General features: G+C 38.2%; 2 protein-coding genes and 1 pseudogene across 2 annotated transcripts in view; all 3 read left to right on the forward strand.

Annotated features, from left to right (window-relative positions):
* The first annotated feature begins 4,509 nt into the window (after window positions 1-4,509).
* On the forward strand, window positions 4,510-9,297 carry LOC109238683 (annotated as a pseudogene).
* A 5,266-nt stretch (window positions 9,298-14,563) lies between these two features.
* LOC109238696 (auxin efflux carrier component 6-like) lies at window positions 14,564-24,278 on the forward strand. Its single transcript, XM_019405174.1, has 8 exons — window positions 14,564-15,137; window positions 15,517-15,876; window positions 16,566-16,819; window positions 18,472-18,679; window positions 19,041-19,126; window positions 19,279-19,436; window positions 20,185-20,261; window positions 23,855-24,278. Exons 1-8 carry the CDS (start codon window positions 14,713-14,715, stop codon window positions 23,919-23,921), a joined length of 1,635 nt encoding a protein of 544 aa, XP_019260719.1. The 5' UTR covers window positions 14,564-14,712; the 3' UTR covers window positions 23,922-24,278.
* Window positions 24,279-71,882: 47,604 nt separating this feature from the next.
* The window catches only part of LOC109238684, a 4,385-nt gene continuing 4,178 nt past the window's right edge, over window positions 71,883-72,089 (forward strand). Inside the window, exon 1 of the mRNA XM_019405165.1 lies at window positions 71,883-72,089. This exon is cut by the window's right edge and continues 22 nt beyond it. Coding sequence (XP_019260710.1) covers window positions 71,883-72,089 — 207 coding nt within the window.

Here is a 72,089-nt window from a genome sequence, read left to right on the forward strand (position 1 = left end):
AAAACTGATTTAGCTACCAAAATAGCGACCAAGGTGGGTCGCTATTTTTAATTCCAGTACTGTCAAAACCGGGAAACCCCTCCCATTCTTTCTAAAATTTCCAAAATCTCTCTTTTCTCTCTCACACTCAACCACCCCCCCCCCTTCCGACTCCGAGCACCAGGTCCCACCCACGCCACCAACGACCACCGCCTAGCTGCCGTCGCGCCGTCGTCGCTGCCGCTGCTGCGTCTCTTTCCTTCTCCACCTCCTAAAAATTCTAGTTTAGTATTACAATTTATAATCTTTTATGTAAAAATATAATGTTTGTTTATTAGCTAGGAATTAGTTTCAATTGATTAGTGTTTCAATTGATTATTAACATTGTATTTTTATAGAAATCTAGGGTTTAGGTTGTATTTAACATTATTTAACATTTTATAGAAATCTAGGGTTTATAGAAATGTTAACATTGTATTTAACATTATTAACATTTTATAGAAATCTAGGGTTTAGGGTATGGGTTGAATTTTAGGATATAATCATTAACTTTTAGTTTATATTTAAACTCGTAGGATATAAATTGAAACTTTTAGTTTATGTTTAAAACTCTTATGATATGAATTGAACTTTTAGTTTTTAGGTTTTGTCTTGTGAATTGAACTTGTAGGATATGGAATTGAACCTTTAGGATATGACTTGAACTTTTGTGGATATGAATTGAACCTTTAGGAATATGAATTGAAATTTTGGTTATGTTTTGGAATTTTAGATTATAAAAATTGAAATTTTAGGGAATATGATTTGAACTTTTTAGGATATAAATTGAAATTTTAGGATATGACTTGAACTTTTTAGGATATGAGTTGAACCTTTAGGATATGACTTGAAATTTTAGGATATGACTTGAACCTTTAGGATATGACTAGAACCTTTAGGATATGACTTTGAAATTTTAGGATATGACTTGAACCTTTAGGATATGACTAGAACCTTTAGGATATGACTTGAAATTTTAGGATATGACTTGAACCTTTAGGATATGACTAGAACCTTTAGGATATGAATTGGAATTTTAGTTTATGAATTGGAATTTTAGGATATGACTTGAAATTTTAGTTTGTGAATTTATTTGAACCTTTAGGAATATGAATTGGGATTTTAGTTTATGAATTGGAATTTTAGGATATGACTTGAAATTTTAGGATATGACTTGAACCTTTAGGATATGACTAGAACCTTTAGGATATGAATTGGAATTTTAGTTTATGAATTGGAATTTTTAGATTATAAATTGAAATTTTAGGATATGATTTGAACTTTTTAGGATATAAATTGAAATTTTAGATTATAAATTGAAATTTTAGGATATGACTTGAAATTTTAGGTATAAGTGAAATTTTAGATTATAAATTGAAATTTTAGGTTGCGGAGGAACCGTCGTTCGGATATGAATTGAACCTTTAGGATATGCATTCAAACCTTTAGGATATGAATTGGACTTTTAGTTTATGAATTGAAATTTTAGATTATAAATTAAAATTTTTTGGATATGAGTTGAACCTTTAGGATATGAATTGAAATTTTGGTTTATGTATTGGAATTTTAGATCGCGGGAGGATTTTGTAGAAGGGGTTGATGACTTTATTATTACATGCAATGGAACTTCCACCAAGAATAACTAAGACACAGTACCTGGCAGAGTGTGCCTTTAATTGTTCTTCTCATTAGCGACAACGATGATGAGAAGCAAGAACATGTGTTCAAATAGTTATGGTGTAGGTAGGAGTTTAACATTTCCTAAGTAGATAAAAGAAGAGGTAATAGAGGAATTCTATACTTTATTTTCCAAGAGGAAAAGGGTTTAATTGGGAGTGACAAGGTTGATGGCGATGGAATGTTTTTCCGTTGGTCATGACAGTTCCCATAAAACGGGATCATAAGACTTGCTATGATGACAAAGATTATAGGAAGTTTGTTCTCAACTTTCTTCCAAGTCTGATCCGTACAAGCTTAATGGGATATTGGTGATATTTCTTCGGATTCAGACAATGATTTGACTGACAAAAGTACGGAATGCTAATTAAAAAGAATTAAGTAAAATGTTTTTCAGCATCCTTCTCTGCCAAGAAAAACGTTTTAGCTTTAATTCTTTTGATTAGCATTTCCATACTTTTGTCAATCAAATCATTGTCTGAATCCGAAGAAATATCACCAACATCCCATTAAGCTTGTACGGATCAGACTTGGAAGAAAGTTGAGAACAAAACTTCCTATAATCTTTGTCATCATAGACTCTTATGATCCCCGTTTTATGGGAACTGCCACGACCAACAGTAAACATTCCATCACCATCAACCTTGTCACTATCAATTAAACTTCTTTTCTTCTTGGAAAATGAAGTAGAGACTTCCTCTATAATCTTTCTTTTATCTACTTAGGAAATGTTAAAATTCCTACCTACACCATCACTATTTGAAACACATGCCATTGCCTTCTCATTATCATTGTCGCTAACTAGAACAACAATTGATCAAAAGACACACCCTGTCAGCTACTGTATCCAAGTTATTCTCTGTATTCAAGTTTATTCCGAGGATAATCACCAAAGTCACCAGACAGCTTTATGATACCAATGAAGCAAGATTATGAGATATTCAATGAAACTCGTATTGTAAAGAAGAAGAAAGAGACTGATTTAGAAAGGTGGGTCGAGGGTCGATCCTCGACTATACATGTAAGTTTTTACTTTTCATTAAGTATTTTATTTACTTTTATATAAATTTTGAAATTACTAATTTTATATAATTTTTCTTATAGGTTCGCTTCACAGCTGATGTGGAGGAATTCATACGCAATCAGCCACCTAATGAGTCGGGCGAGGCAATCCAACTTTCGGACGAGGATGCTGAAAGAACACTCCTTGAGTACTTTATATACTTTGAACTAGACAATAGAACCAGTTTTGAATGAGCTTGTAATAAGCGTTTAACTTTAGTTTTGTTAGCCTTAATGTGTTAGTTCTATTGAACTTTATACTCGTTGGTTTTAATGTTGTTTGTTGTTGTTGTGTTGTTTTGTTGTTGTTGTTGGTATTGTTGTTGTTGTTGCTTGTAATAGGGATTGGTATGTGGCAGGTGTGTAGCTGCCAAAACAGCAGTTTCTACCAAATAATACCCAAAAAAGCGACCAACTTTGATCTCTTTTGGTCGCTTTTTCATTTTAAAAAAATAATTTTCTGGGCAATAGCGACCAAAGTTGGTCTCTTTTTATCCAGATTTCTAAAAAGGCGACCAACCTTGCGCTATTCCATTAAAAAAAATAATTTCTGGAAAAAAATAGCGACCAACTTTGGTCGCTATATTTTAAAAAAAAATTAAATTCTTGAAATTACCGACCAACTTTTGGTCGCTTATTTTTAAAAAAAATAATAAAATAGCGACCCAACTTGGTCTCCATTTTTCTAGATTTTAAAATATAATATTTGGATTAGAGACCAAAGTTGGTCGTTGTCTTATGAATAATAATAAATAAATAAAATAATATATTTTACATTTAGAGACCAACTTTGGTCGCCAAATTTATATTATTAAAATAATAAAGCGATCAAAGATGGTCGCTATAGTCAATACCCGGAATATTTGGTCATTTTACCTTAGGAGACCAAAAGTTGGTCGCTAATTAGCGACCAACTTTGGTCCCTAAAGTGAAGGGACCAGCAATATAGCGACCAGACATGGTCGCTTTTAGGCCTATAAGCGAACCAACTTTGATCGCTTTTTGTCGTCGCTTTTTACCGGATTTCTAGTAGTGTCCATCGATTACCGGAAAATAAAGAGATTCCATTAATCCTCCAAAATCTCATGGCAGCTTGTCGGCCAGAATGCCTTTTAATTAGAAGAGCTACTATTCATGAATGAAAGCACAGTGGAGGTTTTCATGATTTAATTTTCATAATGAGTTATTTCGCTGCTAATTAATTCAGCAAAGTTCACGCCCGAAAAACAAGGAAAGGATTAGAGGAATCTAAGGCACATGATTGAGGAAAGCTGCAATATCCTCATAATACACAACCTTTTTAATTATTGACTTGGGTATTAAATGACATACTCCTCAACTCCCACATACACACAAACACATCGTATATTATGTAAGCCAATTAAAACACCAATAAGGGCAAGAATCAAATGAATAACATATTCTTCAATTTCTACACATTGCGACAGTTGCACTATCTCTGACTCATCAACTGACTTTCAACTTCGAAATTTAAACCAAAAAAAAGAAAAAGATAATGTCCGAAATTAGACATTTGCACCTTGTCAAATTCTCCCTATATATGTTAAAGAACTAATCATTGAAACTACCAACCATTAATTAACCCACTGCTTAGTAAGAATCTCATTTAACGTACACCCAAAGTTTCAAGATAGGGAATTTAGTCTTCAATATTCTATATAAACTCTATAAATATCCTCACCATCTTCACTTTTACCTTTTCCTTACTAGAGAGAGAAAGAGATTGAGAAGATGATAGGTGCAAATGATTTTTACAAAAGTAATGTGTGCAATGGTGCCTTTATACTTTGCTATGCTGGTGGCATATGGATCAGTGAAATTGGTGGAAATATTCTCGCCGGAGCAATGCTCCGGCATTAACCGTTTCGTGGCCGTATTCGCCGTGCCGTGCTGTTCCTTCCACTTCATCTCTCAGAACAATCCTTACCAAATGGACACCAAAGTTCATATTGGCAGACACTTTGTCAAAATTTTTGTTCTTGTGTTTGCTGTCATTTTGGGCCATTTGTAAAGGGCAGTTGGATTGGCTCATCACTCTCTTCTCTGTCTCAACTTTGCCCAACACTTTGGTCATGGGCATTCCTTTGCTCAATGCCATGTATGGAGATTTCACTCAAAATCTCATGGTTCAGCTTGTTGTCCTTCAATGTATTATCTGGTAATACTATTAATCCAGCACCACTATGTTCTCTACCTTTTTTATTTTCCTGAACTTTTTATTTTTTTTGGTAAAATTTCATTCTAGTCGGCGTACTCAACGCAGACAGGCTCAAGAAAAAAACATCCTATACTTGAATAATTGAGCACTAAGAGTTTGTAGTGAATGATTTTATCAGTACTTGAAATAAGTTTTATTCCTGGGCAAATTTACACTGAAGTCTTTTAGGGAAAGTAATCCTGAACGTATATGCCAATGTAACCATTTTATAGTACATTTGGGCATGCATTATTCTTTGATTTATTTCTTCCAATTGTTTAGGTGTAAAAGGAATAGAAATTCATGGTGTCCATTTTTTAATTGTTTTTGGTGGTTTCATGCAGGTATAACTTTACTATTATTCCTGTTTTGAATATAGAGCGGCCACTATATTAATAAGAATCAATATCCTGGCAATGCTGCTGCGGCATAACCAAAGTTCGAGATTGACAAATGATGTTATCTCACTGGACGGCCGAAGCCACTTTGTACGGAGTCGGAAGTCGACGGTAAAGGCCGTATCCGCGTCCGTATCCGGCGATCAACTTCATCGGTGCCGGAGTCTGGGTTTTCATCCTCCATAGGAATCACCACAAGGGCATCTAATCTCTCCAATGCTGAAATCTTCTCTGTTCACACGCCAACACCTTTACATGAATTCCGGAATGGAGATATCCCATTGGACATGGCGACTTGAGAGATCGGGTATTATTGAATTGTGTAATTATCTCATATAAAAATTTTAGTTATAGTTAAAAAATAATACAAATTTTAATTACTCTTCGTTCTATTTTACGTGAAGTTTGACTTACACGAATTTTAGGAAAGAAAAACTTTTGAAACTTATGGTATAAAAGAAATTAATTATAAATATATATTGTTTGTTATAAATTATCTCATTAAAAGTAAAACAAAAAGTTTAGATAAATTATTTTAAAATATATAAATGTATCATTAGCTTAAGGGACAGATCAAAAAAGAAAATGCATCACCTAAATAGGGATTAATTATTGGTAGTATATTTCTACATACCTCCTTTACTTGTGTGTCCTAATCTTTTAATAGATCAAACACATGGAAAAACTTTATAGATTTTTGGAAAATTTTATTTTGTGTCTCATACAACTAATACTAGTTGACTGAGGACACCTTTTTTGTCTCACGGTTTTGTGGACCCAGATTTTTGTGGACCCAGAAGTATTAAGATAGGGGTCCACAAATTTATGAGACAAAAAATGAGCCTCACATAAGTAATGTAAGTTGTGTGAGATACAAAATAAAATTTGAACCTAGGAATTATTGCAATACCATAATTGAATTGTAGGGATCATTTCAACGAAAACTTTAACTATTAGTGATAGAACAAATTCTAATTACTTAATTTATATTATATCTCAATAGGATCCGTGCAGCGAGTCCTCGCTTGTCCAGCTACGCATCATCGGATGCATACTCGCGCTGCAGCCGACGCCCAGGGCGGTCCAATTTCAATGAACTGGATACGACCACCGTGACAACAACCGGGAATACGCCAATTGTGGGGTAAATGTCTCGGTGGCGGGGAAGGTGTTGCGGCAGCCATCTCCATCAGCTAAAATGGCGTGGGAATCGCCAGGGAAATGTCTAAATGGAGACAGACAAGGATACAGAGATGTTGGAGGTACGCTACTGAGTTGTCAACTTATGTGTTTTGTTGTACTGACACTGTTGTTTTGCATAACTTAACTGATCATGCAGATTATTATTATTACCTTTAATATTTTCTCTTATTACCACTAATATTCCTGTAATCCAAAAAAAGCGTCTATATTCCTTTTAAGATTCTCTTATACATGATATGAAAGTATATTCTGCGTACGTAGTTTTTTAAATCTTATAATAAATTATATAGAGTATAACATTATTCTAGAAAAATGACAATGATAATTAGTAAAAAGAAAGTAGTGAGTAGTTACTATTTTAGGCATTTCTTCTGAGGAACAGTATATAACCACGTGACTAATTCAAAAAGAAAAGAAAAAATACTAGGTTGAGGAGAATGGACAATGGTAAAACTATATAACTAATTGGATGTCAAATTAAAGCTCTTTTTTATTAGTTAAATTTTTTTATAAAATATTAATTAATTAGAGAAATATCATGACTTTGAGTACTTTTTATTTAATTTCTAATATATATTAGTTTTACATAAAAATTAATTAAATTGATAATTTTAGTGTTGCCGTACTTGAAATCTTATAAGGAAATAATTAGGTCTAGAAAGGAAGATTTTTACAAAGAGGTACAAAACAAAAAATAGCATGCTGATCCCCAAGAATGTCGTTATGTATTATCAAATAAAAAGACTGAAGGGTTTCTTTGACTGGCCAAAATATAACATAGATGGGTTGCTTTCTCGTTTGACATGCCTAGAATAAACTCCTGTCCCCTATCCTCAGATATATATTGTCCCGTTCTAACTGTCATATTTCTTCCTCTGTCCACCTGACCTTTCAATAGAACAAATTTGTTTTGATACTTAAATGATTCAAAATTAATTGATATTTCTAGAATTATTACACTCTGTTTTCTCTTTTAATTTTGATCCAAGTATACCAAATTGAATATATTTGTGTATAATTTATATGTCAGAAACAATATATATTCCCAGTATGTTTCTATAAATATTAATTGGTTGGTCCGTCAAAAATCTCAATTAAATTACTAGCAATATTTTCAGCTGGCAAATAGTAGTAAAATTTTTTGAAAAGAACGAGTTGATACTAAATGATAAAAGAATCTATGCCCCATCTCAGTTGTAATCGATAGAGTTTCTTACTTGAACCATAAAGTAGTAGAGCAGATATTTCACATGTCACTTGTCCTTTTGTTTTTTCCCTATAAGGGACTGTCTGTCCTGAAAAAGTTGCAATCTAGTTTTTATTTCATAAATATGCAATAAGTAAAAAGAAAAAAGGTCAAGAAAAATTGAGACAACAATTGCTCAAAAATAATTTCCTCTAAATGGGTAAATAATGATGGAGTCAGACTTCAATATATAGACAATATCATTACTTTAAAGCACTGTGTATTTTGAATGAGAGAGACTTATTTGATGCGCACTTGCAATCTGCCTACAACTTTGATGATCTCTCTCCACTCCGTTGTTGCCCACCTTTTTTCTATTACTTTTTCTTTTTAACCTGCTTCGTCTTTTCATGGTACGTTAATTTTATATAATATATATATATATATGTGTGTGTGTGTGTGTATAATATATACTGATTTGATTAAAATATCTTATGTTCACTAACATCTACATATGATTTGCTTAATTAATCCAGAAAAGGAAATTAGCTTCAGAGATTATCTACAAAATTTTCCAGTGCAAGGAGGGAGCTATTGATTCAGCAAGTAACCATATTATTAAACAAGAAATGCCAAATGCTTTGTTTGATGCTTAAGGCTCATTATAAGTTATGGTTGGGAGAAAGCTTTCACGCAATCCAAATACTTACTCCAGTATAATAGGACTTCTCTGGTCTCTCATTTCTTTCAAGTATGTTTGTTAAATACTACTCTAAATTCTACTTATATACTTTTAATATATATGGTGAAATTTAATACTTATGTACTATAATCTTATTCATGAACTATTCTAAAGTTAAATTGCTTGTCGCGCATTATATTAATTCCCTAAAGGGTCATATTTCAATTTCTATAGATGTCAAGTATAAATGATGGTTCTATCTGTTCAGAAGTCAAAATACAACCAAAAATAGAAAAGGGACTAAACTTTAGTATCTAACAGAAAAGAAAAAGTTCTTTAACTTTCCTTGACATGTCTATTTTTAGTACTGTTTCATACGCTTTATTTTATTGCCTAAGTGAATCATATATAACAAAGTATCCTAACTTTTGAGCAGATGGAATGTGGGATGCCCAGTTTGGTCAATATTCCATTAAAATAATTTCAGATTGCAGGTCTTGGGATGGCCATGTTCAGTTTAAGGTATGTACATTACATAAAATTTACATGAATATCTCCACTCTTTTAATTTTGTGATTAAAACTTGGGAACTTAATTGCATTTTCTTGACAACTATTCGATAAAATGTAGTAATGAATATTATTTTTTAATACGGCTATGGTACTTATATTGTAGGGTTGTTCATGGCACTTCAACCGCGAATAATTGCGTTGTGCACGAAGATGGCAGCCATAGGATGGCCATCAGGTTTATAGGTGGACCTCTAGTATAGTCAGCTGCTCTATTGTTGTTGGGCTTAAAGGAGTTCGACTTACACTGCAATTGTACAGGTAACAAACAATATAATGGGTGATCTTCGAAGAGTATTCCAACATGAAATTTTCACTTTTTTGAATCTATCATGATTCAATAACATGACATAGCGATTCCCTTAATACATTATTCATATAGCTAAGCTACGATAAAAAACTTATTTGCATTCGTATCTTTCATATACATGTTATCACTTAACCACGGTTAAATGGTATATATACTCTTTAATTTTTAACTGCTAAAATTGAAAATTGTTTTGATTGGGATAAAAGCTTAGTGCGGGTAAGTGTATTCCGTTCTCTAAGTTTGGTTGAACCATATTGCGTTATCAAATTAAACAATTATGATATAAGAGTTTGGACCATTTACACTTTATATATTGTGGCTCACGCTACATGGTTGTTTCCAATGATCATAGGAGGAATGCTGATGATTTCACTTGTTAATTTTCAAGTAAATGTTAGTATAATATTTCAAAGCATGAACTCAAAGAAATTTAGTTATATCTCTCTCAAGACCTAGATATGTGTATTATATTTGTTATAGCTTCCAATAGATTGGATATTCAATAGAGAGAGAGAGAGAGAGAGAGAGAGAGAGAGAGAGAGAGCTTAAATTGAATTAAAATTCTAAATTTATACTACATATCTACATAATTTTAAATTGAATAATTAAGAGTAATATAATTTTTTGTTAAATAGCGACCAACTTTGGTCGCTATTTCTAAAAATTCAAAACTGATTTAGCTACCAAAATAGCGACCAAGGTGGGTCGCTATTTTTAATTCCAGTACTGTCAAAACCGGGAAACCCCTCCCATTCTTTCTAAAAATTTCCCCAAAATCTCTCTTTTCTCTCTCACACTCAACCACCCCCCCCCCCTTCCGACTCCGAGCACCAGATCCCACCCACGCCACCAACGACCACCGCCTAGCTGCCGTCGCGCCGTCGCCGCTGCCGCTGCTGCGTCTCTTTCCTTCTCCACCTCCTAAAAATTCTAGGTTAGAATTACAATTTATATCTTTTATGTATAAATATAATGTTTTGTTTATTAGCTAGGAATTAGTTTCAATTGATTAGTGTTTCAGTTGATTATTTAACATTGTATTTTATAGAAATCTAGGGTTTAGGTTGTATTTAACATTATTTAACATTTTATAGAAATCTAGGGTTTATAGAAATGTTAACATTGTATTTAACATTATTAACATTTTATAGAAATCTAGGGTTTAGGGTATGGGTTGAATTTTTAGGATATAATCATAACTTTTAGTTTATATTTAAACTCGTAGGATATAAATTGAACTTTTAGTTTATGTTTAAACTCTTATGATATGAATTGAACTTTTAGTTTTTAGGTTTTGTTCTTGTGAATTGAACTTGTAGGATATGAATTGAACCTTTAGGATATGACTTGAACTTTTGTGGATATGAATTGAACCTTTAGGATATGAATTGAAATTTTGGTTTATGTTTTGGAATTTTAGATTATAAATTGAAATTTTAGGATATGATTTGAACTTTTTAGGATATAAATTGAAATTTTAGGATATGACTTGAACCTTTAGGATATGACTTGAACCTTTAGGATATGAATTGGAATTTTAGTTTATGAATTGGAATTTTAGGATATGACTTGAAATTTTAGTTTGTGAATTTATTTGAACCTTTAGGATATGAATTGGAATTTTAGTTTATGAATTGGAATTTTAGGATATGACTTGAAATTTTAGGATATGAATTGAACCTTTAGGATATGACTTGAACCTTTAGGATATGACTTGAAATTTTAGGATATGAATTGAACCCTTAGGATATGACTTGAACCTTTAGGATATGAATTGGAATTTTAGTTTATGAATTTATTTGAACCTTTAGGATATGAATTGGGATTTTAGTTTATAAATTGGAATTTTAGGATATGACTTGAAATTTTAGGATATGAATTGAACCTTTAGGATATGAATTGGAATTTTGGTTTATGTTTTGGAATTTTAGATTATAAATTGAAATTTTCGGATATGATTTGAACTTTTTAGGATATAAATTGAAATTTTAGGATATGACTTGAACTTTTTAGGATATGACTTGAACCTTTAGGATATGACTAGAACCTTTAGGATATGAATTGGAATTTTAGTTTATGAATTGGAATTTTAGGATATGACTTGAAATTTTAGGATATGAATTGAACCCTTAGGATATGACTTGAACCTTTAGGATATGAATTGGAATTTTAGTTTATGAATTTATTTGAACCTTTAGGATATGAATTGGGATTTTAGTTTATGAATTGGAATTTTAGGATATGACTTGAAATTTTAGGTATGAAGTGAAATTTTAGATTATAAATTGAAATTTTAGGTTGCGGGAGGAACCGTCGTTCGGATATGAATTGAACCTTTAGGATATGAATTCAACCTTTAGGATATGAATTGGACTTTTAGTTTATGAATTGAAATTTTAGATTATAAATTAAAATTTTTTGGATATGAGTTGAACCTTTAGGATATGAATTAAAATTTTGGTTTATGTATTGGAATTTTAGATCGCGGGAGGATTTTGTAGAAGGGGTTGATGACTTTATTATACATGCAATGGAACTTCCACCAAGAATAACTAAGACACAGTACCTGGCAGAGTGTGCCTTTAATTGTTCTTCTCATTAGCGACAACGATGATGAGAAGGCAAGAACATGTGTTTCAAATAGTTATGGTGTAGGTAGGAGTTTAACATTTCCTAAGTAGATAAAAGAAGAGGTAATAGAGGAATTCTATACTTCATTTTCCAAGAGGAAAAGGAGTTTAATTGGGAGTGACAAGGTTGATGGTGATGGAATGTTTTCCGTTGGTCATGACAGTTCCCATAAAACGGGGATCATAAGACTCTATGATGACAAAGATTATAGGAAGTTTTGTTCTCAACTTTCTTCCAAGTCTGATCCGTACAAGCTTAATGGGATATTGGTGATATTTCTTCGGATTCAGACAATGATTTGACTGACAAAAGTACGGAAATGCTAATTAAAAGAATTAAAGGTAAAATATTTTTCAGCATCCTTCTCTACCAAGAAAAACGTTTTAGCTTTAATTCTTTTGATTATCATTTCCATACTTTTGTCAGTCAAATCATTGTCTGAATCCAAAGAAATATCACCAACATCCCATTAAGCTTGTACGGATCGGACTTGGAAGAAAGTTGAGAACAAAACTTCCTATAATCTTTGTCATCATAGAGTCTTATGATCCCCGTTTTATGGGAACTGCCACGACCAACGGTAAACATTCCATCACCATCAACCTTGTCACTATCAATTAAACTTCTTTTCTTCTTGGAAAATGAAGTAGAGAATTCCTCTATAATCTTTCTTTTATCTACTCAGGAAATGTTAAAATTCCTGCCTACACCATCACTATTTGAAACACATGCCATTGCCTTCTCATCATCATTGTCGCTAACTAGAACAACAATTGATCAAAAGACACACCCTGTCAGCTACTGTATCCAAGTTTATCCCGAGGATAATCACCAAAGTCACCAGACAGCTTTATGATGCCAATGAAGCAAGATCATGAGATATTCAATGAAACTCGTATTGTAAAGAAGAAGAAAGAGACTGATCTAGAAAGGTGGGTCGAGGGTCGATCCTCGACTATACATGTAAGTTTTTTACTTTTCATTAAGTATTTTTATTTACTTTTATATAAATTTTGAAATACTAATTTAATATAATTTTTCTTATAGGTTCGCTTCATAGCTGATGTGGAGGAATTCATACGCAGTCAGCCACCTAATGAGTCGGGCGAGGCAATCCAACTTTCGGACGAGGATGCTGAAAGAACACTCCTTGAGTACTTTATATACTTTGAACTAGACAATAGAACCAGTTTTTGAATGAGCTTGTAATAAGCGTTAACTTAGTTTTGTTAGCTTAATGTGTTAGTTCTATTGAACTTTATACTTCGTTGGTTTTAATGTTGTTGTTGTTGTTGTTGTTGTTTTGTTGTTGTTGTTGGTATTGTTGTTGTTGTTGCTTGTAATAGGGATTTGGTATGCTGGCAGGTGGTGTAGCTGCCAAAACAGCCAGTTTCTACCAAAATAATACCCAAAAAAGCGACCAACTTTGATCTCTTTTTGGTCGCTTTTCATTTTAAAAAAATAATTTTCTGGGCAATAGCGACCAAAGTTGGTCTCTTTTTATCCAGATTTCTAAAAAGGCGACCAACCTTGGTCGCTATTCCATTAAAAAAAATAATTTCTGGAAAAATAGCGACCAACTTTGGTCGCTTATATTTTAAAAAAAAAATTAAATTCTTGAAATTACCGACCAACTTTGGTCGCTTATTTTTAAAAAAAATTAATAAAATAGCGACCAACCTTGGTCTCCATTTTCTAGATTTTAAAATATAATATTTGGATTAGAGACCAAAGTTGGTCGTTGTCTTATGAATAATAATAAATAAATAAATAATATATTTTACATTTAGAGACCAACTTTGGTCGCCAAATTTATATTATTAAAATAATAAAGCGATCAAAGATGGTCGCTATAGTCAATACCCGGAATATTTGGTCATTTTACCTTAGAGACCAAAGTTGGTCGCTAATTAGCGACCAACTTTGGTCCCTAAAGTGAAGGGACCAGCAATATAGCGACCAGACATGGTCGCTTTTAGGCCTATAAGCGACCAACTTTGATCGCTTTTTGTCGTCGCTTTTTACCGGATTTCTAGTAGTGTCCATCGATTACCGGAAATAAAGAGATTCCATTAATCCTCCAAAATCTCATGGGCAGCTTGTCGGCCAGAATGCCTTTTAATTAGAAGAGCTACTATTCATGAATGAAGCACAGTGGAGGTTTCATGATTTAATTTTCATAATGAGTTATTTCGCTGCTAATTAATTCAGCAAAGTTCACGCCCAGAAAACAAGGAAAGGATTAGAGGAATCTAAGGCACATGATTGAGGAAAGCTGCAATATCCTCATAATACACAACCTTTTAATTATTGACTTGGGTATTAAATGACATACTTCCTCAACTCCCACATACACACAAACACATCGTATATTATGTAAGCAATTAAACACCAATAAGGGCAAGAATCAAATGAATAACATATTCTTCAATTTCTACACATTGCGACAGTGCACTATCTCTGACTCATCAACTGACTTTCAACTTCGAAATTTAAACCAAAAAAAAGAAAAAGATAATGTCCGAAATTAGACATTTGCACCTTGTCAAATTTCTCCCTATATATGTTAAAGAACTAATCATTGAAACTACCAACCATTAATTAATCCCACTGCTTAGTAAGAATCTCATTTAACGTACACCCAAAGTTTCAAGATAGGGAATTTAGTCTTCAATATTCTATATAAACTCTATAAATATCCTCACCATCCTTCACTTTTACCTTTTCCTTACTAGAGAGAGAGAAAGAGATTGAGAAGATGATAGGTGCAAATGATTTTTACAAAGTAATGTGTGCAATGGTGCCTTTATACTTTGCTATGCTGGTGGCATATGGATCAGTGAAATGGTGGAAGATATTCTCGCCGGAGCAATGCTCCGGCATTAACCGTTTCGTGGCCGTATTCGCCGTGCCGGTGCTGTCCTTCCACTTCATCTCTCAGAACAATCCTTACCAAATGGACACAAAGTTCATATTGGCAGACACTTTGTCAAAGATTTTTGTTCTTGTGTTGCTGTCATTTTGGGCCATTTGTAAAGGGCAGTTGGATTGGCTCATCACTCTCTTCTCTGTCTCAACTTTGCCCAACACTTTGGTCATGGGCATTCCTTTGCTCAATGCCATGTATGGAGATTTCACTCAAAATCTCATGGTTCAGCTTGTTGTCCTTCAATGTATTATCTGGTAATACTATTAATCCAGCACCACTATGTTCTCTACCTTTTTTATTTTCCTGAACTTTTATTTTTTTTGGGTAAAATTTCATGTCTAGTCGGCGTACTCAACGCAGACAGGCTCAAGAAAAACATCCTATACTTGAATAATTGAGCACTAGAGTTTGTAGTGAATGATTTTATCAGTACTTGAAATAAGTTTTATTCCTGGGCAAATTTACACTGAAGTCTTTTAGGGAAAGTAATCCTGAACGTATCATGCCAATGTAACCATTTTATAGTACATTTGGGCATGCATTATTCTTTGATTTATTTCTTCAATTGTTTAGGTGTAAAAGGAATAGAAATTCATGGTCCATTTTTTAATTGTTTTTGGTGGTTTCATGCAGGTATACTTTACTATTATTCCTGTTTGAATATAGAGCGGCCACTATATTAATTAAGAATCAATATCCTGGCAATGCTGCTGCGGCCATAACCAAGTTCGAGATTGACAATGATGTTATCTCACTGGACGGCCGAAGCCCACTTTGTACGGAGTCGGAAGTCGACGGTAAAGGCCGTATCCGCGTCCGTATCCGGCGATCAACTTCATCGGTGCCGGAGTCTGGGTTTTCATCCTCCATAGGAATCACACCAAGGGCATCTAATCTCTCCAATGCTGAAATCTTCTCTGTTCACACGCCAACACCTTTACATGAATTCCGGAATGGAGATATCCCATTTGGACATGGCGACTTGAGAGTCGGGTATTATTGAATTGTGTAATTATCTCATATAAAAATTTTAGTTATAGTTAAAAAATAATACAATTTTAATTACTCCTTTCGTTCTATTTTACGTGAAGTTTGACTGAGCACGAATTTTAGGAAAGAAAAACTTTTGAAACTTATGGTATAAAAGAAATTAATTATAAATATATATGTGGTTATAAATTATCTCATTAAAAGTAAAACAAAAAGTTTAAGATTAAATTATTTTAAAATATATAAATGTATCATTAGCTTAAGGACAGATCAAAAAAGAAAATGCATCACCTAAATAGGAATTAATTATGGTAGTATATTTCTACATACTCCTTTACTTGTGTGCCTAATTCTTTTTAATAGATCAAACACATGGAAAAACTTTATGATTTTTGGAAAATTTTATTTTGTGTCTCATACAACTAATACTAGTTGACTGAGACACCTTTTTTGTCTCACGGTTTTGTGGACCCAGATTTTTGTGGACCCAGAAGTATAAGATAGGGGTCCACAAATTTATGAGACAAAAATGAGCCTCACATAAGTAATGTAAGTTGTGTGAGATACAAAATAAAATTTGAACCTAGGAATTATTGCAATACCATAATTGAATTGTAGGATCATTTCAACGAAAACTTTAACTATTAGTGATAGAACAATTCTAATTACTTAATTATATTATATCTCAATAGGATCCGTGCAGCGAGTCCTCGCTTGTCCAGCTACGCATCATCGGATGCATACTCGCTGCAGCCGACGCCCAGGGCGTCCAATTTCAATGAACTGGATACGACCACCGTGACAACAACCGGGAATACGCCAATGTGGGTAATGTCTCCGGTGGCGGGGAAGGTGTTGCGGCAGCCATCTCCATCAGCTAAAATGGCGTGGGAATCGCCAGGGAAATGTCTAAATGGAGACAGACAAGGATACAGAGATGTTGGAGGTACGCTACTGAGTTGTCAACTTATGTGTTTTGGTACTGACACTGTTGTTTTGCATAACTTAACTGATCATGCAGATTATTATTATTACCTTTAATATTTTCTCTTTATTACCACTAATATTCCTGTAATCCAAAAAAAGCGTCTATATTCCTTTTAAGATTTCTCTTACTACATGATATGAAAGTATATTCTGCGTACGTAGTTTTTAAATCTTATAATAAATTATATAGGAGTATAACATTATTCTAGAAAATGACAATGATATTAGTAAAAAGAAAGTAGTAGGAGTAGTACTATTTTAGGGCATTTCTTCTGAGAACAGTATATAACCACGTGACTAATTCAAAAAGAAAAGAAAAAAACTAGGTTGAGGAGAATGGACAATGGTAAAACTATATAACTAATTGGATGTCAAATTAAAGCTCTTTTTTATTAGTTAAATTTTTTTAACAATATTTTAATTAGAGAAATATTCATGACTTTGAGTACTTTTTATTTAATTTCTAAATATATTAGTTTTACATAAAAATTAATTAAATTGATAATTTTAGTGTTGCCGTACTTGAAATCTTATAAGGAATAATTAGGTCTAGAAAGGAAGATTTTTACAAAGAGGTACAAAACAAAAATAAAGCATGCTGATCCCAAGAATGTCGTTTATGTATTATCAAATAAAAGACTGAAGGGGTTTCTTTGACTGGCCAAAATATAACATAGATGGGTTGCTTTCTCGTTTGCATGCCTAGAATAAACTCCTGTCCCCATATCCTCAGATGTATATTGTCCCGTTCTAACTGTCATATTTCTTCCTCTGTCCACCTGACCTTTCAATAGAACAAATTGTTTGATACTTAAAATGATTCAAAATTAATTGATATTTCTAGAATTATTACACTCTGTTTTCTCTTTTAATTTTGATCCAAGTATACCAAATTGAATATATTTGTGTATAATTTATATGTCAGAAACAATTATATTCCCAGTATGTTTCTATAATTTAATTGGTTGGTCCGTCAAAAATCTTCAATTAAATTACTAGCAATATTTTCAGCTGCAATAGTAGTAAATTTTTTTGAAAAGAACGAGTTGATACTAATGATAAAAGAATCTATGCCCCATCTACCAGTTGTAATCGATAGAGTTTCTTACTTGAACCATAAAAGTGTAGAGGCAGATATTTCACATGTCACTTGTCCTTTTTGTTTTTCCCTATAAGGGACTTGTCTGTCCTGAAAAAGTGCAATCTAGTTTTAATTTCATAAATAGTGCAATAAGTAAAAAGAAAAAAGGTCAAAGAAAAATTGAGACAACAATTGCTCAAAAATAATTTCCTCTTAAATGGGTAAATAATGATGGGATCAGACTTCAATATATAGACAATATCATTACTTTAAAGCACGTGTATTTTGATGGAGAGACTTATTTGATAGCGCACTTGCAATCTGCCTACAACTTTGATGATCTCTCTCCACTCCGTTGTTGCCCACCTTTTTCTATTACTTTTTCTTTTTAACCTGCTTCGTCTTTTCAATGGTACGTTAATTTTATATATATATATATATATATGTGTGTGTGTGTGTATATATATACTGATTTGATTAAAATATCTTATGTCACTAACATCTACATATGATTTGCTTAATTAATCCAGAAAAGGAAATTAGCTTCAGAGATATCTCAAATTTTCCAGTGCAAGGAGGAGCTATTGATTCAGCAAGTAACCATATTATTAAACAAGAAATGCCAAATGCTTTTGTGATGCTAAGGCTCATTATAGTTATGGTTGGGAGAAAGCTTTCACGCAATCCAAATACTTACTCCAGTATAATAGGACTTCTCTGGTCTCTCATTTCTTTCAAGTATGTTTGTTAAATACTACTCTAAATTCTACTTATTACTTAATATATATGTGAACTTTAATACTTAATGTACTATAATCTTATTCATGAACTATTCTAAAGTTAAATTGCTTGTCGGCATTATATTAATTCCCTAAAGGGTCATTTTCAATTTCTATGATGTCAAAGTATAAATGATGGTTCTATCTGTTCAGAAGTCAAATAGCAACCAAAAATAAAAGGGACTAAACTTTAGTATCTAACAGAAAAGAAAAAGTTCTTTAACTTTCCTTGACATGTCATTTTTTAGTACTGTTTCATACGGCTTTATTTTATTGCCTAGTGAATCATATATAACAAAGTATCCTAACTTTTTGAGCAGATGGAATGTGGGGATGCCCAGTTTGGTCAAATATTCCATTAAAATAATTTCAGATGCAGGTCTTGGGATGGCCATGTTCAGTTTAGGTATGTGACATTACATAAAATTTACATGAATATCTCCACTCTTTTAATTTTGTGATTAAAACTTGGAACTTAATTGCATTTTTGAACAACTATTCGATAAAATGTAGTAATGAATATTATTTTTAATACGGCTATGGTACATTATATTGTAGGGTTGTTCATGGCACTTCAACCGCGAATAATTGCGTGTGGCACGAAGATGGCAGCCATAGGGATGGCCATCAGGTTTATAGGTGGACCTCTAGTAATGTCAGCTGCTTCTATTGTTGTTGGGCTTAAAGGAGTTCGACTTCACACTGCAATTGTACAGGTAACAAACAATATAATGGGTGATCTTCGAAGAGTATTCCAACATGAAATTTCACTTTTTGAATCTATCATGATTCAATAACATGACATAGCGACTTCCCTTTAATACATTATCATATAGCTAAGCTACGATAAAAACTTATTTGCATTCGGTATCTTTCATATACATGTTTATCACTTAACCACGGTTAAATGGTATATATACTCTTTAATTTTTAACTGCTAAAATTGAAAATTGTTTGATTGGGATAAAAGCTTAGTGCGGGTAAGTGTTATTCCGTTCTCTAAGTTAGTTGAACCATATTGCGTTATCAAAATTTAAACAATTATGATATAAGAGTTTGGACATTTACACTTTATATATTGTGGCTCACGCTACATGGTTGTTTCAATGATCATAGGGAGGAATGCTGATGACTTTCACTTGTTAATTTTCAAGTATGTTAGTATAATATTTCAAAGCATGAACTCAAAGAATTTAGTTATTGTCGCTTAAATTGTAGGGAATTATCACTTTTTATATTTGTAGTACAGCCCCTTCAATTGCAACAATTTTCCCTAAAAAAAAGTATAATTTATTATGTTAGGTACCTTTGCTCCTTAAAAATATGTATATATATGTTCTATTATCTCGCCCTTAAGCAGGTCCAGAGTAGTTTAAATACTTTGTTAATACAATAGGTATAAATAAATTAAGGTAACCATTGTATATAAAATGCTAATACAACTCAATTTTCTGCCAAATTCAGGCAGCTCTTCCCCAAGGAATTGTTCCATTTGTCTTCGCAAGAGAGTATGGATTGCATCCCGACATACTAAGTACTGGGTAAGTTGATCTCAATTGATATTTACAAAATTAAAATTAACGAAACAAAAAAATTATTTACAATAATTTCTTAAATTTCATACTACTAATTACTAAATGAAACACTTTTGACATATCAATATTTTTCGCTCATTTTCTCCTAACCTAGATAATTGTCGTATCTCGTTTTTTGTGGTAGACTTAAAATTATTTTCATTGCAAATTTAAATTCGTCCTTTGGAAACTAAATTTGGCAAATTGGAGATCTATGCAAATTACAGTTATGTCGGGAAGAGCCAAACCCGAAAATAAAGAACACCAAAATTTAACGTGGAAAACCCTTCAAATCGAAGGTAAAAACCACGGGATCACAAAGATCCAAAAACCTCCACTATAACAATAAGAAGGTTACAAAAGTTCTCCAAGTTGGCTACACAACAAGTGCCAAACACGGAGCAACAATAGCAACGACAAATCAATTGAAGAAAGAGGAGAAGCCACAAAACTAAAGCTACTGTTCGGGGCTCGAAATCAGATGCTACGAGACTTCAAATCCGATCTTCACCATTCAAATCAAAGACCATGATGTTATAAACACCCAGTCTAAATTTCAGCCCGGTCCAATGGTTAACGAATCAGAAAACATGATTTGAAGTTGGCTGGTCGGAATAAAATCTGCAGCAAAATAAATATTTTTCTTCTCTCTTCTCTCTTGATGAAAGCTCTCTCAAAAACCACTCTTATGTGCTTAAGTCTTTCAAAGACTTGTACCAATGAGCATAGAACAATTCTCTAAGGTTGTCTTATTTACAGATAATGAGTGGTACATTCTCTTAAAGCCAAAACCAACTCTAAATAGGAATAAACACCAAATCCAATTCCGAATAGGAATGAAAACAAAAAGAGAATAGGATTAGGCCATTGGACTTTTGGCTGGACAACATGGGCATGTGCCTAACAAATTCCCCCTCCAGCTAAGGGGCCAAATATGTTTTCAAGTAGAGGAACTATTGATAGGCTTCATGCCTGCAAATTTTCTGCAAAACACATGTTTATCTGCAAGCTAAACTATGAAGTCCTCAGGCTGCTCCATATAAATCTCATCTCTAAATTACCATGAAGAAAAGTAGTCTTGACATCCATCTGCTCAACCTCTAAATCTAGAATCGCGGCGAAGCCTAGAACCACACGAATAGAAGACATCTTCACAACCGGGGAAAAAATTTCATCAAAGTCAACTCCTTTCTTATGGCCAAAACCTTTAACAACTAACCTCGCCTTGTACCTGGGCGTAGCGGTATGGTTATCTTGCTTTACTCTAAATATCCATTTGTTTGATAAAGCTTTCTTACCTTTTGGCAATTTCACTAACTCATATGTGTCATTCTCATGGAGTGACTTCATCTCATCTTCCATGGCTTCTATCCACTGATCTTTGTGAGTGTCTTGCATGGCTTCATCATACTCTCAGGTTCTCCCATGTCAGTCAAAAGTACAAATTCATCAGGAGGATAGCACGTGGATTTTTGCTTCTTCCGTGTAGATCTTCTAAGAGAGGTTTCGGGAGCATTCGAAGTAGTTATCTGAGCAGGAACTGGTTGTTGATCAACCACAACTTCATCAACTGGAGCATCCATAACATCTACACCATGATAATCATTTTGATCTTGATCACTATCTTTATCATTCTCTTGGGTTCCTTCTTGTGCAATAGGTGCCTTAGCAATAGAACCTGGATCAATATCAACTAAGCTCTCATTACTCTGAGAATCTATCTTCTCAACTTTGTCAATATCTTCAATAGTCTGGTCTTCAAAGAATATTGCATCACGACTTCTAATAAGTTTATTGTCAATTAGATCATAAAAACGATACCCAAACTCATCTTGACCATAACAGATAAAGATGCACTGCTTAGTTTTGACATCCAGTTTCGAGCTCTCATCTTTAGGATCATGCACACAAGCTTTACACCCAAAAACTCTCAGGTGATCATATGAAACATCTTTGGCAAACCAAACTCTGTTCGGGGCATCACCATCCAAAGCAACAGTAGAAGACAAATTAATAACATAGGCAATAGTGTTAAGTGCTTCCGCCCAAAATGTATTTGGAAGTTTAGACTTTGAAAGCAAGCATCTGACTCTCTCAACTAGAGTTCTATTCATCCTCTCTGTTAAACCATTCAATTTAGGCGTCTTAGGCAGAGTTTTCTGATGACAAATTCCTTGTTCCTTGCAATAGTTATCAAAGGGACCACAATATTCACCACCACTGTCAGTGTGAATACATTTTAATTTCTTCCCCGTTTGTCTCTCAGCTAAGGCCTGAAATGCCTTAAACACGCCAAGTGATTGATCTTTAGATTTCAAAGGACAAACCCAGAGCTTACGAGAATGATCATCAACGAAGGTCACAAAGTAAAATGCACCACCTTTTGACTTTACTTTAAAAGGACCACACAAATCAAAGTGTACTAGCTCCAATAAATCGGGCTTTCTTGAGGGAGGATGGCTCTGAAAGGAAACCCTTTTCTGTTTGCCAGCTAAACAATGGATACACCTTTTCAGCTTTTCTTGTTTCACTCCAGATTGAAGACTTTTCTTAACCAAACACGTAATTTCCCTCTCGCTCATATGACTCAATCTTCATCAGATATAGTCTCGGGTTTATGAGCTGAAAAAACGGGTAGATGCATCTTCTTCACGAACTACAAATCTTTCATCTTGCTTCTCCAAACATTATAATTTCTCCAATTTAAACATACCATCCTACTCATATTCGCCTCCATTCCGTAACAACCCAGATAAATAACCAAGGCTCTGGTACCACTTGTTAGGACCGAAATAATCAGGTGTCATGTAGAAGCTAGTAAATCAAACCTTGGATGATGATAAATCCAACAACAAAAGAGAAATCTACCAAAAGAAACACAAACAATTACTAGCTACAAGTTGACATCTTTTGCATCTCAAATATAAGAAAGAACACTCTTGGTCAAATTTTACTTAATACTATATACGCCCTCCCCCTATCTAAATTTGGAAACAGTTTAGCTTAAACTTTCAATTATACCCTTAATGAGAAGCTTTTATAACCACACAAATACTCTGGATCCCTTTTTGACTTGTTTAGGACCACAAATTTCAAAAGTCTTCATTTTTGCTTAAACTCTGTGCCCAGTCAAACAGGTTCACATAAATTGGAACGGAGGGAGTATGATTAACCAACGAGAATATAAAAGTGATACTCCCTCCATTTTAATTTGCTTGAACCTTTTTGAAGTACGAGTGTCAAATTGACTAATTTTCTATGTGAATTGAAATATAGATTTTTTAAGTTTTTTGAATAAAAATATATATACATATTTAGAAACTACATAAAATGTATTATAAATCAGAATAGTTAACAATTCAAAATATTTAATAATTATTTGCAATATATGATTAAAGAAAAAACCTTGTTTGATTCCTCAAATACTAAAAAAATCATTCTTTTTGAAATAGAGAGAATAATAGTAATTTCTTTGGAAATAAAGGGGTATCTACTTGTTTCCTTCTTTTTGCATTTCCACCGAGATCCTTTTGAAATGAGTTTATTCTCTTCTTTTGCAGGGTTATATTTGGGATGCTGGTTTCATTACCAGTAACCCTCCTTTATTATATACTTTTAGGGCTATGAAGAAAAATTTGCAGAAAATCTTTGCCCCCCATGCGGATAATAATTTGGTCCCGGTTGTGTATTACTTTGACCTAACCAGCAGTTTGACAAGTAATAATTGATTAGAGTACTCATACATCAAGTTCCTTTTCTTGGGTTCTGATTATGTAAAAGCTATTTGGAAGATTGACTTAGGAAAAGATCGACACTGTTTAGAATTAGCTAGTCTCCATTACACATTATTAGTGTCGAATTAGATAGTGATAGCAAAATTATGCAAAAGATCTTTTTGGCTACGAAGATTACTCTTTTCTTTAGTGCAGTATCTGTTAGTGGTAACCGAAAGGGAGTAAATTATTATTACGACATATCATTGCAGTTGGGAACTGACTTTCTTGTCATAATTTATAGTGTTACAAAATAAGCAATGTTTGACCTGAGAAAAAAGAGAAGAAAAGGAATCTTTTGATCTCGTTTAAAACAGCGTATTTCTATTATATAGAAGAGTAATTAAACAAGTAGCGCATGGTTGACATGGCTGCTAGTCATTAAAATTACTGAGTTTTTATGGCAACTTAGTTAGTCAATTGTATTAATGTTGTTGCATTGTCTGCTCCTTCTATAAGTTTGAAAGTTTGGTCTTGGATTACTATTGATGAAAATACCAAGCATCTTTTGTTAAAATGTCAAGCATATCCTATATTTTGTAATCTGATCCTGGGGTATTTTTATAATTGCATTAACATATATAATTTTATTGGTTGACAAAGTATATTACTATAACTCCAACAAAACCATTTCGGGTGCCTCGATGAATTCGCCCCTTTTAAATTGCCACCACCAATTTCTTTTCCCCTTTCTTAGTGAAAGAAAAGCTTTTGTGACTTTACACTAGGGGTATCAAATGGCCGAGTCGGGTTGATTTTGGGCGGGTCAAATTGAGCTGAGTTAATAAATGAGCGGGTCAATGGCCCGCCCAAAATTACTTGAGCTGAGATAGGCTGTGTTAAGATGGGCTTGAATTTGGATCATAGCCCAACCCACCCAACTCTTATCAAACTTTAATTAATGTGTGTTGTTTTCTTATGAATTTCTTAATTATCAATTTTTTTTTTCTATTTGTATGGTCATATACAACATATCAAACAAAAAAAAAGTGTTATTTTAAAGATATTTTAGCAAAGTTACTCATGGATCAATTTGGCCTAAAAATCATAGAGAAATTTTCATAAAGCACTATTTTATAGTGGTAATTAGCTATCTATGGATACCATTTGCTATATTACGGATTGTAGATACGTTTTCTGTTGTTATAAGATGTATAGATGTATTTAAGCTACTATATTCATGAATACAGTAGCAAAAATAGGCGTGAATCAGGGAAGTCAAGCTAATCAGTTGTTGTATTCGAGTGTATTCGACTGTATTCATGGCGTGAAACATGGGATTACAGCTGGACAGATTATTGTATTCGACTGTATTCACGGCGTGAAACAGGGGATTACACTGTTTTTAAACGAAAAGTGAATCAATTAACATAATAGACCCCTAATATAACTCAACAAACTCAATTATAACACACAAATTTTGTATTTTCAGTTATAAAAAAGATTCTCAACAAAAATACCCCAAAAACATAGCAATCTTCAGAGAAATTATATAATACATCTGAATATATAAATTATATTAATTAAAAAAAAATATATGAATACACTCATGGCATATAGCGAGACAGTGAATACAATGAAATACATAGAATACAGCGAGATACATTGAAATACAATCACTACAAAAAAGGGGCCTAATTGCGTGCCCTAAATTTTCCTACAGAGTTCATAAGGTGGATCATGGAATGTATTTCAACTACCCAATATACTGTGGCAATTAATGGAGGGTTATATGGAAGCATAAGAGGAAAGAGAGGCTTGAGACAAGGGGATCCCATCTCCCCTTTATTGTTTGTCATATGCATTGAGTACTTTACAAGAATGAAGTTAGTGGCTCAGCAGGAAAGGTTTGGCTATCATACAAAGTGCAGAAGCTTACAGCTTAACCATCTATGCTTCGCAGATGATGTGCTCTTGTTCTGCAAAGGTGAATACCAATCTATTATGCTGATGTTAAGGGGACTGCAAACATTCTCCATCTCTTCAGGGCTAACAACTAATGCAGGGAAATCGAACATATATACTGTTAACATGGAGTCTCAGGAGGTAGAGAATCTGTGTGAAATTACTGGTTATAGTAGAGGCAGCCTCCCTTTCAAATATTTGGGAGTTCTAATATCATCGAAGAAGATATCAAAAATGGACTGCCAAGTACTAGTAGATAAAATAATAACAAGAATAAGGAGCTGGGGATCAAAACATCTGTCTTATGCTGGAAGGGTGCAAATGATCAATGCAATGCTAATGCATCTCCACACGTACTGGGCATCAATCTTTCTACTCCCCAAAGCAGTGCTTAAAAGGATCAATTCAATTTGTCGGAACTATCTATGGGATGGTAAGGTGGAGACAAATAGAAGACCATTAGTGTCACGACCCGGATTTTTCACCCTCGGGAGTCGTGATGGCGTCTACTCGTAGAAGCTAGGTAACCCAAATTTAACTACTTTTTGTTAACAACATAATCCCTTCTTAATGATTATTGGCAATAATATAAAAGCAACGAGATTAAATAATAAGCGAAAGTCTTAGTTATAGAAAACTGAAATGAAATGCGGAATATTCAATATAAGCCTCTACCCAAGAATGGTGTCACAATACTCACAAACTGCTAAGAGTACTAAATACAAGCGTCTGAAAAAAAAACATAAGCTGTTTGTCTCGAATACAAAGAGATAACAGACTAAAGAGAGGATAAAAGAGACGTCGGACCTGCGGACGCCAGCAAGCTACCTCGGAACCTCCGGACTGAAGTAAGCTCCCAACACTCCTACTGCTGACCAAAGGCTCCTGCTCCGGTACTATGATCTGTGCAAAAAGCACAGAAGTGTAGCATCAGCACAACCGACCCCATGTTCTGGTAAGTGCCTGGCCTAACCCCGGCGAAGTGTGACGAGGCTAGACAGGACCTACCAAAAACAACCTGTGCAGATATATATATACAAGGCAACAGAAAATAACAACAGAGAATATCAACTAAAAAGGGGAAGGGGGCATGCTCGGGAAAATACGGGGAATACAGATCAATGGATATAACGACGAAACTATCTCAATACCATAGCTCATATATATAAGTGGTCGGTGCACCACACGATCCCATTTCTTAATTCATAAGTGGACGGCGTGCCACACGATCCCATTTCATAATAAATAAGTGGTCGGCGCGCCACACGATCCCATTTCTTAATTCATAAGTGAACGGCGTGCCACACGATCCCATTTCATAAATAAATAAGTGGTCGGCGTGCCACACGATCCCATTTTATAGTATATAAGTGGTCGGCGTGCCACACGATCCCATATTATAATATATAAATATCTGACTTTGTAAAGAAGGCCCCATTAGGGGAATTCGACAACATAACACTTTAACCCGGCAAGGGTACAGCTAACAGCCCAAATATCCCGGCAAGGGAGAGTACATAATAATAGTCTACACATCCCGGCAAAGGAATAATCACAACACATCCTCTTTTAAATCATTTCTTTCTCAACTAACACATTCTCGTTCGAGCCCACGCACCAAAATATACCAATCACAATTCTTCCTCAACCGTTCACATTATATGAAGTTTATTCATTAGACAAGGTAGCGGTGTCACATCATTCAAATTAAAAGCAATTTAGACTCACGGTCATGCTAGACACCGATGTATAAATACTCGTCACCATACCTATACGCCGTACTCCACATTTAGCAAGTAGCAAATAACATCCTAACCCTATTCCCTCAAGCCAAAGTTAGAACAAACACTTATCTCGGTCCAAAGAATAGCAATCAACCCTCAATTACCGCCTTTCCTCTACAATCCGGCTCCGAAACAATGGTATCTAGTCATAATTAGTTCAATAATATCAATAAGGACACAATGGCAACATCCCATAGCCTAGATATGAATTTCCTAGCATTCTTCCAAAATACCAAAATTCGACACCGGGCCCACATGGTCCAAACACGAGGCTCGGACCAAAACCCAATCACCCATAACCCCACGAGTTCAAATATATAATTTATTTCAAGATTCGACCCCAAATTGAGGTTGAATCACCCAAAATTTCCAAAAACCTAACTCTACCCAAAACCCTTAATTTCTACTTTGATTTCATGATTTAGGGCTAGGAAATAAGTAATTAGATGAAGAAATAATGAGGGAATGATGTTAAGATTACTTACCCAAAGAGTTATGGAGGAAGGAGAGCTTGAATTTCGTCTATGGAGAGTTTAAGAGGGGAGCTCGTGTGAAAAGTGAGGAAAAATCCCGCAACCATTCTGTTTTAAGCTTTTAAAAATCACTGGGCGCTTTTGGTCTATGCGATCGCGGGGCAATTGATGCGGTCGCATAGAGGAGTGGGAACTTGGCTTCCGCGATCGCAGAACAATTTTGTGCGTTCGCATAGAAGAAGGGAAACCAGGACTATTGGGTGAAGTTTAAAGTTGTGCGATCGCGTAGAGGTGAGTGCGATCGCATTGAAGAGACTGGTCAGACTATGCGACCGCGGGACAACTTATGCGATCGCGTTGAAGGAATTTGGAAATGCCTGGAGAAGACACTATGCGATCGCAAGAATGGAATCGCGATCGCAGAGAACAAATTCTTTGAACACCAGCAGCAGAAATTCTGCAACAACTCTAAGGCCAAAAACACCCTGAACTACCTCCGAAACACTCCCGAACCCTCGGGGCTCCTAACCAAACATCCACACTAACTCAATAACATCCTACGAACTAACTCAAGCGATCAAATCGCCAAAATAACATTAAAATCAATGAATCAAGCCTCAAAATCATCATCTTTCATTTCAAACTTCTTAAACTTCAAATTTTAGATATTTAGGTCCGAAACACGTCAAATGACGTCCGATTTCGACCAAACTTTACAAAGAGCGCTTAACACATATTTAAGACTTGTACCGGGCGTCGGAACCAAAATACGAGCCCGATACCATAGTCTTTTTAATCAATTTTCATTCCTATTTTCCTTAATAATTTCAGAAAAAAATTTCACAGAAAAATTTATTTCTCGGGCTCTCGACCTCGAAATTCGACTCCGGGCATATATGCCCAAGTCTCATATTTTTCTACGGATCCTCCGGGACCACCAAATCACGGGTCCGGGTCCGTTTACCAAAAATGTTGACCAAAGTTAAATTTAGCAATATTAATATCAAAATTCTTCAAATTTTTCACAAAGTTCACATATTTCAACATAAAAGCTTTCCGGCTTCGCGCCCGGACTGCGCTCGCAAATCGAGGCAACTAAAAGCGAGGTTTTTAAGGCCTCGAAAGCACGGAAATAGGAAGAAATCCGGTGATGACCCTTTGGGTCGTCACATTCTCCACCTCTAAAACAACCGTTCGTCCTCGAACGGACAAAAGAAAGAAGTACCTGAGTCAGGGAATAGGTGAGGATAACGGCTCCGCATATCAGACTCGGACTCCCAGGTCGATGCCTCAGAAGGCTGACCTCTCCACTGAACACGTATTGATGGAAAACTCGTCGACCTCAACTGTCGAACCTGCCGGTCTAGAATGGCTACCGGCTCCTCCTCGTAAGACAGATCCTTGTCCAACTGGACAGTGCTAAAATCTAACACGTGGGCTGGGATCGCCGTATCCTCCGAAGCATGGACACATGAAACACTGGATGCACGGCTGACAAGCTGGCCGCAAGCAAGTCTGTAAGCCACTCTCCCACACGATCGAGAATCTCAAACGGGCCAATGAACCTAGGGCTAAGCTTTCCTTTCTTCCCAAATCTCATCACGCCCTTCATAGGCGACACTCGGAGCAAGACCCGCTCACCAACCATGAAAGCTACATCTCGAACCTTACGATCCGCATAACTCTTTTGCCGCGACTGAGCCTAACGAAGCCTGTCCTGATGATCTTGACCTTATCCAAGGCCTCCTGAACTAAATCTGTACCCAATAATTCGAGCCTCTCCAGCTCAAACCATCCGACTGGAGTCCGACAAGCCTACCATATAACGCCTCATATGGAGCCATCTGAATGCTGGACTGGTAGCTGTTGTTGTAGGCGAACTCTGCTAAAGGTAAGAACTGGTCCCACGAGCCTCGAAATCAATGACACAGGTCGGAGCATATCCTCCAATATCTGAATAGTCCTCTCGGACTGGCGTCCGTCTGAGGATGGAACACTGTGCTCAACTGAACCTGGGTGCCCAATCCTGCTGAACTGCCCTCCAGAAGCGCGAGGTAATTGCGTACCCGATCCGAAATAATAGATACCGGCACCCATGAAGGCGAACATCTCTCGGATGTAGATCTCAGCTAACTCTCCGATGAATAGTGGCTGCAACCGGAATAAAAATGCGCTGACTTGGTCAGCATATCAACAATGACCCAAATAGCATCAACTTCTTCCGAGTCATCGGAAGTCCAGTAACGAATCCATAGTAATCCTCTCCCACTTCCACTCGGGAAGCTCAATCCTCTGAAACAACCACCAGGCTCTGATGCTCATACTTAACCTGCTGACAGTTGAAACACCGAGCCACATATGCAACAATCTTTCTTCATCCTACGCCACCAATAAAGCTGCGCAAAGTCCTGATACATCTTCGCGGGCCCGAGTGAATAGAATACCGAGAACTATGGGCCTCCGCTAAGATCAACTCTCGAATCCATCACATTTGGCACGCAAACTCGTCCTGCAACCTCAAAACACATCATCATCTAAGGTCACCTTCGTGGCACCTCCCGCTGCACCGTATCTCTCAGGACACACAAATGGGGATCATCAAACTGCCGATCACGGATACGCTCCAATAAGAAGAACGAGCGACCGTACAAGCTAGCACTCTGCTAGGCTCAGAAATGTCCAACCTCACAAATCGATTGGCCAGGGCCTGAATATACAAAGAAAGCGGTCTCGGCTGACCGGAAATAAGCAAGACTACCATGCTGGCGGACTTCTTACTCAATGCATCGGCCACCCACATGGCTCTCCCCGGGTGGTACAAAAGTAACATCATAGTCCTTCAATAGCTCCAACCACCTCCGCTGCCTCAAGTTCAACTCCTTCTGCTTGAACAAGTATTGCAGACTCTTGTGATCCGTGTACACCTCACAGTCACACCATATAGTAATGCCTCCAAATCTTCAAAGCATGAACAATGGCTGCAACTCGTGAGATCATGAACCGGGTAATTCTTCTCGTGGAACTTCAACTGCCTCGAAGCATAGGCGATGACTCTGCCACCCTGCATCAATACTGCACCAAGCCCATACGGGAAGCATCACAATAGACTGTATAAGGCCTGAAACTGTGGGCAAAACCAATATCGGTGCCGTAGTCAGAGCTATCTTGAGCTTCTGAAAGCTCGCCTCACACGTCATCCGACCATCTGAACTGGGCACCCTTCTGGGTCAATCTGGTCATCGGGGCTGCAATAGATGAAAACCCCTCCACGAACCGACGATAGTAACCTGCTAACCCCAAAAACTCCGAATCTCTGTAGCTGATGCTGGTCAAGGCCAATTCTTGACTGCCTCAAATCTTCTTCGGGTCCACCTGAATACCTTCTGCTGATACAACATGACCCAAAAATGCAACGAACAAACCAGAAACTCGCACTTCGAGAACTTCGCATACAACTGACTATCCTTCAGAGTCTGAAGAACCACTCTGAGGTGCTGCTCGTGCTCCTCCTGCTGCGGGAGTACACCAGAATATCATCAATAAAGACTATCACGAACATGTCAATATGGCTGAACACTCGGTTCATCAACTCCATGAATGCTGCTGGGGCGTTGGTCAACCCAAACGACATGACTAGGAACTCATAATGCCCGTATTGGGTGCGGAATGTTGTCTTAGGGACATCGGATGCCCTAATCCTCAGCTGATGGTAACCAGATCTCAAGTCTATCTTTGAAAACACCTTTGCACCCTGAAGCTGGTCAAACAAATCATCAATCCTCGGCAGTGGATACTTGTTCTTTATCGTCACCTTGTTCAATTGCCGGTAATCAATGCACATCCTCATCGATCCATCCTTTTTCTTCACAAATAACACTGGCGCACCCCAAGGAGAAACACTAGGCCTGATGAAACCCTTCCCTAGCAAATCATGCAACTGGTCCTTTAACACCTTCAACTCTAGCGGGGTCATGCGATACGGCGGAATAGAAATGGGCTGCGTGCCTGGGGCCAGATCAATACAGAAATCAATATCCCTGTCGGGCGGCATACCCGGCAGGTCTGAAGGAAAAACCTCGGGGAACTCCCGAACAATAGGAACAGAATCAATAGAAGGAACCTCTGAGCTGGAATCGCGAACATACGCCAGATAAGCTAGACACCCCTTCTCGACCATGCGTCGAGCCTTCACATATGAGATAACACTGCGAGTGGCATGACCTGGGGTCCCTCTCCACTCCAATCGGGGTAAATCTGGCAAAGCCAAGGTCACAGTCTTGGCGTGATAATCCAAGATTGCATGATACGGGTACAACCAATCCATCCCTAATATGACGTCGAAATCCACCATATCTAAGAGCAATAAATCAACACGGGTCTCAAGACCCTCAAATACTACCACACAGGAACGATGAACTCGGTCGACCACTATAGAATCGCCCACCGGTGTAGATACATAAACAGGAATATCCAAAGCATCACTAGGCATAGACAGGTAGGGTGCAAAATAGGACGACACATATGAATACGTAGACCCAGGGTCAAATAGCACTGAAGCATCCCTATCACAGACCAGAATAGTACCTGTAATAACTGCATCTGAAGACTCAGCCTCTGGCCTGGCTGGAAGAGCATAACACCGGGGCTGGGCCCCACCTCCCTGAACCATATCTCTGGGACGATCGGCTGCTGGCTGGCCTCTACCTCTGGCGGTCCGAGCTCCACCTCTATGATCCCTACCTCCACCCCTATGGCCTCTACCCCCGCCTCTAGCTGGCTGGGCGGCCTGTGGATCACCTGATGCCTGAATCATAGGACGAGGACCCTGCTGCTGAGAGCTGTCAGAAGCTCGAGGGCAATACCTGGCAATATGCCTCGTGTCGCCACACGTATAACAAGCCCTCGGCTGCTGAGAATAACGGAGTGGTGGTGCGCTGATAGGTGCTGATGATGAACTGAAAAGCTGCTGGTCAGAAGACTGCGACTGAGAGCCACGACCACCTGAAGTACCATGTGAGACCTGTAGGGCTGACTGAAAGGGCCTCAGAGGATAGCCTCTACCATAAGAATCCCCACCTCCAGACGAGGTACCACTGAATCTACCTGCATGACGGGGTCTCTTGTCTGACCCATAACCACCTCCCCGTGCAAGAGCCATCTCAACTCTATGGGCCGCATTGGCTGCCTCCTGAAAAGAAATCTCACTACCAGCTCCCATAGCCATCTGGAGACGTATCGGCTGAATCAATCCATCAATAAACCTCCGCACCCTCTCTCTCTTGGTGGGGAGTATAACAACAGCATAGCGTGCCAGATCAATGAACCTAGTCTCATACTGTGTGACTGTCATAGAGCCCTGCTGGAGGCGCTCGAACTGCCTGCGTAGTGCCTCCCGCTGAGTAACTGGGAGAAACTTCTCCAAAAACAACTCCGCGAACTGATCCCATGTCAATGCTGGAGACCCTGCTGGTCTAGATAGGCAATAGTCCCTCCACCAAGTCTTGGCGGATCCTGCAAGCCGGAAAGTGATGAAGTCGACCCCATTGGTCTCCACAATACCCATAGTCCTAAGGATCTCATGGCAGTTGAATAAGAAATCCTGAGGATCCTCTGATGAAGCACCGCTGAATGTGGTGGTGAAGAGCTTGGAGAACCTATCAAGCCTCCACAAAGCATCTGAGGACATAGCCGCTCCATCGCTGGTCTGAGTCATAATACCCGGCTGAACTGCCACCGCTGGCTGCGCCACTAGAACCTGTGCCTGGGGAGCTACCTGCTCCGGAGTACATGTAGCAGGAGTCTGAACCCCTCCTCCAGCCTGAGAAGTGGCTGGTGCTACTGGAAGCAACCCGCTCTAGTGACGCTCTCCACAAAGCCTACCAATCGGACCGGAGCGTCCTGAAGAACTGGGGTGGCTATGAACCCCTCTGGGACCTGAGCTGGGCCCACCGCAGCTGCTGGGGCTGGAGCCTCCTCATCGTAGTCCACATGAGGCTCCACCTCTGGAACTGCTGCTCGGGGCTGAGCTCTGCCCCGGCCTCGGCCTCTGGCACGGCCTCGGCCTCTGCCCCTCGCAGGAGCCAGTGCTGGGGGGTCGGGCTACTGCGCGGTAGAAGAGGAAGCACGTGTTCTCGCCATCTGCGAATGAACAGAGTAGAAAGACAATCAATATTTGAGAAATAGAATCGCACGATAGGAAAGAACAAAAGTGAAACTTTTCCTAACTCCATAGCCTCTGGGGGATAAGTACAGACGTCTCCGTACCGATCCTTCAGACTCTACCGAGGTTGTCCGTGAGTTGTGAGACCTATGTAACCTAGTGCTCTGATACCAACTTGTCACGACCCGGATTTCCCACCCTCGGGAGTCGTGATGGCGCCTACTCGTAGAAGCTAGGCAAGCCAAATTTAACTACTTTTTGTTAACAACATAATCCCTTCTTAATGATTATTGGCAATAATATAAAAGCAACGAGATTAAATAATAAGCGGAAGTCTTAGTTATAGAAAACTGAAATGAAATGCAGAATATTCAATATAAACCTCTACCCAAGAATGGTGTCACAATACTCACGAACTGCTAAGAGTACTAAATACAAGCGTCTGAAAGAAAACATAAGCTGTTTGTCTCGAATACAAAGAGATAACATACTAAAAGAGAGGATAAAAGAGACGTCGGGCCTGCGGACGCCAGCAAGCTACCTCGGAACCTCCGGACTGAAGTAAGCTCCCAACGCTCCTACTGCTGACCAAAGGCTCCTGCTCCGGTACTATGATCTGTGCAAAAAGCACAGAAGTGTAGCATCAGCACAACCGACCCCATGTGCTGGTAAGTGCCTGGCCTAACCCCGGCGAAGTAGTGACGAGGCTAGACAGGACCTACCAAAAACAACCTGTGCAGATATATATATATACAAGGCAACAGAAAATAACAACAGAGAATATCAACTAAAAGGGGAAGGGGGCATGCTCGGGAAAATACGGCGAATACAGATCAATGGATATAACGACGAAACTATCTCAATACCATAGCTCATATATATAAGTGGTCGGCGCGCCACACGATCCCATTTCTTAATTCATAAGTGGACGGCGTGCCACACGATCCTATTTCATAATAAATAAGTGGTCGGCGCGCCACACGATCCCATTTCTTAATTCATAAGTGAACGGCGTGCCACACGATCCCATTTCATAAATAAATAAGTGGTCCGCGTGCCACACGATCCCATTTTATAGTATATAAGTGGTCGGCGTGCCACACGATCCCATATTATAATATATAAATATCTGACTTTGTAAAGAAGGCCCCATTAAGGGAATTCGACAACATAACACTTTAACCCGGCAAGGGTACAACTAACAGCCCAAATATCCCGGCAAGGGAGAGTACATAATAATAGTCTACACGTCCCGGCAAGGGAATAATCACAACACATCCTCTTTTAAATCATTTCTTTCTCAACTAACACATTCTCGTTCGAGCCAACGCTCCAAAATATACCAATCACAATTCTTCCTCAACCGTTCACATTATATGAAGTTTATTCATTAGACAAGGTAGCGGTGTCACATCATTCAAATTAAAAGCAATTTAGACTCACGGTCATGCTAGACACCGATGTATAGATACTCGTCACCATACCTATACACCGCACTCCACATTTAGCAAGTAGCAAATAACATCCTAACCCTATTCCCTCAAGCCAAAGTTAGAACAAACACTTACCTCGGTCCAAAGAATAGCAATCAATCCTCAATTACCGCCTTTCCTCTACAATCCGGCTCCGAAACAATGGTATCTAGTTATAATTAGTTCAATAATATCAATAAGGACTCAATGGCAACATCCCATAGCCTAGATATGAATTTCCTAGCATTCTTCCAAAAATACCAAAATTCGACACCGGGCCCACATGGTCCAAACACGAGGCTCGGGCCAAAACCTAATCACCCATAACCCCACGAGTTCAAATATATAATTTATTTCAAGATTCGACCCCAAATTGAGGTTGAATCACCCAAAATTCCCAAAAACCTAACTCTACCCAATACCCTTAATTTCTACTTTGATTTCATGATTTAGGGCCAGGAAATTAGTAATTAGATGAAGAAATAATGAGAGAATGATGTTAAGATTACTTACCCAAAGAGTTATGGGGGAAGGAGAGCTTGAATTTCGTCTATGGAGGGTTTAAGAGGGGAGCTCGTGTGAAAAGTGAGGAAAAATCCCGCAACCATTCTGTTTTAAGCTTTTAAAAATCACTGGGCGCTTTTGGTCTATGCGATCTCGGGGCAATTGATGCGGTCGCATAGAGGAGTGGGAACTTGGCTTCCGCGATCGCAGAACAATTTCGTGCGTTCGCATAGAAGAAGGGAAACCAGGACTTTTGGGTGAAGTTTAAAGCTGTGCGATCGCGTAGAGGTGAGTGCGATCGCATTAAAGAGACTGGTCAGACTATGCGATAGCGGGACAACTTATGCGATCGCGTTGAAGGAATTTGGAAATGCCTGGAGAAGACACTATGCGATCGCAAGAATGGAATCGCGATCGCAGAGAACAAATTCTCTGAACACCAGCAGCAGAAATTCTGCAACAACTCTAAGGCCAAAAACACCCCGAACTACCTCCGAAACACTCCCGAACCCTCGGGGCTCCTAACCAAATATACACACTAACTCAATAACATCCTACGAACTAACTCGAGCGATCAAATCGCCAAAATAACATCAAAATTAATGAATCAAGCCTCAAAATCATCATCTTTCATTTCAAACTTCTTAAACTTCAAATTTTAGATATTTAGTTCTGAAACACGTCAAATGACGTCCGATTTTGACCAAACTTTACAGAGAGTGCTTAACACATATTTAAGACTTGTACCGGGCGTCGGAACCAAAATACGAGCCCGATACCATAGTCTTTTTAATCAATTTTCATTCCCATTTTCCTTAATAATTTCAGAAAAACAATTTCACAGAAAAATTCATTTCTCGGGCTCTCGACCTCGAAATTCGACTCCGGGCATATGCCCGAGTCTCATATTTTTCTACGGACCCTCCGGGACCGCCAAATCACGGGTCCGGGTCCGTTTACCAAAAATGTTGACCAAAGTCAACTTTAGCAATATTAATATCAAAATTCTTCAAATTTTTCACAAAGTTCACATATTTCAACATAAAAGCTTTCCGGCTTTGCGCCCGGACTGCGCACGCAAATCGAGGCAACTAAAAGCGAGGTTTTCAAGGCCACGAAAGCACGGAAATAGGAAAAAATCCGGTGATGACCCTTTGGGTCGTCACAATTAGTGGCCTGGGATCTTGTTTGTAGGCCAAGGCAAGAGGGTGGGATAAGAATAAAATAATGTATAATTTGGAATGAAGCTGCAATAGGGAAGTATGTTTGGGATATAGCAACAAAGGCTGATTCTTTGTGGGTTAAATGGATCAATCATATATACTTAAAGAACATTGATTGGTGGCTATATAGTGCACCCAGGATAGCAGTTGGTATTGGAAAAAAATATGCCATGTAAGAGACAAGCTTGTAGGAGGGTATAACCAGGATAGATGGCAAAGACAAACAGGAGGATATACAATCATGAAAGGGTACTCTTGGCTGAGAGGGACTCTGGATACTTGCCAATAGGGAAGATGGGTTTGGAATGTGCAAAATGTTCCAAAGTATAGCTTCATTTGCTGGCTAATGATGCAAGGGAAGCTGCTAACTAAGGATAGGCTAACCAACAGAGGGATCAGATTAGATGGCCTATGTGAATTGTGTGAAAATGCCCCAGAATCAATAGAGCACCTGTTCTATGAATGTCATTTCTCTAAGCTGTGTATCAATGAAGTTCTGCAATGGCTGAAAATAAGCATAACAAACTATGAAGGGCAACGACTATGGAAAAGAATTGGCAGGAAGATGGGGAGCAAATTTAGAAGGGAGTTCTCCTATGCTATATTGGCTGCATTGAGCTATTACATATGGAGGGGGAGAAATGAAGCTTTATGGAAATGTGTTGTACCTAGGCCTAGCAAGATATGTGCCCAGATAAAAAAGGAATGCAAAGTTCGTGTGATGAAAATAATCAACAAAAAGAAGCGGGACAAGGATAGAAGATGGATAGAAGAAGTATATAGCTAAACAGAGGTTAGAAATAACACATGTACAGAATAGGATACAAAATAGACTTACTTGAGCCTAGACGAGTAAGTATAGAATTATATATAGTCAGAGGGCAGAGATGTTTCTTTGCTTTACCTCAATGTATTTGTCTTGGTGATGAATAAAAATTTTCATTCCACCAAAAAAAAAACCATGTTATGAAATGGTGAAACAATATCTATCTATATATAATAGGAGAGGCGAAGACACCATAGTATACCAAATGGCAACATAATAAAAAGCCACGAGACAATTTTAGGACAAAGTTAGTTAAGTTAGGTAATCGAATTCTGGGTAAGAGAGGAAATCTTTCTTTCTAGGGAATCTGTGCTTACTAAGCCTTACTAAATAATTGAGAAAGGGAAGACCAACCCCCCCCCCCCCAGAGCCAGAACACAGGCGCCGACCTCTCCGCCACCAGCAAAAGTGAATAAGAAAAGATCACGTCGCCAAAGGTGGCAGTATCACCGTCTACAGGTCGAGTCATGAGATCTAAAGTGCAAATACTCGACGCCGTGAATCAAGAAATTCGGGTGATATACATACGAAGGCGTTGGTCCATCGGTGCCTTAGGGGAAAGGGAAAATGGCTTTCTGTTAGAGAGTGATCGAGAGAAGTCGCGCTTCAAAAGGCGAAACTCTCGGTCGTAGTTTGGCGACCTATCTTCAGTAGGGGCCTTTAGTCTTTTGATTAGAGTAGGGGTCGCGAGAGAGCAGAGCGTACCGCCCTAAACTTTTGACTTGGTAAAGTAGAAGGTTCTACCGAAGCAGGGAAGCTCTAGGGTTTTGCTAACCAGTGTGAAGTTGAGTTCTATCTTTCCCTAGTTCATGCAAGGCTTAGTCGATTTTCAAAGCTGGAAAAGATGCAAGAAGACTGACGAGGCGCTGGAGTTCAGTGATAATTAGTTTTTTTAATTTAAATTTTAAAAAAATTAATATGCATTATTTATTATTAATAATTAGTTACTCTTATTGAGTTTCAATTTAAATATCTATGTACATATAATAGGAGAGGCAGAGACACCATAGTATGCCAAGTGACAACATATAAAACCCCACTTGGAAATTTTAGGACAAAGTTAGTTAGGTTAGCTAATAATTAATTTTTTTTTGAAATTAAATTTTAAAAAATTAATATGCATTATAATTAATAATTAGTTACTCTTTTTTAGCTTGAATTTAAATATAGAAGAAAATTCTAATTTGAATTTGAAATAGTTACAAGCAACATAGTAAAAAATATAAAAACCAAAACTTTATATCGAAAATAAAATAGAAAAAAAAGTCTAATTACTTATTCCATATAATGTATAAAAAAATTCTACAAATATCGATACATTTTATACAAAATAATAAAAGAACGTATATTTTGGAAGAAGTAAAAAATGTAAAAATCAAAACTTTATATTGAAAATAAAATAGAAGAAAACTCTAATTGCTTATTCCATATAATGTAGAAAAAAAAATCAAAATATTGATACATTTTATGCAAAATAATAAAAGAACAGATATTTTGGAAGCATTAAAATATATAAAAATCAAAATTTTATATTAAAAATAAAATACAAGAAAAGTCTAATTGCTTATTCCATATAATGTAGGGAAAAATAATCAAAATATTGATACATTTTATAAATAAAAATAAAATTTTTTGGACGAAGTAAAAAATCTATATTATCTATGTTATATTAAAGGAGGTATTTATATATATAATATATTGTACTATCTATACATATTATAAGGATAAGCAAAGACATTATATTAAACCAAGTGACAGTATAATTAAAAGCCACTTATCAATTTTAAGACAAAAAAGTTATTATATATAAGATTAAGCCAAATGTCAAGATAGTACGAAATATTCTCAGCAGGTATAATTACTAGTTTCAAATAGAAATGATGTCGATGCTTATAATTAAATAGAGTTTGACTATTGCGGTGTTGTTTAACGGTCATCCGATTTGATAAGGGTACATGACTTAGAGCATAATGTGTAATCTCATCTAGCATGGCCGTTATTTATGCTCGCTCTGCTTGGACAGTGTTGTCATCATTTTAAGTTACCTGTAACTAGATTTAACTACATTTATGTAAAAAGAATTTACACTATCAATATATTAGCGATTATAGTTAATAGTTATAAACAGTTTATTTTCTACATTCTTTTTGTTATCTTATTGTTGTAGTTTATCTTCATTAAATCGATGGCGTAGAGAAACTATACACTATTGAGCTACAATAATTTTATTTAAAAGAAGTTAGAACAATATTAAAAAGGAAAGTATGATACATAAATTGTGACAAAGGGAGTACTATATTATGCGCTATTAAACAAAATAATTTAATACGGGATTTAAGTTATCAGTGAATTTTATTATGTGATAACAAATTATTGTTACTATTTTTACCAAATTATCAATTAATTCTTATCAAAAGATTTTTATGGATAATTATTAGGCACCATTTTAGGATTTCATTTCCTAGTACCATGACAAAAATGAACTCCTGCCTCCATCATCTCTTCCAAATTATGTCCCAGTTTTACGAAATTATCCGTTAATGTTTATCAAATGATTTACCTTAGTTAGTTACTATCATTTTTGTCAATTATCAATTAATGATTATCAATTACCATATTTCTTACACCATAGCATAGAACATATTCAACTCTTTAACAAAATATGCTCGGAACAACACTTACCATTCCAGCTCCAAATCCAATCAAGTATTGTAGTGTCTTCTCCCCGATAGGTAAAGGTATGTCCGCAGCAGATCGCCATGTCGATTCTCCTCAGCTGTCCACGCCCGAGTCCAAATTGCCCATGGATTTGGGCTTGACCCGGTCTCATCTCGTACTCCCTCCCACCTATTAACCAAGGTCTGGTAAGTGGGCAAAGCATCCTCAGTTAACATATTACCCACTAACATCACAAAATACTCGTCCGGAAGTCCTAAAACTCGTTGCCTTAGGGCCCGAACCTTATCGATGAATAGTTCGGGCCCTTGAGATGGGTCCGGGAGAAACTCACTGGGCTGCCAGCATTTCTCTACGGGCTTGCGAAGAGGGAGGACGCTTTCGGAAACCCAAGATTCTAAAGACTTGAAGATTTCCAATTTTTCTGGGTGGCATTGAATGAGTAATCTTGTGACGTGCGGGTGAAGCCACCGCGAAGATCCGCGGTAACCTCCTTGATGAGGTGGTTTTGCGACGGAGGATGGTGGTTATGGGTTTAGGGGACATCCATGCAATCGGTTGAATGATGAATTGGGAGAAAGCTATGGGCTGCATGGCTAATGAAAGTTATAAAGAGCGTTATTAGATGGGTGACCAATATTGTTTACAAGGAGATCTTATTTATAAGGAGAGTTACTTGATTATTTGACCTGAAAGTTTAGCGACTCGCATAGTTCAGCAATGGAATAGAAAATTTTATTGATTTCTTCTAATTAACCATCTAGTCTTAGTTGAACCCATTGACTATATGCTATATCATATACTGTTAATAGTTTTAAAATACACATTTTGTTTAATCGTATAAGATTTTACAACGAAAAAAGAAGAATAGGAATTTTAATGTGTAAAAATTTTGAAAGAATAAACCAAACAATTAAAGAAATAATAAGAAAAAGTACTTAATTATTACTATCCAGAAAGTGACACCAGACACGCTCATTCCCCGTGAGCATCTAGTTCTAGGAAAAAAAAGGGGAAAAAATAAATGATATAAAATTTGAACTCACAACCTCATCTAGAGAGGTACATCTAATAACCATCACATCATATAATACTTTGAGCATGGGTGCGCACCCACATACATTTAAATAACTTTGAAAAATTATAACATTATTATACATGATTTTAGAGTGGAGAGCATGGGTCTACGTGCCTCGTGGAACACCCCTAGATACGCCCCTGCAACTAATCCCAATATTTTCAACATGAAAAATAGATATAGATGTAAGAAAATTACTATTTTTAAAGAAATATTAATTTTGAACTTATAATTCCAAAAGTGTAATGGGTGCGCAATAGTAAGAACTATAGGTTGAACCCGTAAAATTTATATTCTAGATCCACTTAGCTTCTTCTTAATAATGCACCCATCCTGCCAAAATCCTGAATCCGCGTTAGCTAGTCTAGCTCTCTCCTCCCTAGTTAATCTAACATATTGATAAAAAGTCGTGTCTCCTTTTCCAATTAAATGAAATAAACTTGAAGTCATATCGTGTTTGTTCTCCCGCCCTCTAATTCAATACAAAACAACAAAAACGTGGCTAACTGCATGCGGTGATTACTTCTTAGAAATAGAACACACTAAATTTTGGCAGCACTATTTTAAGCCTAAGCAACAGCTTATCCTATTTTTACTTTTATTGTTTTTGGGTCCAACAGCTTCTCCTATTGAAAAACACTGATTTAACTATATAATCGTATACTGTTGAAATCGAACTCATCTACTGTATGACAGATCGGGATTGAAGCGTGATGGTTGAAGATCGACCCCGGGTTCCATCGAACCAGGATACCAGGTCAGAATGCCCGTCCTCGAGAATATCGAGTCCATGACCTCGGAATTGACCCTGACCCCGAATGAGCTCGAGGAAACATTGTTAGACCGAATAACGGAAGGCCGAAATATTCGTAACCGGTCGGGTATCACGACGGAAATCTCGGCACGTATCAATAAAAAACCGGCTAATTAGCAAATCATGGGATTTTTACCTTTTATAGAATTGTACCTAAAGTAGGACTCCCCTACTATATAAAGGGGGTCTAATTATTCGTAAAGCACGTTGTAACAATCATTCAGAAGCAATATACAGTTATATTTTCTCTTTAAGTTCTATTTCAACTGCGTCTAGACACTGATCGAAGTACATTCTGTTCAAGGATGGCTTTCCCCCCAAGGCTGTAACTGTTCAACTCGTATGATTTGAATTTACTTTATCATACTTTGTATCTAATTGCAATTTAACTTATCACTTTGTGTTAGTTTAATCCGCGTATCCTTAAAACCACTTACAAATTCAATTGTCATCCGATTTTGAGGGTAAACAATCATAAAGAGAGACATTTAATTTCTAATAAAGAATGGAGCCAACTGAGGCATTGTAAATAAAATGGTCCATGACTATTTACTTAAGGATGAAATAAATAGCATGAGTACTAAGCTTTATAGAAAAGATTTAGTCCTAGGCGTAGCTTGACGATTTAGAAACCCAAAAATTAACCAGAAACAAATATGCCCGACAAAAAATAATCTCTACAGTTTAATTCATGTATTACTATCTTTGTGTTATAACGAGTGACTTGTTTAAACCAAACTATTTCAAAACGAAAGTCGCCACACACAAGTCCCGTTTGCGTCCATTTTTAGCGACTTCTTTATGTGCTTTATGTTGGGTATGTGTGAACAAAGTCCCACGTGGAAAGTAAAAGAGAAAAAGAAGCTACTGATAAGGTGTAATTGGTTACTCTTAATAGTGTGAAGCCTTTTGAAAAAACCGTGTCGGCTTGGCCCAGAACAGACAATATCACACCATGTTAAGAGTGTCTTTGGGCCATTTTATCCTAACAACTGGTTTAGCGCCAATGGTTTAGCAGGACTATGGAGATGGCGGAGTGTGGCATGGGGGCCCGACTTAGTGCCTTTGTCCGTCTACGGGGTTTACGATCTTTACTCGTAGCTTTGAAGACGCATACACAACAGCCTTTGGGCTTCAGAGACCGTGAATACTCAAAATCATGTGGGTGGCATACAGGGAGACATGAAACCTTGCCTCCAGTCAACAAAAAGTTTGCCAAACAAACAAGGAAAGGCGAAGCCTATACAAAAACCTTTCCATCCATAAATCTAACTTAACTAACAAAAAAAGTTACATTTTTCATATCTCCTCCTAAAAGAAGGAATTTGCCATTTGTCAAGTTGAATCAGCCCCTTTGCCTCTCTAGGAAGGTTGTTAGGAGAGTGATATAAGGTCATGTTTTCACTTGTAAAAGCCAACTTTGCCAACAGATCCGCAATTTGGTTTGCTTCTCTAAGGCAATGAGAGACACAAGAAGCAGTGTTGTCAAGCATAGTAGTTGTGCCATTGATAATGTGTTGTAGATTTAAGTTGTTGGTGCTTTGTTTGGTGAGGATGTTAGTGACAATCAGAGAATCACATGAAGATTAGAGTAGCCATGTTGAGTGCACCATTCTACCCCAAATCTCGCTGCTATGGCTTTAGTTTGCGAGCTGCTACTGGCTTGTACCGGGACAGAAAATGCAAAAATGAAGTCTCCATTGCTATTTCTAACAATAACCTCAATCCCAGCTTCCTGCTTGCTTTGATAAAGCTACCATCAGTGTTAATTTTGATCCACCCAGGTGCTGGTTTGGTCCAATAAACAGGGGTACATACGATCACAGGTTTGAGCTTCTCCACTAATTTGCAGAGATTACCCCATGTACCATTAGTGTCCAGATTAGGAAATGCATCCTGAAGAACTACTTTGATATTCTAAACACATTGAGTAACCATTCGATACAAGTAAAAGTTGTTGTTGTCCCCATACTTACATGCAGCCCAAGATTTCCAAATCTCCCAACAGATAATTATAGGAAGAGCTTGCAATATTAGTTTGTGTACTGTGTTTCTTGCTTTTATGTTCCACCACCTATTAAGAAGACCTCTAATCGGTAAGTGTTGATAGATGATTTCCAATGGATTGCCCATAGCTTTCCATACGTACTCGGCTGCTCTACCCTCCACAAATACATGTTGCAAGGTCTCCATAACAGGTGTTGGACAACAACTACAAACTTCAGTATCTTGGCAATCCAACCTTGTAATAGTTTGTCTAATGGGGATTCTACCAAAGATTCTCCAACACATGAAAGATGGTTTGAAGGAAATTGATTTGTACCATATCTTGTTGATTGTGACATTGATTGTTCTGTGATCCCTGATCATATTCCAAGCAGAACCATTTGTAAAGTGACCATCCTCAGTCGCATTCCATATAGCATAATCATTTTTGTCTTCCTGGCCCCAACTCTATAGACAATTGTGTAGTGCAATATTGCTAGGTAGTGTGTTGTATAGCATTTGTGCATCCCACTTATTAGTGCTCATAAAATCATTTACCTTCTTTTTCGTGTTGCTAGTGTTAATGTAGCTTGAACAAATGTGTGCCAAAGGTCCCAATTCAGTCCAGTTGTCCTACCAAAGGCTACAGTTACCACCATTAATCTTCCAAGTAATCTATTTTTCACACTTGTCTCTCGCCCAAAGTAGGTGTTTCCACGCTTGAGAGTTGCCACTGTACCATTTCTTACCAACAGAATGTACCACAGGGCAGTATTTTGCCTTGAGGAAGTCAGCCCACATAGAATTACTAACTCTAACATGCCACCATCTTTTGATGGTAAGTGTATTAGAGATATCATCCATTCCCCGGATACCAATTCCAGCTTCATTCTTTGGTTAACATAACTTTTCCCAAGAAGTCCAATGGTACTAGTTTTTACCATTACATGTGCCCCAGAAGAAGTTAACAATATAATTCTGAATGAGCTTCAATATTCCTTTGGGAAGATTGATGGCAGATAAATGTAAATAGGAAGATATTGTATAACAGATTTAATCAAAACCTGTCTACCTCCACAGGAAAGCATATTACCTTGCCAAGCATTCAACCTTTTAATAACCTTGGCACACATGCTATCAAAATAAGAGATTTTTTCCTACCAATGTAAATAGGAGAACCAAGGTAATTAAAAGGGAAGTTTTTGTCCAGGAATCCATTTTTAGTTCTAATTCTGTTGATCCTATATGCATATGTTTTGGGATCAGTGAGGAAAAAACTCTTGTCCATGTTAACTTTCTCTCCAGAAACACATTCATAGTTCCTAATTTGATCCATGATCAACTTTATGGAGTTAGTATTACCACTACTAAAGATCACAATATCATCAGCATATGCCAAGTGAGTAATCTGAGGTCCATTTCTATGCATTGAGAAAGGAATGAAGGCATTGTTCTGTAACAAACTATTCGGGGATCTATATAAAATCTCAGCAGTAATGATGAAAAGGGATGGTGATATGGGATCACCTTGCTTAAGACCTTGGGAAGAAGTAAAGAACCCATGTCTAGTACCATTCACAATTATAGAGTACCACACATTAGAGATACTTCTCCAAATTAAATTACACTACTCATCATTAAAATCAAACCTACATAATATCTTATTAAGAAAGGACCATGATAATCTGTCATATGCTTTGGCCATGTCAAGTTTAAGAACAACATTTCCTCCATTATTTAGATTAGATATACCATGAACTATTTCCTGAGTGAGTATTACATTATCAGTGATTGATCTCCCAGAAACAAAATCACTTTGATTTTCAGAAATTAAGCCCCTTAAAAAAGGATTCAATCTATTATTCATAATCTTAGAGATAATTTTATTAGTATAGTTACTAAGGCTAATTGGTCTCAATTTTGCATTGCTAGTGGGAGAATCAATTTTGGAAATTAAAGTGAGACAAGTATGTGTGTAAAATTTGGTTAAAAATTTACCAGAGAAGTATTCTTTAACAAAAGCAGTAATATCACTTTTAATAATATTCCAGCAGGTTTGAAAGAACATACCATTGTACCCATAAGGTCCTGGGGAGCTGTCCTTGCTCATGCTGAATACCGCTTGCTTGATTTCTTCCTCATCAGGCATATTGGTCAACATAAGGTTGTCTTATGCAGTAATGATTCGAGGTATGCAATCTAGAATATTGTTGTTTCCTTCAGTGAGATTCAAATTGAAGTGCTTCATGTAGTATTTGACAGCAGCCTTTGCCACCTTCGCATCTCCTTGCACCCATCTGTCTCTATGATTTTTGATTCTTTGTATGTGTAGTTTCCTTCTTCTACTTCTCAGAACCTTATGAAAATAATTGGTGTTTTTGTCACCATCTTTAAACCATTGAAGCTTTGCTTTCTGTTTCAGCATGGAATCCTGCATGTTGAGCCATCTGGTATATTCAGCATACCCCTTGTTCAAGTCTTTTCTTCCCTGTTCAGTGTTGTGCATAATGTCCTTTCCTGCACATGTTCTTGGATATTTTTTGTTTGGACCATATACTTAGAACCTTGCTAAGCCTTTTCATTTTGGTTTGTAGCCTCCATATAGCATTGCCCCTCACTTCTTCATTCCAAGATGTGTGTATGATTTCCAAGTTGATTCACCCAGAAATTCATAAATTTGAAGTATTTGATGTGAGTCTGGTTCAAGTTTTGACATTTAAGAAGAAGTGGTCTATGATCAGACCCAGACCTGGATAGATGCTTAACACAATTGCTTTGAAAATTCTGGGCCCAATCATCATTGATGAGAATTGTATCTAACCTCTTCCATATTCTCTTACTTGGCTTCCAGTAGTTGCACCAAGTGTATTTAGGACCTGTAAAGCCAATATCACTTAGTCCACAAGCCTCCATGCAATTGATAAACTCCATACTTTTTGACATTCTATGTGGCAGCCCACCCAGCTTCTCATCCAAATCCATGATAATATTGAAGTCTCCTCCCATACACCAAGGACCCCTAATTTGATTATGGAGGTTGCCAATACTATCCTAAAAGGTCTTCTCTTTCCACTAGAATGCATTTAGCATACATAGCCGTCACAAAGGTACCAATCTCACTGGGAGTATCTTTCATGATTAGAGTTCTTCACTGTTTTCGATGACTTGTGCTTTACTGATTTTCTGAGATTGACCTATGAGTGCATCTTTCTTCTCCATTCCAGATCTTACCAGTTTATCATTAGTGTCATTCAGCAGGACACTGCCATTTCAAGTGCCCTTCTCCTTATCTTGTTTGTTCTGAGTGGTCTTTTTAGTTGACCACTACTACAAAAAGGACCTTTGGCGGTAATTATTTAGCGGCAATAATGCAATTGCCTCTAATAGATTGTTTAAGCTGAAATATTAGCGGCACATGGCCATTAGCCACTAAAAAATATCCTTTTACCGACAATAAAAATATTGCCACTAAAAAGTACTAATTAAAATCAATTTTTATTATTTTTAACTTTTCCTCCACACCCCAAAATATAATAATCTTTCCCTCCAATTTTTTTGGACAACAATGAATTATTCCCTCCAAGTAGAAAATAAGAGGAAAACCTATTCCCTTCGTTGAGCGGATACAGAATCGCGCCCAGCCTACATCGAACAGGATTAACATCGAACAGAGTCACGACTCTGCAAGCCTACTTCGACCAGGTCTCCATCATCTTTTTTTCGTTCATTGAACCGATGCAGAATCGCGCCCCAGCCTACATCGAACAGGATTAACAAAGTCGCGAATCTGCAAGCCTACATCGATCAGGTCTCCATCATCTTTTTCTAGAGATAAATCCTCGTCTTCCCCCGGTATAACTTCTCTTCTTACCCAGAAAGTGCGATTTACAATTTATTTTGTATTGGTGCTGCTCGATTATGCTCAATCTTCGTCGTCAGTATTCTCCCTTTCATCCGTCTCCAACTTCTCTTTTCGTGTAGGTTCAAGATTGTTGCAGAATTTATCATCTCCTTCAATTTCTTATCTATATCGGAAAAAAAATCCGCTTACCAGGTACAGATTTGTAATTTTTGATATCCAACTATTGCGTTTTGAGATTTATGAAAGTATTGTATTTTTGCATATGCTAAGTCGTTTGTGATAACCGGCTGTTGTTAAATTGATGTGCAATTGATTGATTTTATTCCACCACTGTTCCTCTATTGTTTTATGAATCGATTCCTCTGTATATTTTCTAAGGCTACTGTTATTCTTGCGACTATTCAGAAATTTTTTAAGTGTCGTCGATGCATATTGATATTTTCATTGAATCTACCACTAGTCGAGATATGAATCCACCAGTCGACATATATAATGTTTTTTATTTTTGTTAATTGGTGCGAGCTTTTCTTATTTTCATAAATCTGATGCCTCTATATGAAATAAGCATATGCTCAGCTTAACTGATTTGATCCTTTTGCTGTAACTGTTTCTTCGCTAGGTTGTAGGTTTTAATAATCAAAAAGTTTTTCAATTCATCTAACAATCTACAATTCAATTTTCGCTATGAGGGTGGCAAAACAGTGAAGTTAAGAAAAATTATCGAAAGAATAAATAATTTGTGAAGTGAAGAAAGAAGTTGGACCCATGAGAAAAATTTCAACTATCAGCTTTTTTCTGCTTTACTTAGGGATTGTAGTACGACAGTTCATCATCTTTTTTTAAGGGATGATAACACATCATACTTCAAGAAAATAATGTATGCCTTTGAATGACCTCCTTTAGATTTCTAAAATTGCAAATTGCTGTATCATTGCTGAAATTTGCAAATTATTCAGCTAGCTCATATCCATATACAGTGGGGGTTTGACAATTGTAATATCTTCAATTTTAAAATATATGATGTATGGTACTTCTATAATTTATAAGTTTAATAATTCTATTCTTAAAAATTTTACGAACCACTATATAAAAATCATAGAAGAAGTAGAATTTATAAGTTCAATAATTCTATTCTTAAAAATTTTATGAACCAATATATGGAAACCATAGAAGAAATTAGAGATAGTTTAACTGTTTGATAGTTTTAATTGTTAAAATGATAGTTTTAATGGATTTCTATTTGATAGTTTCAATTCTTAAAATGATATCGTTGAGCTATGGAATTACCTATTAATAAGATGGTTATTTTATTTGAACTACATTTTTATTAATTTCCTCTCTTTACTAATGAATTTTTAGCTCTTGCAGTAATTACAGAACAAAAAAAGAATATCTTGAACGTCATGGACAATCCTAGAAATAAAAGATGGATGCATTGTGATAGAGTTAGTAAAGAATATTTGGATGGAGTAGATGAGTTTATAAACCATGCCTTTTCTGAAAAACAAGATGGAGAACAAATTGCATGTCCTTGTACGGAGTGTGTGCTTATCCATCAAGTAAACCGGGATACAGCATATGATCATCTTGTGATTAATGGTATTATGCCATCATATGATACTTGGTTTTGTCATGGTGAGTCTCTAAAGGATCAAACAATGCTCAAGCAAATAATCGCAACCAGTCAACTTTAAGGGGCGATGATATGACAGGAATGATACATGATGCCTTTGGAGGCTTTACACAGTTCATGGATACTGACGTTAGTGAAGAGGGTGACATAGAGCATAACTTATAAGAGAATACCGTTCATCCGTCTGGAAATCAACCGCATCCAGAGGTGGATAAATTTGAATTGCTCATGAAGGAGGCAAGTGAAGAACTATATCCAGGATGTAAGAAATTTAGCAAAATATCCTTTTTGATGCATCTGTACCGTACAAAATGCATGCTCAAATGGTCAAATGAATTGTATAATTCTTTGCTTGGACTATTGAAGGATGCTCTGCCTGAAGGGGAAAAATTGCCTCCTTCTTCCTATGAGACCAAAAAGATAGTTGAAGGCTTGGGCTTAAAGTATGAAAAAATTCATGCTTGTCTCAACTATTGCATGCTTTTTAGGAAAGAGTTTGCTAATAAGAATGTCAATGAATGCAAAGTTCGTGGAGCCTCTAGATGGAAAAATGATGCTAGAAAAATTCCAACCAAGGTCCTAAGGTATTTTCCTTTAAAACCAAGGCTACAAAGACTGTTTATGTCTTCGAAAACTTCTAAAGCAATGCATTGGCATCATGAAGAGCGCAACAAAGATAAAGTTCTACGACATCCTGCAGATTCTGAAGCTTGGAAAAAATTTGATAGTAAATATCCCGAATTTGCTAGAGATCCTCGCAATGTGCGTCTAGGATTAGCTTCTGATGGGTTTAATCCATTTGGCACAATGCGAACTGTTCACAGTACACGGCCAGTGATTTTAATGCCATATAATCTTCCACCATGGATGTGCATGAAACAAGAGTTCTTCATTCTGTCCTTACTTATTTCGGGACCCAAAGCGCCTAGCAATAATATTGATATATTTTTGTAACCTCTAATAGAAGAGTTAAATGAATTATGGTATGTTGGGGTAGAAACATACGATGCCTCTACTAAGGAGATATTTCAAATGCGGCAGCTCTCATGTGGACTATAAATGACTTTCCTGCATATGGTACTCTCTCTGGATGGTGTACTTATGGTCGGTTTGTATGCCCTTCTTGTAACATAAACACTCAATCTAGAAGGCTCAAACATGGCAGAAAGTTTTGTTACATGGGCCATCGGCGCTTCTTGAAGTCGGGACACAAATATCGGAATGATGCGAAATTATTTGATGGGACTAAAGAAACAAGACTTGCACCTTGTTCGGTATCTGGGTCAGTAGTGCTGAATGAAGTTAAAGATATAAAATTTACTCTCGGCCAGTCAAGTGAAGGGGTAAGTGGGGTGATGAAAAACACATGGAAAAAGTGAAGTATTTTTTTCAATCTTCCTTATTGAAAATTGAACTTGGTGTGCCATAATCTTGATGTGATGCACATAGAAAAGAATGTGTGTGATAACTTAATTTATACACTATTGAATCCTGGTAAAAAGTCTAAAGATAACTTAGAAGCTCGATTGGACTTGAAGGAGATGAAAATAAGACCAAACTTATGGCCTCAATATCGAGCTAGTGGGAGAGCATATCTTCCTCCTACTTTTTTCACAATGTCTCAGCAAGAAAAGGAGTTAATTTATGAAGTACTACAAAATGCCAAGTTTCTAGATAGCTATGCGTCTAATATTTCATGTTGCGTTCGCAAACAAGAGTTATCTGGGCTAAAAACTGACGATTGTCATGTTATAATGCAAGAACTTCTTTCTCTTGCCTTGCGGAGATCAATAGATAAAAGAGTAAGTTCAATTTTAATTGAACTATGCACATTCTTTCGTGTTTTGTGTAGCAAAGAGCTAGAACTAGAAGAGTTAAACCTAGTTGAAGAAAAAATTCCAGAAACATTGTCTATTATGGAGAAACTCTTCCTCCCAGGATTCTTTACTGTTATGATACACTTGGTTATTCACTTGGCAACTGAAGCTAAACATGCAGGACCAGTACATTATCGCTGGATGTACCCAATTGAGAGGTATGTAGAATATCACTGAATCTTTGTTATATGTCTTTAGTTGTTAAATACTCTAATATCAAAATAATAATATTACTTTGTTCCATAGGTATTTGGGTACTTTAAAATCATATGTTCATAATCGTGCATGTCCAGAAGGTTCAATAGCGGAAGCATACATAGCAAATGAGTGTATGGCATTCTGCTCAAGATATTTAGAGGGTGGAGATTCAAGGTCTTATTGTTCAAGAAAATGGAGTGATGGGATTGAGCATGAGACTAATAAAGAAGAATGTCTTTTTTCTACTGTTGGGGAGTCGTACGGTGGAGTAGATGTATGTGAGTTAGATGACAAAACATGGTTGCAAGCACATTGGCATGTGCTTTTCAATTGCGAATTAGACGTGGTTGAGAATTATAAAAAGTAAGTGTTATATCTATTATTTAATATATGTGTTTACCGTGAAAATGGTAATAACAATTAAATTTGATTATGGGACTCTAAAAATACGTGATCTATTTTTATGCCGGTTGTTAAGCGGTTGATGCTATGTGAGAGATTTAGGAACGAGATAAGAGTTAGAAATAAGGTGATAACCAAACCGATAGGCGAACAATTGGGGCCTCAAGCTTGCCGATTCAGGGGTCTCGAGGTCGATCCCGGAGCTCGACTGTGAGCTATCGAAGGTAGCTGAAGAGCGACTAACAGTTATAATAAAATCAACAAAGGCTCTTTATGGCCAATGATAAGCAATAATGAAGATAATAAATGAAAGCAATAATATCAAGAGAATGTGTTAGAGAGCAGAGAGAATTTTCTTGTGTATTTTGTATGGAGCAACAGAGGCAACAGATCCTCCACAAGTGACAAGGGTTCCCCTTTATATATTAGGGAGAACATAGTACAAAAGCATTAATTACAAAGATATGGGGCAGGTATAGCCACCTACTGCCCAGATACGTTTTCAGACTAGTTTACTAGGCTTTGTCAGCTCTAGTCACGTTCCTTGGGAACTCCACCTTGAATCACCGAGACCGACGATTCACATTGTCCCGGGGCGGTCATTACTCATAACGTCCTAAAGTTATACTGTCTCGAAATCGACTGTCGAGGATTCTCGGAGTCGAACACTGGAAGCCCTCGAGATGTCGTGATGCTCGTGAAATTGGGCCATCGATTTCTACTGTATACAGATAGTCCCCGTGTTTCTTAGAGTGGAACGATGAGAAACGACTTTGATATCCATCTCTTCGAACTTCCCGTAATGATGTCATATTGATGGTGTAAGCCTTTGTGATAACCGAAACGTCCCGTCAGTCCACTTTTCCAGAATTATTCACTGCGATGTCGACCTTTATTCTTCAAAACAATAATATCGTCGTCGGTCCATTTTTCAAAAACGCATTGATTGCTCCTGCCGATACGTCTTTCAAAGACATTAAATTTTTCGGGGGTGCAGATGCTTCTCTTCCTCCCGATTCAGGGGGAGCAGTAGTTTAGCTTTTTCCTTTCTTTTCTTTTCCATACTTTTGTATTTATGCTACTTGGCATGTTCGCTATGAATAGAAGTACTTTTTCATTTAAGTATTGTGTAAGTTATCCTCTTTGCGTACTTTTCGTTTAAGTATTTGTGCAAGTTTTTCTCTTTGCATCGAATTGTGCAAGGCTTCGGGCGTATTTCCCCCAAAAGCATTTGGATTTCGAGCTTAAGTTCTTCCGAAATAAATCCTTTACCGTAAGGGTTTCATAAGAGAAATGGGGCCGCCGGTTACGCTGCCATCCCCTATAAAAGGGGACCTCCTGGAACCATTTCTTTATTCAAGTGTTCTCAGATTAATCTTTTGCCCTTCCCTTCTCTTTATCCCCATCCATTGTTACTTTCCATGTTTGAGCCCCGCGATCTTGGGGCCGTATGGCGGCGTTCTCATCAGTCATGCTGCAGCCCTTTCCTAGGGCTTTCCCTTGCCGAGCGAGATTACACCGACTTCTTGTTGTTTTGTTGTTGTTGTTGTTATTGCTATTGTTGTTGTCGTTGTTGGCTCGAGATGGTGAGACAGGGGGGCCGATTTATTCCGGTTTAGGAGAATATATGGTCTCTACACCGCTGCTCACCTCCCTACTCCGGCCTGGTATGGCACTTCATCTCCTTTGTCGTTCCCTGGACCGAGCCCGGGTTAGACTGATTAGACTCGGGTCGTTGGGACCCTGACTTCGAGTTGAATGAGAGTAGAGCTTCGAACCTTCAAATCGAGAATTAGTCATTAGGCCCTGCAATAATCTTCGAGGGGGAATTCACTCGGGAGCTCGAGAATAGAGGCTATCTTTAGACTTTCGAGAACAGTCCTTGAGTGGGGATTTGCTCAGACTCGGGCCATTTGGAAGATTGTTTTGAACTTAGTGTAGATAGCCTGAAGGCGTTGCAGATAGATCCCGGATGAGGGTTTACCCGAATTCAGATGGTACCCCGGGGCCAAGCCCATACGGGTAGAGTTTAAGTGCTTATTTCCTTCTTGAGAGGAGCCTTTGAGATTGGGTACTATCCTGAGTTTTGTAATGATGCCAATAGCTTCTTGGAGCCTAACTTCTTTTTTATGGAGGTCCTCGAGGTCGGATACCACCTCGGGACTTGTGACGATGTCGTTAGCTTCTTAGAGCCTAACTTCTTTTTGATGGAGGTCCTCGAGGTCGGGTACCACCTCGGGACTTGCAATGATGTCGTTAGCTTCTTAGAGCCTAACTTCTTTTTGATGGAGGTCCTCGAGGCCGGGTACCACCTCGGGACTTACGACGATGTCGTTCGCTTTTTGGAGCCTAAATTCTTTTTGATGGAGGTCCTTAAGGTTGGGTACCACCTCGGGACTTGCAGTGGTACAGGGATCTTCGGCCCCAAATCATCACGTGGCGTCGCCTAATGCACAATATGGCTGTAAGGCTATCAAGGCGATCCCACCGGCGCAGCTTCCCGAAGTGATAGCGGTCAGTGTTTTTAATTGGCCTCTAAGGCAGGCGGATCATCGCCGCTTTTTCCATATATAGGGTTGTTTCTGCTTTTTTGGAGATCCTACCATTCTAAGTAGTTACACTCCTTTTCCTGCGTTAAGCCTTTCATTATTTCAGTGCTAACACACTTGCACAAATTCCTGCTTTAGTTCTCTGATTTTGCCATCGCCATGACTACTACATCGGGGTCTGTCCGGCAGAGAGGGGAGTGAAGCATCATGGTACGTGTTGTAGCTCGGACTTTTTTTTTTAGAAAATCACTTTCTCTTTCTACGCACTAACCCTGCTACTGTAAGCGTCGGGGAGCCTTCCAAGGTGAGGCCATGCCCCTTTGGAGAGGGAGAAGGGTTGCTAGCTTCTGAGCTAAAAAAATGATAACAATAAGCAAGGGATAACTTTGCATGGCGACGATGCTCAAAGCGAGGCGAACCTAGACCGGGGGCCCAGAATGGAAGTATCGACTGAGCCAACTACGCTCGTGGTTTCTGACTTTGGAAAGGCGGTTTCCTCCGTTGTCGTCCCCTTTTTCCGTTGGAGATATTTGGAGGGGTGCCCGAAACCCAGGGTCATATGTGCCGAGCAACCGTGCCTCGGTCGGGACCGACTTCTTCGGAGCCGAGGGGGCCAGGCTAACGGATGTGTGCTCGACTTTCGAGGAAGCCCAGTGGCTTCACTATGCAGTGAGTTTTGGCATAGGTTTTCCGAGTTTCGTGCCCTCCCTTCCTTACCGTGTTTTCCTTTACAGGCTTTTGATAAGCTTAAGTCCGAGCTGCTTCGCCGTGAGGCCAGGCTTCGGAAAGCTTTGGATGAGGAGAAATCGCTTAGGCGCCTTTGCAAAAAAAGGGAAACGAGCTAGCACACTTACAGTATGAGGCGAGTCAGAGCTCGAATTATGAGAGCTATCTGAAGGAGCAGGTATTTTTTTGTTCCGATCGAGCGTGTGTTCTTTATTCTAGCTTTTGAGGCTAATGTTTTGTTTATTTCAGTTGCAGAGAAAACGGAGGACCCGGAGCATCTCCGGAACGAAGTTGGCCGAGCCAAGCGTGAGTATGATGAGTTAAAGGCTCAGGCGGGCGCTCAGACTTCAGCGGAGGAGGGTGCTCTGGTCAAAGTCTCCGCCCTTGAGGTTCAACTTCGCTTAACTTGTGACAATGCTTTGGTTCAAACAGATGTGATTACGAAGCTCGAGTCCGAGCTTTCAAAGGTCAAGGCTGAGATCGTTGATGCCAGGGCTGAAGCCGTAATGAGCCGAACAAGGCTGACCAGAAGATGGCAATCTATTCAAAGGACGCTGCTAATGCTCAAGTTGAGCTGAGGAGGATCCTCGACCGCGAAAATAGGATCAAAGAGTATGCTCGTTGCAAGTATCGAAGAAAGGTTCTCGAGGAGATCCGTGCTAGGGGTTTTGTCCTCTCGGAAGAGTTGGCACGAGCGAGGGCATATGAGCGTGATGCTCGGTTGCTCCTGTTCGACACCGAAGAAAGCAAAGATGAGGCCGACAGGCCGTAGCTCCCAGGGGGCATAGATTTTACCATCTGTATATAACATTTTCGAAGCACGTTTGTAGATGGAGACTGCATTTTTTCGTGTGTATGTACAAAAGAAAATCTTGCGGCTTTAGTTCTTTCGTATCTCTTTCTGTCTTGAATTTAGCCAGATGAACTAGTCTTCGAGTTGAGAGGAGCCCTTAGATTCGTGGTATGGCCCAGAGGCTCATTAGGCTGGCTCGTAGGCTTTCACGCACTTGGTCGATGCGACCTTTTAGTGTAAGCTGGCAACAACGGCTCTTACGCTTTTGCTCTTAGGCAGATTTAGTTAACTATTTTGGGTTCAGTTTCTGAATCGGGTTTCGACTCGAGCTCATTCGACCCTCAAGTTTTGAATTTTAAGCTGGCGACAGTGGCTCTTACGCTTTGGGTCGGTGCGATCGTTTATGTGGGATGGCGACAATGGCTCTTACGCCTTGGGTCGATTGCGACCTTTTATGCGGGCTGTCGACAATGGCTCTTACGCCTTTTAGGGGTCTTACAAGTTTGATATATAGCCTTAACTTTGAGATTGGGTTTATGCCTTTAGTAAGGTCTTACAAGTTTGACATGCCTTTGAGGTCTTACAATTTTGGATACTTGGTACAAGTATGGTTCATGCCTTGCTCGAGGTCTTTACAGACTTTGTCACTTGGTACAAGTGCGGTTCATGCCTTGCTTGAGGTCTTACAGATATTGTCACTTGGTACAAGTACGGTTCATGCCTTGCTTGAGGTCTTACATATATTATTGTTGCCTTATGTAGGTCTACGAGATCGAGGCTGCCCATTTAGGATCTTATGGCCTCGGATTTTTGATAAGCCGATGGTGATGGCGATTGACGGTAGTCTCCGAGTTATCGAGGATTTCTCGGCTCGGGAGCCATTACGATGGAGATGGCGATCGACGGCAGTCCCCGAGTCGTGGAGGATTTCCTGGCTTGGGAGCCATTACGATGGAGATGGCGATTGACGGCAGTCCCCGAGTCGCGAAGGATTTCTCGGCTCGGGAACCATTACCATAGAAATGGCAATTTACGGCAGTCCCCGAGTCACGGAGGATTTCTCGGCTCGGGAGCCATTACTTGTGAACTTGGTATTGCCTCATTGAGGGCTTACGACTCCGGAGTTTCCGACCCGGGGGTCATGCGGACTTGAGTTTTTGACGCCAGTCCCCGAGCGTTCGTGACATTTTCGGCTTTGGAGATGTTTTGCGATTTTGCCTTGTTATGGGCTTATGAGTTTGGAGTTCCGATCCGGAGATCATTCAGGTATTGAATTGTTGACTCTAGTCCCCGAGTGCTCCGGACGTCTTCGTCAGAGGAGTCATTTTTGCGAAAATGCAAAATTTCTTTGGAGCGTGAGATGCTTTGATAAGAGATATTCTTCGATTACTTGGTACAAGTATACATGTTTTTGCCGTCGGGGGCCCGGCTATACTATAACACCCCGCACATTCGGATTAGCTATGAATGAGTTAAAGGAGTAGTAAGGTTATATTTTGGACATATGAAGTCCTATCGGGATGATTATGGGTGAAAATAGTTGTTTCAAAACCAAGATGGGAAGTGAGGTGCATAAGATTTGACAAAATCGACTAAGTTTGCAGAAGGTCTGTCTTCCAGCAGGGTTTAGTGAAAATGTATAAGGAACTTGGGAAAATTCAAAGCCGGAAAGTTGTAGGCCATTGAATAGCTTTCCAACGATATATTGTGGAGCCCAAACGGAGCTTTGTGCAAAAAGTTATGCCCGTTTTATAGAAAGGTATGTAACCACCGCGTTCTTGCCGCATTTTTACCGCGACCGCGGTGGTGAGGCAGTGTCGCAGCGATCTACCGCGGTTGGGACCATGGTCAGGCCTACAGGGACGCGGTGTACGACTTGGGAAGTCATTTTTTTAGCCTTATTTCGTCCCCCACAACCCCAAAACATAAAAACTTGCTCTAGAAAGGAAAACTCTAAAAAACCTAACTCCTTAAGGGTCCTTCCACCACCCAAGGTAAGTTCTAATGGTGATTCTAAGTAAATTTTAATTACCCAACGTCTTATTAACATAGGTAAACCCTCCATATCATTAGATATTCGATTGGGACACCATTGTTGAGAGAAGAAACCCTAGAACTCGAATTCAAGAAGATTGAACGTTAAAAAGGTAATATCTTCACCCTCTAATTGATTCTATCATTGAATTAATGATTATAGACTCTAGTTCATGAGATATGAGTTGATGGGTTTGATAGAAAAGCACAAACGGTTATAGGTTTGGATTGTTGATTGTCGATTATTGGTTAAAGGTGTTGTTTATATTATGGGTGATAAAGAATAATGTTGATTATAACCATTTGAGACTTTAGAATTCATCTAGGAGCAAGAGAATGGGTTATTGGGTGTAGAAACACCATTAATAAGGACTATGAAGCTTTATGCCACCAAGTGTTTGAGAAGATGCCTAAGTAACCAAAACATGAATATTATTGGTAATATGGAATCCCTTTGACTTGTATTGATATAGATTAAAGTTGAAAGGGTTGGCGAATGTTGTATTACGCTCAAGAACAGGAAGTTAAGGTATGTGAGGCTAACTCTCTATGTTTGGGAATTGTAATGATTCTCCCTGCACTACGTTTCTTTTCCGACGTTACTAATTGCCTCACAAATATAGTTTAGCCTAGTTCCTTGAATAGTTGTAGAACTTCTATTCTCTAGCTTCATAACTCGTTCACCACTTTCATTCTGAACGTTGTGATCTCAGTGCGTATTCAATATAGACTTGGGTTTGATGCCCCGAGTCTTAGTATAGATTACTCAATATGCCATAAACAGTTAAAGTTTCAGTGTTCATAATCATTTCAAGAATACATGTCTCAGTCTAGTCCGATTCAGTATTCCAGTATTATGTAACTCAGTGTGATCCAGTATTCCAGTATCATGTAACTCAGTTTAATTCAGTATTTCACTATCATGTATTGTAGTATGATTCTCAGTTCCTAAATGTTGAACACCTGTATTTGGGCTTGAGGCCGTAGTTTATGCTTTATGCATGTTTGGGCCTGAGGCCGTAGTTTATGCTTGATGCATGTTTGGGCTTGAGGCCGTAGTTTATGCTTTATGCATTTTTGGGCCTGAGACCGTAGCTTATTCAGATAAACAGGTTGTTCATCATTCAGAAGAGGGAGTATTCATATCCTTACTTCCTTTGTTCAGTTCAGTTATCATTTCAGTTATCAGATATCATTTCAGTTATCAGTTATCAATTATCATTTTAGTTATCAGTTATCAGCTATCAGTTACCGTTTCAGTTTCTGTTTCAATAGTTATCATTTCAGCATTAATTATCGATTCTCAGTTATCAGCTCAGTTCCAGTTTCAGCATTTATAATTCTTTCTTTTAGTTGCATTACATACCAGTGCAATTCAAATGTACTGACGTCCCTTTTGCCCGTGGCCTGCATCTCACGATGTAGGTAATGATTTACAGGTTGACGATTCAGAGCACTAGGATTCTCGTACCAGCTATTTGGTGATCCCCAGTTCTTTCGAGGCATTATCATTACCTTACAGTCTTTAGAATTTTCAGACAGTCAGTGTTTTCAGCATTTCATTAGAGGCTTCATAGACTAGAGTAACAGCTAGACAGAGTCGCATGCTTTTCATATTAAGCCATGTTGGTTACAAATATATTTCAGAATTGTATTAGTATTTTCGCACTTTGATTTATATCACCTAGACTTTCAGTATATCAGCATGTGTTAGTTTATTTTCCACATTCAGTATGTTATGATATCACATGTTGATTCGGCCAGCCAGTTGGTTCGCTCGGTCACATGTAGTCTGGCACCGAGTGCCGTGTTACGTCCAGGCCCAGGTTTGGGGCGTGACAAAGGTTGGTATCAAAGCCCTAGGTTCAAGTGTCCTTGGGAGTCTATGAAGCCGTGTCTAGTGGAGTTTCCTTTATATGTGTGTATCGGCCACTCATATAAACGGTTAACTACCAAGACATCCAGGATTATCTCATTTCTTTCTACTCTAGATCGTGCCATGAAGCCTAGAGCAATAGTTAATCTTCTCTTCCTATCGAATTCCAAACATATTGGATGCCCAAGCGACGCGCAGGAGAAACCTAAAGTCCTAGAGAGGATAATTGCCCATTGGGGTATAATTATGGAGTACAACTTGGTAAATATGAGACTTGAGAGGATGTCAAAAGTGGGATGCAATGGATAATAGTACAGATTAGAGCATAACCTTATCAGAAAGTACAAAAGCAGTTATCATGTTTTATGGATATCAGTTTATCTCAGTTACCCGTTAACGGCCTTTCAGCTAGCAAGTTCATGGTTATTCAGTATGCCAATTATTAGTTATTCAGTTACCAGATCTCTAATTTTCAGTGTATAAAAATCCTGGTGACTGGTGAGTATATAGTGATGCATATGGGTTCTCAAACAAAATGTAAGTAACAGTGATCATAGCGAAATCTTCGCATATTTTAGGTCTGGATTAAGACCAAGACTCACCGGAGGGTGCAGGAAGTGATTTATCAGATGATGGTATACTTTGAAAGATAAGTTTATGCATGGTAGTGTATTCGTATGTGTTTTACCTCCTAGAACAACTTCATTTAATTTTTGGAAATGGAGCCACAAGTTGGATGATGATAGTTCAGATGTCAGACCCTAACATTGGTCAGTATAGTTTGGACAGAAAAGAGCCTAAGGGTAAAATACCTAGGAGTCAAAAACGATTGTTATTATTAGAGATGTATTTTTCGTAGAACTCATGCAAATGACTAGAAGATATGATGTATGCAATGAGAACCAAGAGCAGCCAATAGTGAATTTCAGGGAACGATTTTAAGTTGTTCATATTTATTCAAATCAGAACTAGAAGTACCACGTTAGTAAGCTACTATAAGAAGCAGCTATTGATGTAAGATAAAAGATATGGCAGTTCCCCCTTCGGTTATGTGACTAAATGATTACCCGGGATGTTTATATTATGATATGATTTAGTGTTGTATAGAAAGTTTGGGGTTAGATATTCCAGTTCATTTAAGGCAGATGAATTCCCTAAGTGTGATCCATGCACATAGTTTAGGAGAAAAAAAAGGGATAGTATGCGACCGTAGAATAGGGTCGGATGGTGAGGGATGTTAGAATAACCTTATGCTTCACTTTAGTTATTCAAAGCAGAGCAAGAAAACATGATGGTAGCAGGTGGTTAGTAAAAGAATAGTAAGTAAGGTTTGAGTTGATACAGTGAATTAGCACTATAAGCAGAGCTAGTAGGGGTACAATTTGATTCACTTAGCCAGGTTACCTCTAGTGAGTGGATGACAATTTGAAATACCGAACGTGTGTTAGAACCCAAATAGTTTAAGTTAAACTCGAAGTACAGTAGCATTGGGGAAAAAAATATTAGCTAGCAGTGAGAGCACACACTATAGAAGAATAGCCTTTAGGAATTATCATAATGTGGTTTCTCCATGATTGACAGTGTGAGCGGAGTTAAATTATTAAGATTGTATATGATAGCTGTGAATACATTAGCTTTCCGTTAAGTGAATAATTTAGTTTTTCCTAGTAAGAAAGATTTCTCAGAAGTAAGTTGGAATAAGATGAGTCGTCATTGACGTAGAGTGCAAAGAATTGCAGAGAATAAGGAAAGTTATTTGGATCCCAGCAAAAAGAGAAGGATCCACAAGTATAAGACCTTTGGTCTAAGAGGTGATGTGAAAATTTTCAGTAAATCCAGTTGGAGATCTGAAACTCGAATAGTAGCATGGGATATGAAAAACAAAATCAGTCTGGTAATGAGGGAAAATTTTATAATCACCACACGGATTATGTCTAGCATGTATAAGAAAAACAAAGTGAGTAGAATGATCACCGAGTTTAGTTATTGATGATAAAGTGATCACAGAAAGCTATAAAATCATGCCCAGTTATGTATCACGAGGGTAGTGCCATTGCACGAGACTCTAGTCTTCGGAGTACTGGTTAAAGACTTAGCTCACAACAATTCTATAAGTGTTTTCAGGAAGTTCTTAAGAAGATAAAGTGTGGGAAGTATAACTCATGATTGAGGTAGATAAGAGAACTCTGGTTAAAGAAGTTCACCAGCCAAGATAGGAGTTCGAATTCGGACTCTAAAGATGACGGAGTTGTTGTCTAGAACAGGACTTGTTCCCCCTTAGTAGCCGTTGAGAAGGAGAAACAATTTGATGATCCCTACGTGTTGCAGTTTCAAGAGGAGATTCACAAGTATAAGATGATGGCTTTTGAATAAGGGGGAGATGATGGTACTTTGAGGTATTAGGACAGATTGTGTGTCCCAGACATAGATGGACTTAAAGAGGGAAGATCATGTTAGAAGCCCAAAATTCTAGGTATTCTTTCCATCCAGGTTCCCAAATATGCATCATGACCAAGGAGATTTATTTGTTGAATGACATGAAAAAGAACGTCGTAGACTTTATGGCCAGGTAGAGCTTTTTATTTAAACAGTTGAGGATATGTCCTTGATACTAAAAGTAATTGGGATGATCACATACCTCTCATTGACCTTGCTAATAATAACACCTACCATTTCAGTACCAAGATGGCACCGTGCGAAACTCTGTATGGGAGAAGGTGTAGATCACCAATTGGTTGGTTCAAGTTGGTGATTGGGTGTTTCTGAAAGTTTCGCCTATGAAAGGCATTATGAGATTTGGGAAGAAGGGAAAGCATAGTCCCTACTATATTGGGCCATATAGAATCTTGCGAAGGATCGGCCAATTAGCTTATGAGTTGGAGTTGCCACCAGAATTAGTGGTGGTACAACCAGTATTTCACGTGTCATGTTATAACATTCAAGTTTCCAGCACTCAAATACTCATGTCAGTTCAGTACTCAGATACTCATGCCAGTTCAGTACTCAAATACTCATGTCAGTTCACTACTCAGATATTCATGCCAGTTCCGTACTTAGATACTCATGTCAGTTCAGTACTTAGATACTCATGCCAGTTCAGTACTCAGATACTCAGATACTCATGCTGGTTCAGTACTCAGATATTCAAGTCAGTTCAATACTCAACTACTCATGTCAGTCCAATACTTAGATATTAATGCCAACTTAGTACTCAAATATTGATGTTAGTTCAATACTCAATTATTCGTGCCAGTTCAATATTCAGATATCCATGTTAGTTCAGTATTCACGTATCTATGGTAGACCAATATTCAGTCAGTGCAGTAGTCATTCAGTTCAGTATCTCAACAGTTCAGTATTCATGTATTCATTATGCTTAATATGCAAGTGTTAATGAAAGTCCATGTTTCCACCAGACCCGATTAAGGTTCGGAGTTAGCGGAAGTTACAGTCAGGACAATCATTCGAGGACGAATGATCCCAAGGGGGAGATAATGTAACACCCCGCACATTCGGATTAGCTATGAATGAGTTAAAGGAGTAGTAAGGTTATAATTTTGACATATGAAGTCCTATTGGGATGATTATGGGTGAAAATAGTTATTTCAAAACCAAGATGGGAAGTGAGGTGCATAAGATTTGACAAAATCGACTAAGTTTGCAGAAGGTCTGTCTTCCAGCAGGGTTTAGTGAAAATGTATAAGGAACTTGGGAAAATTCAAAGCCGGAAAGTTGTAGGCCATTGAATAGCTTTCCAACGATATATTGTGGAGCCCAAACGGAGCTTTGTGCAAAAAGTTATGCCCGTTTTATAGAAAGGTATGTAACCACCGCGTTCTTGCCGCATTTTTACCGCGACCGCGGTGGTGAGGCAGTGTCGCAGCGATCTACCGCGGTTGGGACCGCGGTCAGGCCTACAGGGACGCGGTGTACGACTTGGGAAGTCGTTTTTTTAGCCTTATTTCGTCCCCCACAGCCCCAAAACATAAAAACTTGCTCTAGAAAGGAAAACTCTAAAAACCTAACTCCTTAAGGGTCCTTCCACCACCCAAGGTAAGTTCTAATGGTGATTCTAAGTAAATTTTAATTACCCAACGTCTTATTAACATAGGTAAACCCTCCATATCATTAGATATTCGATTGGGACACCATTGTTGAGAGAAGAAACCCTAGAACTCGAATTCAAGAAGATTGAACGTTAAAAAGGTAATATCTTCACCCTCTAATTGATTCTATCATTGAATTAATGATTATAGACTCTAGTTCATGAGATATGAGTTGATGGGTTTGATAGAAAAGCACAAACGGTTATAGGTTTGGATTGTTGATTGTCGATTATTGGTTAAAGGTGTTGTTTATATTATGGGTGATAAAGAATAATGTTGATTATAACCATTTGAGACTTTAGAATTCATCTAGGAGCAAGAGAATGGGTTATTGGGTGTAGAAACACCATTAATAAGGACTATGAAGCTTTATGCCACCAAGTGTTTGAGAAGATGCCTAAGTAACCAAAACATGAATATTATTGCTAATATGGAATCCCTTTGACTAGTATTGATATAGATTAAAGTTGAAAGGGTTGGCGAATGTTGTATTACGCTCAAGAGCAGGAAGTTAAGGTATGTGAGGCTAACTCTCTATGTTTGGGAATTTTAATGATTCTCCCTGCACTACGTTTCTTTTCCGACGTTACTAATTGCCTCACAAATATAGTTTAGCCTAGTTCCTTGAATAGTTGTAGAACTTCTATTCTCTAGCTTCATAACTCGTTCACCACTTTCATTCTGAACGTTGTGATCTCAGTGCGTATTCAATATAGACTTGGGTTTGATGCCCCGAGTCTTAGTATAGATTACTCAATATGCCATAAACAGTTAAAGTTTCAGTGTTCATTATCATTTCAAGAATACATGTCTCAGTCTAGTCCGATTCAGTATTCCAGTATTATGTAACTCAGTGTGATCCAGTATTCCAGTATCATGTAACTCAGTGTAATTCACTATTTCACTATCATGTATTGTAGTATGATTCTCAGTTCCTGAATATTGATCACCTGTATTTGGGCCTGAGGCCGTAGTTTATGCTTTATGCATTTTTGGGCCTCAGGCCGTAGTTATGTATACGTATACTTGGGCCTGAGGCCGTAACTTGTGCACATTTATATTGGGCCCGAGGCCGTAGCTTATTCAGATAAACAGGCTGTTCATCATTCAGAAGAGGGAGTATTCATATCCTTACTTCCTTTGTTACGTTCAGATATCAGTTATCAGTTCAGTTATCATTTCAGTTATCATTTCAGTTATCAGATATCATTTCAGTTATCAGTTATCAGTTATCATTTTAGTTATCAGTTATCAGTTATCAGCTATCCATTACCGTTTCAGTTTCTGTTTCAATAGTTATCATTTCAGTATCAATTATCGATTCTCAGTTATCGGCTCAGTTTCAGTTTCAGCATTTATAATTCTTTCTTTCAGTTGCTTTACATACCAGTGCAATTCAAATGTACTGACGTCCCTTTTTCTCGGGGCCTGCATCCCACGATGCAAGTAATGATTTACAGGTTGACGATTTAGAGCACTAGGATTCTCATACCAGCTATTTGGTGATCCCTAGTTCTTTCGGGGCATTATCATTACCTTACAGTCATCAGTATTTTCAGACAGTCATCCCTAGTTTTCAGCATTTCATTAGAGGCTTCATAGACTAGAGTAACAGCTAGACAGAGTCGCATGCTTTTCGTATTAAGCCATGTTGGCTACAAATATATTTCAGAAGTGTATTAGTATTTCCGCACTTTGATTTATATCATCTAGACTTTCAGTATATCAGCGTGTGTTAGTTTATTTTCCGCATTCAGTATGTTACGTTATCACATGTTGATTCAGCCAGCCAGTTGGTTCGCTCGGTCACATGTAGTCAGGCACCGAGTGCCATGTTACGTCCAGGCCCAAGTTCGGGACGTGACATATACGGACACGGTTCGTTCGACCGTTTGGCCCGATACATCATTTTCCTATTGGGACCCTGTTCAGCATGTCTTAGCTTCTCCGAGAAGGTGATCTTATGGGGGGATGCCCCCCAGTATTTGAGTTTGATTGCAAAAGAAGCCTTGAATACTTGTTGAGTTTTCCTTAGGTAGCATATAGGTGTTTCCTTGTTAAAAACCTTGCCGGTAAAAACCATTTTGGGATGAAAACCCGGTCGAAGGAAAAGAGTGCAACGCATGCTTTTGAAACCTAAGGCCTTCGAGTTGGTGAGTGCTTTGGCCATTTTTATTGAATCCCTGCACTCAGGTCAGCGTAAAATGTAATGTAATTGAAAGAGAAATGAGACGATCATACCTTAGTGCGGAATGTGCCGGCGATGTTTCGATCGTTTGTCATGAGGAGGCAGTACGGTCATTCGCTTCATTTGGTTCGGACTTAGCCGAGGGCGTAGCTTGCTATCGCTATTTTACTGTTTGATAATCCTTTGGCTCCTTCGAGGGTGGAGGTACCGGCGTCGGGGCCATATCGTGCACCGCGAACATTTCTCTCGCCGCATGCTGTTCCCCGTAGACGGTTTTAATCCCATCTTTTGTCGGGAATTTCATCATTTGATGGAGGGTGGATGGCACTACTCTCATGCAGTGTATCCACAGCCTTCCGAGCAAGGCGTTGTACCTCATGTCTCCCTCGATGACATGGAACTTGGCGTTTTGGGGTTTGCCGACCACGTTGACTGGGAGGGTGATTTCCCTTTTTGTTGTTTTTCTCGCCATGTTGAATCCGTTGAGGACTCGAAAGGCGGGTACGATTTGGTCAAGCAGTCCGAGCTGCTCTACCACCCTCGACCTGATAGTGTTGGCCGAGCTACCTGGATCCACAAGTACACGTTTAACTTGAAATATATTTACAAGGAAAGAGATTACCAGTGCTTCGTTGTGAGGCTAAGACAAGGTCTTGATGTCGTCATCGCTGAATGTGAGGGCATCCTCGGGTACGTAGCCCCGAGTTTGCTTTTCTCTAGTGATGGATATTTTTGTCCTTCTCATCAGGGGTTCCTGCGAGGCATCGATGCCTCCCAATATCATATGGATGACGTGTTGGGGCTCACTCATTTCGTTCTTCTTGGCCGTTTCTCTTTCCCTGAACTGATTTTTGGCCCGGTCGCTTAAGAATTCTCGGAGGTGACCTTTATTGAGTAGTTTGGCTACTTCTTCTCGGAGCTGGTAGCAATCCTCGGTCCTGTGGCCGTACGTGTTGTGGAATTCACACACTAAGTTATGATTCCTTTGTGAAGGATCTGATTGTACGAGCCTGGGCCACTTGGCATCTCTGATTTTACTGATGGCGAACACAATGTCTGATACATCAACGTTGAAGTTGTATTCTGACAAGCGAGGTGCCTCTGTTGGCCCCGTGTGCCTATCAAATCCGGCTCTGTTGACGAGTCCCTGAGGATTCTGTCCTCGGTCCATCCTTCAATCGTTGCGGGGTACGTTGCGCCTCGGGGCGTTCCTCGTGTCTTCGAAGTATGGTTGGTACCTTTCTTTGTTTGGTTTTGGCTCCTTTGGCAGAAGCCTGCTTGGATTTACCGAGCCCGAGGGGGCGCCTAGCTGGTCATCCTCGACCATGATTTTCGACTGGTATCGGTTATGGACATCTGACCAAGTCACGCCCGGGTACTCAACTAGGTTCTACTTCAGCTGTTTCGAAGCCATCGAGCTTCGTTCGTTCATACCTTGAGTGAAGGCCTGCACCACCCAGTCGTCGGAGACCGGTGGTAGTTCCATTCGTTCTATCTGAAAGCGAGATATGAACTCCTGCAGCATCTCATTATCCCTCTGCTTAATCTTGAAGACGTCGGATTTCCTCGTGGCCACCTTGATGGCCCCGGCATGCGCCTTTATGAAGGAATCTGCCAGCATGACAAATGAATCTATAGAGTTTGGGGCCAGGTTGTGGTACCACATCATTGCCCCTTTAGAAAGCATTTCCCCGAACTTCTTCATCAGGATGGACTCGATCTCGTCGTCCCTTAGGCCGTTGCCCTTTACTGCACAAGTATAGGCGATGACGTGCTCGTTAGGGTCCGACGTTCCATTATACTTTGGAAGGTCGGGCATTCTAAACTTCTTTGGAATGGGTTTCGGGGCTGCTTCCTATGGGAACGGCTTCTGCCGAACTTCTTTGAGTCCACACCTTTCAAGATCTGGGCGCTCCGGGGATTTGGTCGACCCTGGAGTTGTAAGTCTCGACCTTCTTATCGTTGGCTTCTATCATTTTCTCGCTCGATTTGATCCTTCTGGTGAGGTCCTCGAGCATCTTTACGATGGCGGGATCGGCTACCGACCCGTTATTGCTCGATCTCTCCGGTACCTGCTCGGCTGGGGGAGCCGTCCCTGGTGCTACTGTGCTAGGAGTTTTCTGGTGACCTTGCAGCTGAGCAATAGCCAGCTGTTGTGCCTGTAGCATTTCAAAAATAACGTGAAGGCTAACCTCCCGTTCTTCCCGAGCTGGGGTTTTCTGGGCTTCTTGTTTGTCGCCTTGGTGTATGCTCATGTTAGTGTGGGAGCTTATTTCGACGTGTTGAGCATCGCGCGAGACTTCGTCCACTGGAATTGGTCCGGGTGCATTCTCAAGGCTTTGTGGCAGCTCACCAACACCTAGAACAGCCACACCATTCTCTCCGTGGTTCTCAAGATTATTGTTTACTGAATCAGACATTCCGACCTGAAATCAAAGATTTTTGGACAAGAAAAAGCGTGAAAGATAACTTGCAATGTGTAATGAACCAGCAAGAAAATAATCACTATTATTTTTAGCCCCACGGTGGGCGCCAAACTGTTTACCGTGAAAATGATAATAACAATTAAATAAAAATACGTGATCTATTTTTATACCGGTTGTTAAGCGGTTGATGCTATGTGAGAGATTTAGGAACGAGATAAGAGTTAGAAATAAGGTGATAACCAAATCGATAGGCGAACAATCGGGGCCTCAAGCTTGTCGATTCTGGGGTCTCGAGGTCGATCCTGGAGCTCGACTGTGAGCTATCGAAGGCAGCTGAAGAGCGACTAACAGTTATAATAAAATCAACAAAGGCTCTTTATGGCCAATGATAAGCAATAAATGATGAACAATAATGAAGATAATAAATGGAAGCAATAATATCAAGAGAATGTGTTAGAGAGCAGAGAGAATGTTCTTGTGTATTTTGTATAGAGCAACAGAGGCAACAGATCCTCCACAAGTGACAAGGGTTCCCCTTTATATATAAGGGAGAACATAGTGCAAAAGCATTAATTACAAAGATATGGGGCAGGTATAGCCACCTACTGCCCAGATACGTTTTCAGACTAGTTCAATAGGCTTTGTCAGCTCTAGTCACGTGCCTTGGTAACTCCACCTTGAATCACCGAGACCGACGATTCACATTGTCCCGGGGCGGTCATTACTCATAACGTCCTGAAGTCGTACTGTCTCGAAATCGACCGTCGAGGATTCTCGGAGTCGAACACTGGAAGCCCTCGAGATGCCGTGATGCTCGTGAAATTGGGCCATCAATTTCTACCGTATACAATATGTATATTACTTATTTGATAACAAAATTGATATATGCGAGTTACATGTATAGGGAACATATTGCGGAAATCAAAAGAGCACATCGTAAGCATCGTTTGACACAACATCAACTTGATCGTGTGCATTTCGATACATTTCATGAGTGGTTCAAGGAGAAAGTAAGTAGTAGGACTATGTCATTATTTACGTTAAATTATTATCCTTGTTCAAATATCCACATTTATAGTTGTATCTTTTATTTGGTTAGGTAAAGGAGTTGGAAGCCACATCTAACATCTTAAAGGATGTTAAAGTCCTTGCACAAGGACCGAGTTACATGAAAAAGATTCAGTGTGTTCGATGTTAATAACGGGTATCGATTCCGAACAAAACAAAGTGAAGAGTTCAAGGTGACACAAAATAGTGGTGATATGGTCGTTTCAAAGACTGAAAGTTATGCAAGTACAAGTGGTAATGCTCCAAAATCTGCATATATCACATATGATGGCAGATTGAATGATATTGTGGAGTTAAACTACTATGAGAAATTTAAGGTCATCTTATTTAAGTGTGATTGGTTTGATGTAACCAAAGGTAGAGGAATTAAGGAAGATGACTTGGGTTTCACACTTGTGAATTTCACACACCTGACAGACTCTAGCGATCGAGAACATCATGAGCCCTTTATTTTTGCAGAACAAACTCAACAAGTAATATTTGTGCAAGATCCTCAAGATCATGAATGGTTTGTCCCTAGGTTAATTAAACCTCGAGACATTTTTAATATGGGAGAGAAAAATAGTGTGCAGTTTGAGTCATCAACGCAAAGTGATGCCACTGACTTGGCTCTTTTAGAAAATACTTGTGTTTTAGAAGATGAGTATAATGATTGGGTAAGAAGTGGTGTCGATGGGATAATAATTGATACGAACGTAGATTCTCAACCTTCTCCAAATGATGGTGAAGCTAATTGAGGGAGAAAATAACATAGAAAATGAATGTGATTCTAAATAAGATAGGTGGTACTTATAGAATATTTTTGTTGCAAGTGTTATGTAATAAATTCTAAGGGTGTTATTTTTTTTCTTCAGAAATTTGAATATTGGATGTTTGAGTGAATTTATTGTGCTTTCTTTTACTTATATTTTGCTTATTGTATCCATTTAAATGTGATATTATAAGGTGGTACTATCACTTGATAATTATTTTCCTAGTGCATCAATAACTCTTATCTCTAGGACAATATTTGTCGCAAGGCTTTGTTTGCGTTACTAGAGTTGACATTTTTCACATATTGAAATTTGGATGATGCTTCCTCTTGTTTTGCAAGTGGCCTGCTGATTTGTTGGAGTCAATCTAGTACTAATATAGCGTAATGCAACTGATAATTTTTTTTATTTTGGAGAAGGAACTATGCGAACTAGAGGTCGCAACCGACTGGTAATTGAACAAGACGACGATGAAGATGGGCGACCTTATATTGAGCATTTGATGGATGGTCAAAACCATTCTGCAACCCAGGCTTATATTGAGCAGTTGATGGATAATCAAAACTCTTCTGAAGACCAGGCACATGATGATCAATCTTATGATTCGAATTCTGCTGGTGGTACTGAAGTT

The sequence above is a fragment of the Nicotiana attenuata genome, unplaced genomic scaffold (genome assembly GCF_001879085.1).
Source record: "Nicotiana attenuata strain UT unplaced genomic scaffold, NIATTr2, whole genome shotgun sequence".
Taxonomy (NCBI): Eukaryota; Viridiplantae; Streptophyta; class Magnoliopsida; order Solanales; family Solanaceae; genus Nicotiana; species Nicotiana attenuata.

Bases quoted from the DNA above. Each gene is read 5' to 3' on its own strand.
- LOC109238696 (XM_019405174.1), top strand. From the start codon at position 14,713: ATGATAGGTGCAAATGATTTTTACAAAGTAATGTGTGCAATGGTGCCT. The intron at 19,127-19,278 runs GTATGTGACATT...ATTATATTGTAG, and splicing joins GATGGCCATGTTCAGTTTAG to GGTTGTTCATGGCACTTCAA. The intron at 19,437-20,184 runs GTAACAAACAAT...TGCCAAATTCAG, and splicing joins TTCACACTGCAATTGTACAG to GCAGCTCTTCCCCAAGGAAT.